General features: G+C 38.9%; 1 long non-coding RNA gene across 1 annotated transcript; it reads left to right on the top strand.

Moving 5' to 3' along the window:
• The first annotated feature begins 7,435 nt into the window (after positions 1-7,435).
• On the top strand, positions 7,436-47,859 carry LOC109575766 (uncharacterized). Its single transcript, XR_002183289.2, has 6 exons — positions 7,436-7,565; positions 25,277-25,434; positions 28,935-28,979; positions 29,644-29,856; positions 35,140-35,197; positions 44,505-47,859. It is a non-coding gene; the product is annotated as an uncharacterized lncRNA (long non-coding RNA).
• Positions 47,860-72,089: the final 24,230 nt, after the last annotated feature.

Genomic DNA, 72,089 nt, shown 5'->3' on the forward strand with positions numbered 1-72,089 from the left:
TAAGGCCTCTCTTCTATTCTCACCCCTTGCTTGGCTCCCAGATGACCAAAGAGTCTCTATCACTCAAGCTGTTTGCTTCCTTTGGGCCCAAGTTTGGTCTCCTTTATTGTTACACATTGTAGCATTATCAGTACATTACACTCAGGAACTCACGGAGATCAATATGTTTGTAGGGCCAAATTCTTTAATAACAAGATTAAACTGTATATCTGCATTATCATGAATATTCAGAAAACTGGGTTGACTGAACGAATTCATTTTCTGAGTTATTAGCCACTGAAGAATTTTCAATGACCAGGGCAAGTTGATGAAAATTTCTCACCTCTTCTAGAGTTCCTGATTCTACCTCAAGTTATCCCTGAAAAGGGATTGTTATTGTTCAGTCGCTAAGTTGTGGCCATCTCTTTGTGACCCCATGAATCCCGTTCTAGGAACCCCTATCTTTCACTGTTTCCCAGAGTTTGCTCAAACTAATGTGCATTGAGTCGGTGGTACTATCCAACCATCTCACCCTCTGATGGCTTCTTCTCCTCCTACCCTCAATCTTTCCCAGTATCAGGATGTTCTCCAATGAGTTAGCTTTTTGCATCACATGGCCAAAGTATTGGAGCTTTAGCTTCAGGATCAGTCCTTCCAGTGAATATTCAGGCTTAATTTCCTCTAGGATTGACTGGTTGGATCTCCCTGTTCTCCAAGGGACTCTCAAGAGTCTTCTCTAGCACCATAATTTGAAAGCATCAGTTTTTCGGCACTTAGCCTTCTTATGTTTCAACTCTCACATTGGTACGTGACTACTGGAAAAACCATAGCTTTGACTATACAGAGCTTTGTCAGAGAAGTAATGCCTCTGCTTTTTAATATGCTGTCAGGTTTTGTCATAGTTTTCCTTCCAAGGAGTAAGCATCTTTTAATTTCATGGTCACAGTCACCATCTGCAGTGATTTGGAGCCCAAGAAAATAGTCTGTTTCCATTGTTTCCCATCTATTTTCCATGAAGTAATGGGACTAGATGCCATGATCTTAGTTTTTTTGAATGTTGTTTTAAGCCTGCTTTTTCGCTCTCCTATTCACCTCTTAGTTCCTCTTTGCTTTCTGCCATTAAGGTGGTATTGTCTGCATATCTAGGCTATTGATATTCCTCCCAGCAATCTGAAAAGGGACAGTGGCGCAAAAAAGACTAGCTCCTTTGCAATTATGCTTTCTTATTTGTCTATAGAATTTCTCTTTTTATAGTCTTAATATAGTAATTTTTTTTGTTAAAAAGATAGTACATTTGGCAACAATTTTTTATTATAATAGAAAATAGAATCTATTAAAAAGGTTTTATGCCAGATTTTCTGGGTGGAAATAAGAAGCTACAACTTACTTTTTTCATTTGTGTGTTACAAATATCATTTAGAGACTATCTGACTGTTCAGAAAGTGTCCTTTGTGAACAATATGTTGGTTGAGTCACCATGATAAAGGTTAAAATCATCAGTTAAGTTTTTCAAAATTCAAATTTTCTTTTAAAGTATTTACTCATTCAACTACTCACTTTTTCATTCATTCACCACAGAAAAAATACAGTGCTTAATACAATTGGTGAAGGGAAAAGCAAATATAATGTATTTGCTTGAAGAAAATGAGTCATCAAAATTTTATTTTGATATTAGAATAGAAATTTGAAAATTTGTAGAAAACTGAAAAAATGAGGCAGAGTTCCTATGAATCTTATACCCAGTTCTCCCTATGATTCACATCTAACCTTAGTATGATAAACTTATCACAATTAATTAATCAATATTTATGCATTGTAATTAACTAAAATTATGCTTTATCAGATTTTTTTTTTAATCAGATTTTTTGGAAGTCTTTACCCACTGTCCTTTTTATACCAGGCTGTGACATTTTTCTCTCATAAAGCAGATTTTCCCCTGTTCGATGACCTTCCAAGTTTGAGAAGTACTGACCATGTATTTTGGGTAGCTTCTCAGGTGGCTCAGTGGTAAAGAATCTACCTGCTTGTATAGGAGATGGAGACACAAGTTCGATCCCTGGGTCAGAAAGTTCCCCTGGAGCAGGAAATGGCAACCCAATCCCATATTTTTGTCTGAAAAAACCCACGGGCAGAGGAGCCTGGCGGGCTGCAGTCCATGGGGCTGCAAAGTGTCCAACAGGACTCAGTGACTGAGCACACCTTCTCTTCTGGTTGTATATTTTATGGAATGCTGCTCAACTGGGATTTGTCTGATGTTTTTCTTGTGGTTAAACTGGAATTACAGGTTTGGGGTAAGAAGATAATCCAGAAAAGTGCTCTTCTCATCACATCTTATCAAAGGTATCTGCTGTCAATGTGACTCATCAGATTTCTTTACTGTAAAGTTATTATTTTTTCCCTCTTTTCATATTACTCTCTTAGAGAGAAAATCACTATGCATGGTACACGCTAAAGGAATGGAGAGTTATGATCCACCTCGCTGAGAGTGGAGTATCACATGAATTATTTGGAATTCTTCTACTTGGGAGACTTTTCTATTCTTTTTTATTTACTTATTGACTTATTTACTTTTTGCATATTGATAGCCAATTATTCTTACATCACCAGTTGAAATCACTATCTTTTAACCATTGGATTTCCTTTGCATTTTTGTAAAAAAAAAAAAAAGTCAGTTGTCTATATTTGTATGGGCTTATTTCTGGGCTCTCTAATTCACAAAATATCATGCTTTCAGGAATATCACAGCATTATATTAAACATCAAATCAGATAATTTGAGTCCTATAACTTTGCTTTTCTTCTTCAGAATTATATAGACTATTATAAATCTTTTGCCTTTCCGAATAAACTTCAGACACAGTTTGTCAATTTGCACAAAATAGTTTGCTAGGATTTGGATTCTTGATTGAGATTGTCCAGCATCTCTAGATCAAATTGGGTATATCTGACATGTTAACATCACTGAATCTTTCAACTCATAAATTCAAAATATCTTTCCATTTGTTTAGATCTTCTTTGTTTTTTCCCACTGTATTTTGTCATTCTCTACGTGTAGATTTTAGATATTTCTCCTCTTCAAATATACCTATTAGTGTTATAAATCTTCCTTTTTGCTCTGCTTTCACTATATTCTACAAGTTTTGATAAGATGTATTTGTTTTCATACAGTTCAAAACATTTTTTCAGTTTTTCTGATGACTTCTTTTTGACCCATTATGGGTTTCTAAACATCCATGGATTTCATTTAATTTTTATTGTTTAATTTCTAAATACAGATTTCTGTTAATTTTACTCTAATTCCATGGTTGTCTGAGGATGTATTTTGCATAATTTCTATTTTTCTAAATTTGTTAATACAGGTCATCAGTTTTTTTTAAGCCAGAATTTCTACTTTATTGATATATTCAGTTTCAACTTCTCAGATTTGAATAACCTACCATATTTTTTAAAATGATATGTTAAACATGATGCCCATGAATTATGTTAATAAGAGCCATAATAGACAAGTAGATCATTATGCTAACATTTGCTGTGGGAAGCATTATAGGAAGTCAAAGTCACTGGCCTGGTGTAGGAGTCAGAGCCCCGAGGTATGACAAGGCACACTCTCTGAGCTGATGCTTTGACATCAAGAGGAGGGAAGCCATGAGCGGATCTTCATTTTTCTTTTCATTTACGAATGGGAAATCTCATAGGTTTAGCTAATCAAAAATTCTGTTTAAGGACTTGAATTAAGTTTTTGATCTATAAAGATCGAATTGCTTCTCAGCCTATGAGTCTGGAATGTTCTTCAACTTCAGGAAAAAACATCTCAGTAATACTAGGATGCTAGTAGGAACTGGAAGACACCCAACCCCTGACAGGTCCAAAGACACGCAACCCATTGAGATATTTCGGCTTCATATTTCCTCAATTCCAGGTGATCATCACATTTTTTTTTGTCTTTTCTCCCTGGCCATTCTCTTCTGTGTCCCTTATTGTAATTGTCAGATCAAACATGGTGGCATTCCTTGGACGCATTTTGTTTCTTCATGCTTTTGTTTTCTATGTTCTATGGGAACATTACACAGATACCTTTTGGGGTTCCATTCAAATGATATCATCTTTCAAGCTGTCATAGAAGTTGGTAAGCACCTCGGTTATGACACCCTGCCTTGTTATCTTTTTCTATGTTTATCTGATTCCTGCCTGATCTACTCCAGTAGGATGCAAACTCTCATCAGGTAAGTTTCTGTTTTATCTATCTCTGTGCCCCCTATAGCAACTAAAAGACATCAGGTGCCTTTTCTATTGAATGAAAAAATAAACGAACCACCATATAATGGAGCGGAGTTTAAAGTGTGATAGTTCTCTCTCTTCCATATGGAGTCAGTAATAGTGGGGTCAGTGTTTTGTCTAAATTAGGAGATTTTAGAGAAAACATAGGACAGAAAAGACAAGAGAAAAAACTGATAACATCAAGTTCTAGTCCAAGCAGTGGAGTTCCTGTAGAGCTCCTCTTGGGAGCATTTTTTCCCCCCAAATTGAAGTATAATTGCTTTACAATGTTGTGTTTTTTCTGTTGCACACCAAAGTGAATAAACTATATATACACATACATATCCTCCCTCTTTTTTAATTACTTAATTTTTTGAGTTTACCTTTGATTTGTAAACAATTTTTAACTGGAGGATAATTGCTTTACAATGTTGGGTTGGCTTCTGCCTTACAACAATGTGAATCAGCTATAAGCATACACAGATTCCCTCTCTCTTAAGTCTCCCTCCAAGCCACCCCCCATCCCACCCCTTTGGGTCAAAACAGAGTACTGAGGTGAGCTCCCCATGCTGTACAGAAGCTTCCCACTAGCTGTCTGTTTTACACATAGTAGCAGATAAATGTGAATTCTAATCTTATAATTCATCCCACCCCCATCCCCCTTTGTGTCTGAAGATCCATTCTCTACATCTGCGTCTCCATTCTTGGCCTGCGCCTTATACTTCCTTTCATTTTGGGGGCCTTGAACAGACAACTGGGTCTGTATTAACTCCTTTCTAAGCTCCCTGCAAGTATTTCCAAACCTTAGCCTTACTGTAAGGCTACTGAAGACACCTGAATGACTTCAGGGTAAAGATTCACTTCTCACAGATTCAAAGTATAAACTAGAACTAGAGCTTTGTAGGATGAATAAAACAGTGAAAAACAAAATGCTTTCCAGGTGTTTTAGCCATCAATCCTAGCTTCCAACCCCATCCCTCCCTCCTGACTCTACTCATGGAGGGTTGTCTTAAAGGAGGCATATATAGAGTTTCTTTTTTCAAAGTTAGATGATTGCTACTTTTCTAAATAATAGGCAAGAGAATTCTGAGTCATTCAACAAAGTGCTGGTGACCAAACTCTCTTGGAAGAGGGGAAAAGCACGTTCATGCTCTCTTTTTCTCTCACTTTGTAAAAAGTGACTCTGATTCAGCTGAAATCTGGGCAAAGATTGTGTGTGTGTGTGTAAGCGTGCACATGTGCACGCCTACATTTCTCTCTTTTTTGGACAGCCTCCAGTTACACAGTCTTGAAGGCTGGCATCATGTTCCCCTTCTTCCCTTCTTATTTCTTCCATCCTGATAGCAAGGCCTCTCAGTCCCCACTTCTTTCTGTGGTTCCCAGAGAGGGACGTGAGTTTTGAAAGTGTCAAGGCAGTGTAAATGCTGATGTATAGGCCACAGTTGTTTCTCTGAAAAGGCCTTCAGAGTCCTCCCCTCTCCTCTGTTCCCTTCAAGTTGGAATGATTCATCAGCTGGCCTTTAGCAAGAAAAGAGGCTGGCCTGAGGTCTTGGGCCTTTGACCTCCGTGAAGAGAAAGGTTACACCGAGTGCAACTGTGCAAGGGCCAGGGCGGCAGCCACTGGCATAGAAACCCGAGGTGGGGGCGCCAGGCCCGGGGAGGGGGCTGGTGGGAAAGAGGGGGGACTCAGCAACGAGAAGAGTCTATTTCTAAGAGGCTCAGTGGATCAGCTGACAGCCGGGGTCAGGGGTCATATTTATGCTTGATTCCCTGAGCATGTTACAGTAACATCTGCTTGTTATCGGTCTTGAGGGAGCAGGCGTGGGGACCAGGCGCTCTGACCTCCTTCTATCAAAGGAGGCGGGAGAAGAGATTAGGGGTCCCTATTAATGTTTGTGTTAGACTTAATGCCTCCCCCCTCTCCTGAGCCTGATTTGTCAGCTTTCCCCTTTTTCTTTTTGTCATCTTGCGAAATGTTTAAATGAGCCCCTTTGTTGTCAGTGGTAGAGCAATGGAAATTGCAGAAAAGAAAGTTAGGTTTCAATCAGAAGGAAATCTTGGTGAAAAATATATAGTGAGAAAGAGAAAAAGAAAAATCAACAACCCAGGAAATTCCTCACATGCTGGAATTGAATTGTTTCATAGAAACTTCTCGGTTTTGGACATCATACACAGAATTGAAAAATCGGTTGTAATTGTTTTCTGTCAGCTTCTGCAAAAAACTTCCTAACAGGAAAGGTGGTTTGGTCATTCATTTACCAGGGAATTCAACTTTAATGTAGGATTTGCCTCAAGGTTGGTGTCATCAACTCAAAACAAGGACAGAAGCCACCATTGGAGTGGGGGTTGAGGGTGGAATAGTAATTCTTCTCTTTGATTAACTTTTTAAATTTGAGTCAGTTTTATGACTTTTCCACAAATTTCCCTAAAAAAAATTTTCCTTCTGTCACCAATGAATTTCAGCTTTTGAATTGTTTCATAGAAACAATTCAAGGAGGAGGCTGGTGGGCTACAGTCCATAGTATAGCAAAGAGTCTGACATGTCTCAAGGGACTTAGCAGGCATGGATTGGGGCTGCTTTTCCCATCCTTGCCCTTTTAACTCTTTTCCTTGAGGGCTGGGGCTGTGTTTCCTGGTGTCCAACGCTGAGTAGGACTGAATTTCAGCTTTTATGTGCAAATATTTCCCCATCTCCAATTTCTCTGGCCAAACTAATAATCCATGGAAACATAAAGCAATTTCTGAAAATCAGGCTAAAGAAAGAAGAAAATGGACTGAGCTGCTAAGTTCTTTTTTCTTCATTTTCTGAAACAAACAAACAAAAAAAACACTTGCTGTGTGCCTGCTGGCTTCTAGACGAAACAACTATCTATAATCTTGTGTTTCCAATTTCCATGATTTCTGTTCAGAAGTTTCTGGAAGGTCTCAGTTTAGTTTTGTAAAAATCTCTTGGTCTGCTGTAGACGGAGCATACATAATTGATACCTAGTAGATGCCTTAACCACTTATGTGACATTTTGTTTTAGTCTCAAGCCTTGCATGGAGGAATAAAATTTGGGAGTGAAGGAAGAGGTTGGAGATAGAGGATATTATTTTTAGCTAAAAAAAAAAAAAAAAGAAAGTTAAAATAAGCAAATGTGATTTCATGGAAGGCAGCCACCTCTTGGGTCCAAGTCCATGGCAAAGTTCACACAGTCCAACTTCCATATAACTGTATGAAAACAACATGTTTGCTATTTATAAGGAATTCCCTTGGGGAAACCAGCTTTAAAAAGGAGGATAGGTTGTTGTGAGGAAAACTGGATGTGAGTGGATGGGGCCTCTTTAAAGGTAAGGGCTTAGATGTGTGTGTGTATGTGTGTGTGTGTGTGTGTGTGTGTAGTGGTGGTGGGATGGGTGATGGGAGTCGCTGTTCAAAACCACTTTGTGATTATAAATAATAAAAAAAAATTCAATCGGAAGTGCGTTCTGCCAAACTGGACAATAAAGCTCCTAGCAGGGCATTGAGATTTTCTTAATCAGGGTCAGACCCACATGCATAAGGCCAATGAGTTCAGTGGGAAAAAACGACTCTTCTTCCCCGTTTTTTTCCCCTTTCCTTTTTTCTTTCATTTGGAAGGGACCCCCTCATAAACATGCAGAGCAATTTTCCAGTACATTAACCCAGGAGGGATCCTCTCTCTGTCGGCTCAAGAGACAGAGAAGTTGAGAACCAGGGTGAGGGGAAGATGGATGAGCCTGGGATATAAGAGAGGGCAGTTTTTCCACTGTCCTGCCCTGTACACCTAGGACAAAGACTTCATTGACTGCCATGCTTGACATCAGCCTCATAAACTAGTAGTCAGGCACAAAGGGTCTGACACTTGAAAGTACAAGTCCCTGCCTTTTCTATTGCAGCTGTGCAGGGGGGTTGGGCCTAACAGTGGTGCCCCTTTGTCAGCCCACAGGACAAGAGGTGAAGATAAATAGTATTGACTTTAAGGTAGTCACCCAATCTTGCTATTTCCCCAAAGACAACACTTCCTCTCAGGCCGCACATCATGGCCCCAGGAGATCTAGCCATCTTCCCTTTGGCCAGGGAGCTAGGGTAGAGTTGGCCTGGGTAGCAAGGAAGGTGCAGAGTGGACATGTAGCTGGAGGGAAGGAGAGAAGACAGGGGCTAGTACAGAGTCGTGGGATCCGTTCCTCGTCCTCTGTGAGGAGGTGGTATGGTTTTCATGCATTCCAGCTTGGTCACAGTGGTTTCTTTCATTCTCTTGAGATCCCCAGAAATGATCCTAGAGGGAAAAAAACAAATGCAGGAAGCAAGACTGAAAACCATGTACATTTATATGATCCAAAAGATAGGGGGAAAAAAAAAAAGCAACAACTCACATTGGTATCTCTGATTATCACAAGGCCAGAAAGCACAATACTTTTCTGGGAACATTTTGGCAATAAAACTTTAAAACAAGCACATAAGTTGAATGCAATCATTTAAGAATCATATGTGCTGAAGGCAGGGACACAGCTGTGTGATTTGTTGGGGTTTGATTGTTGCAATTGCTAGTTTTTTTCATTATTATTTTATTCATCGTTAGTTTTTACTTGATGCATTTTATTATTATTTTTTATTTGCAGCTGCATAGGTAAACTTTTTTGTATTATTTCTGTGTTAGAAGATAAGGGATTTAAAATCCAAAACACCGAACCCATTTGGATTTGAAGGCTTATGTGCTGTGCTTAGTCACTCAGTTGTATCTGACTCTTTGTGACTCCGTAGACTGCAGCCTGCCAGGCTCCTCTGTCCATGGGGATTCTCCAGGCAAGAATACTGGAGTGGGTTGCCAAGCCCTTGTCCAAGGGATCTTCCCAACCCAGGGATCAAACCCAGGTCTCTCACATTGCAGGCAGATTTTTTATTGACTGAGCCACCAGGGAACCTCTTGATGGCTTATGACCAAGTTCAACAGCTTAGAGAGGATCACTCTTCCTGGGTGTCTTTCTAGACCTTCTGAATGCAGGATGCTATTTCAGATGTCTTTTCATCCTCTAAAGAGGCTCAACGGATGATGATTTATGAGCCCTCCTCAATGACAAGTGTCCATCTCAAGTTAAACCTCTTCTCTTTAGAGTGGACTTACGGGTCTCAGAGCAGACAGATTCTAAAGAGCTCTCCAAAAATATTTTATGTACACAGAGAGAAGGGTGTGGTAGCTCAAATCCCTATAGGTCCCATGTTCAAGCTGAAGAAAGGTTACAGTTAGGATGTGAACGCCAGAGGGGAGTTCCATTTAAACCCTAACAGTGGAACTCAGATCAATCACACATTAGCTGGTTTATAAAATCTAGCTGAGCTTCCCTTCCCATTGCCTTTTCAAAATTTCTCAGTTTAGCCCCTTCTTCTATTGACAATGCCACTTTACATCATTTGAGAATATATCCTTTATCCAAGTCATTTCAAGAACTCTATTCTCTAAAACTGTGCTATAATTTCATTTTAGAGAACACTGCTTGAGGCTAAGATAAAAAGAGATCACATTGATAGGAAACTGAGATTAGCTCCTTTCTATGAATCTTTTAAGTAAACATATTTACTCTAAAAACTAATAGTTTCAAGTTGAGAAACAAGTTTCTTGAAAACAGAGGACATATTGACTAGCTTCGATTCACATTCATTTAACCTCCTCTTTAAGGGAGTCCTATAGCTGATGAACTTAGAATATGTTTTGAACTTGATTTGCCTTTGAACAATTATGTGGCAATAGTTTTGTACATGTGTGTTCAGTTGTGTCCGACTCTTTTGTGATCCCACGGACCATAGCACACCAGACTCCTCTGTCATGGGATTTCCCAGCCAGAATACTGGAGTGGGTTGCCATTTCCTCTTCCAGGGGATATTCCTGACCTAGATATCAAACCTGAGTCTCCTGCATTGGCAGGCAGATTCTTTAGCACTGAGGCACCCGGGAAGTCTGGCAATAATTTTGACTTATTTATAAAAGCATTATGTCTTGAAGGAGGTGGATTTCATTCATTGCCTTTTGTTTTCACTTCTGGAGTTCCTAAATTCATTATTTCCAGGATCTAGTCATGTTCACTTACACTTCAATAGAGCTTTGATTATTTCCAGAAACCTACAAGTTATCTCAGAGTGACACTTTTATTTTCATATCTCAGCGATGGTTTATGGGGCAAACTGAAAGCTGAGCGTAACTTTGTCCTTCTGCCTCTGCCTAATGCCTCCTTCCTCTTCCGAGAGCCATTGGGTCTTCATTTCTCTGGGCTCTTGGATATTCCTCTGGGGTCTCTTCATCCTTCACCCTCCAGACTCTCAAACTGACATTCTGCATAGAACATCATTTGGCAACTCTCAGATGTGATGTGCTAAGTCTCCTTATAGCAGGAAAAAAAAAAAAAAGCTGAACAGAAGTAAACAGAAAGCTAGTTTGCAGTTGTAGGAAAGAAAAGTGAAGGTTATGTCTAGGGGATTTTCATGGGATGATGAGATGTGAACTTCTGGGAAATTTGTTTCACTTTTCCTTTTCCGTTTTTGCCTCTTCTAGTCCATTCTTTTCCAGACAGTACATTGTTTCACGGGTTTTCATTGTGAAAATTCTGAAATAGATATTGAACATTCTAAGCAGATCTTCTCAAAAGCAGCAAAGTGGTTAGCCTTGGCTCTCCTCTTTGCCTATGCTATCCATTGTATTTCTACCTCTTGACTCAAAACACAGAAGGAACTTTCCATCAGAGGTTATCTGTCAAACCCTAGGGTAGGGAATATCTCTTAATGTTTTCTTCTGAGTCTCCTCTTCCTGAGAGGCAACAAGTTTGTGGGGAAAGCTCATGGATTGGGTGCTGGGAAGGCTTCTGTTCTAGTCTAATTCTGTCCATTCTTGTGCTCCCTTCATTGAACTTGGACACTCATTTCATCTCCCTCAGTTTTCTTATCTGTAAGATGGACAAACTACACATATCTGTATGATTGTTTTCTTTCCTTCTTTCTTGTCCCTTATGTTCTAACAGTGGACTGCATTTTTTTTTCCCCCATTATAATTATGGGAAATAAGCATGTTTAAACAGATAAGTGAACATCGAAAAATATAATCTCAATTTTAGGTATTGTTGATATCGCAACTGGAAAGGTCCATGAATTTGATGTATATACATGACCTAACATTTCCTCTCTTCTTTATTTAGACCTGGGTCATGCACTTGGCGGAGAAGGCAATGGCACCCCACTCCAGTACTTTTGCCTGGAAAATCCCATGGACGGAGGAGTCCATGGGGTCACTAAGAGTTGGATACGACTGAGCGACTTCACTTTCATTTTTCACTTTCATGCATTGGAGAAGGAAATGGCAACCCACTCCAGTGTTCTTGCCTGGAGAATCCCAGGGACTGGAAGCCTGGTGGGCTGCCGTCTATGGGGTCGCACAGAGTTGGACACAACTGAAGCGACTTAGCAGCAGTAGCAGCATGCACTTGGAATTGATATATTTTGGGAGTTTTTCTTAGTTCTAGTTGAGGACATGTGGTTTTGTAAAGACACCATTAAAAGCTAACTTACTGGGTAGAGACCTTCGCATGTGCTTGTCCCATGGGATTCAGCGACTGGCCTGACTTTCCTAGTCTGAATCAGAGTTTAAAAATTCTTTTAAATAAACATTTGTGTTCTGCCTTGTCCAAGGTCTTTCTGACAAAAATATATTTTTATTTGCATACTATTTGACATTTATTTTAGGTAAAAGATCTATTTCAGCCCATTTGTATTTATGCTGATATAGGCTGTGGGCCACCTTGTCTGTCTGGTGTGTGTACTGGGAGCTGAGTTGAACCAGGAGGCCTTCCTTTGTCTCTCACTAACTTTGTCTCCTCGAGCTAGACTGTGGCTTCAGGGAAAGGAAAGAGAACTCTCCCTGTGTAAAGCCCAGTGCGGGTCCCATACCCTGTATCCTTGTAGAACCAAGGCCAAGGAAATACGAACAGAGTGAAATAAGTCATAAAGAGAAAAACAAATATTATATATATTAACTCATATGTGTGGAATCTAGAAAAATAGTACAGATGATCTTATTTGCAAAGCAGAAATAGAAACACAGATGTAGAGAACAAAGATATGGACACCAAATGGGGAAAGGAAGGATGGGATGGGTTGGGAGTTTGGGATTGACATATATACACTGCTATGCATAAGATAGATAACAAATAAGAACTGACTGTATAGTGCTGGGAACTCTATTCAGTGTTCTCTGGTGACCTAGAAGGGAAGGAAATACAAAAAAGAAGGGATATATATATTCATATAGCTGAGTCACTTTGCTGTACAGCAGACACTAACACAGCATTTTAAAGCAATTATACACCAATAAAATTTTTTTAAAAGAATGGCCACCTTGGTTTTGTCCCTCTTCTCCTTGATGTTGGCCCCAAGGGACTTCTGTTAAGAGTCTGTGAATACCTATGAATCTTGATACTGAACTTACAAGGACATGGGTCACTTACATTAAAGGGTTAATTGTTGCTTTTAACTCTCTAATTTCGCTTTCCCCTCAGTGATTCAACCTCATATGACAGACTTAGTACGCATGTCCAATTTGATAACCTGTGAACCTCAAACTCCACCTATGTTAAACTCACTTCCAGTCTCCCCTTAGAAAAGCAAGCTCTGCTTTCTCTTTCATTTTCCCATTTCTATAATTATCATTGCTTTTGTTATCCAAACTCAGAAATTGAGCTGCATCTCTGATTTTTTTTCTTCTTCTTCTCTTTTCCTCTTGCTCCCTTTGTGACAGCAGCGATGTGTTCCTACTGAGTCTTGTCGCTTCTACATCCTGATTCTATCCTATTTCTATGGCCCTGTGTAGTTGAGACTCTCAGATATTCATTGCTAAATTACTGCAGTGACACCTGAGGTGAGTTTCTTTTTCATCGCTTACCTAACACACTTCTCCATTCCAGCCAACTCTCTTCTATGTATGTTCCAGTGACCTGTGCCTCAATCTGGTTTCCTACCCAGAAGGAGGTCATTTTTGTTCCCTTGTACCTTTCAACTCACATTCCTCAGCAAGTCTGCCTTGAATTCTCTAGAGATGAGTGAACATGCACCCTCTGGATACCCATTGCACCATTAGTCTTTATCATCTACTTCATTATTCTCATTTGAGAAAACACATAAAATACCTATTGTAGTTTTCTAGAAGCTGTTTGAATTGTGAACAAGATGATATGAAGCTTACAAATCAGGTCAAGAAATTCAGTAGAGAGGTAGGTGGTAACAATAAGACGGTGATACTCTCACGGGCTAGGAAATATTCTAATCATTTATTGTCATTGACGATAAATGTCAATGTCATTAACAATAAGTGTCCTTTTCCACAGAACTGGAAAAGATCAGAGTGCTGACAATAACCCTATGAGGCTGTTACTCAGGATTCCATTTCATAGATGTGAAAACAGAGGTGCAAACAGGCTCAGCCCAATGAAGAACACGTTTTATAAGAATGACAAAGGATTATGAAAGCCTGGTAGGAGAGATGACTCCTGTCCACTTGAAATAAATGTTATGAAGGAGGTTTAAAGAAAGAGGAAAGTGATTTGGTATTTTCCAAGTAACTAATTAGAAATGCTCCGTCTTTCAGTCTTATATTATTGTAGTTCTATGAGTTCATCTTTGCACTCCTGATTGGATGGGTCACTCCTTAGGACAAATATTAATTCTCTTTGTTCCCTCCACAGCATCTAACCCAGTGTTTTTCATATAGCAGCTGTAGTTGATAGATGCTTAATTACCTTTTGTTGTCTTGAGCACAGAGATGCTGCATTTCAGGGTCTTTTTTTGTTGTTTTCTTTTCTCACCATTTCTAGATATATATATTGATTTAGTCATTTATTTTGATTTTGGGGAAATAAGTTATTTAGTGTATATACTATATGCCTCAGTTCAGTTCAGTTCATTCGCTCAGTCGTGTCTGACTCTTTGCGACCCCATGAATCGCAGCACGCCAGGCCTCCCTGTCCATCACCAACTCCCGGAGTTCACTGAGACTCACGTCCATCGAGTCAGTGATGCCATCCAGCCATCTCATCCTCTGTCATCCCCTTCTCCTCCTGCCCCCAATCCCTCCCAGCATCAGAGTCTTTTCCAATGAGTCAACTCTTCACATGAGGTGGCCAAAGTACTGGAGTTTCAGCTTTAGTATCATACCTTCCAAAGAAATCCCAGGGCTGATCTCCTTCAGGATGGACTGGTTGGATCTCCTTGCAGTCCAAGGGACTCTCAAGAGTCTTCTCCAACACCACAGTTCAAAAGCATCAATTCTTAGGCGCTCAGCCTTCTTCACAGTCCAACTCTCACATCCATGCATGACCACTGGAAAAACCATAGCCTTGACTAGACGGACCCTATGTTGGCAAAGTAATGTCTCTGCTTTTGAATATGCTATCTAGGTTGGTCATACTTTCCTTCCAAGGAGTAAGCGTCTTTTAATTTCATGGCTGTAGTCACCATCTGCAGTGATTTTGGAGCCCAGAAAAATAAAGTCTGACACTGTTTCCACTGTTTCCCCATCTATTTCCCTTGAAGTGATGGGACCGATGAGTATATGCCTATATAGGTTAAATAGCAATGACTTTTAAATTTTTGATTAATTTCAAGATAGAATACTTTTGAAGCAGTTTTCCTTCAATCACCCTAATCAATTTTTGCCAAGTAAGAATGGACTTACAACATAAGGAATTAAGGCTGGTATAAGTGAGCCAATGTTGTTCAGGTGCTGAGTTGCGTTCAACCCTTTGTGATCTCATGGACTGCAGCACACCAGCCTTCCTTGTCCTTCACTATCTCCCAAAGTTTGCTCAAACTCATGTCCATTGAGTCAGTTAGGCCATCCAACCATCTCATCCTCTGTTGCCACCTTCTCATCCTGCCCTGAGTCTTTCCCAGCATCAGGGTTTTTCCCAATGGATTGGCTCTTCACATCAGTGGCCAAAGTATTGGAGCTTCAGCTTCAGCATCAGTCCCTCCTATGGGCCAATATAAGTTAGTAAAGACTTTTCACAGAACCAGTGATGTTCCCTAGAGCTTCTCATTCTGGTGGTATGTCCTTTCTAATGTTCCGATGACTTTCTCACAGGGTTGTTGAGAGGATTAAATGTAACAAAAAGTTAATCAGAAAAGAAAAGTGTTTAACACATAGTCATTTCATATTTGTTAAATGTCATCATCAGCAGCAGCAGTATTATCTTCAGTGCTTTATCAACTTCATCGTCTTCATCACATCATCCTCATCATCAGTGTCACCATCAGCAGCATCATCCATCATCACCACTCATATACATGAACTGTCAATGTCATTGCTCTCAGTGACCAAAACTGCAACATGGTTCTAATATTAATGTGATACTATGTTGGGCTGAGTGGTCTTAGTAAAGGACTTACAATACTAGACTCCGGTGATTTTCCCAGAGCAAAGACTTTTTGTACTTCATTAGTATACAACTAGGAATCGTTGCTTCTCATGTATCACATATGGCTTTCTTCTGTGGGAGGGTGAGCTGCAGTGTCTTCTGCTTGATGAAATTAGCTATGACTCCCTGCACACTCTCACTTCCAAGTGGACCCTTATTAGTGTCCTTCATCCCCAAATGGATTCACTTACAGGCCATTCAACAAATAAATACATTTATGTTTAAAGTCCTTTTAAAGTTTACTAGCAATTGATAGCTTTGAAATTTCTAAAATGAAGCTGAATTTATGGCTAGCCAGCAAATATTTTTGTTAAACAAATCACATATCCTTTACACTAAATGCAACTGAAAACTATGCAAAAAAAGGAAATTATTTGTAATTTAACTGAAAAATAGAGGTAAGGTAAGAAATTTGTATGCAGGTCAGGAAGCAACAGTTAGAACTGGACATGGAACAACAGACTGGTTCCAAATAGGAAAAGGAGTTCGTCAAGGCTGTATATTGTCACCCTGCTTATTTAACTTATATGCAGAGTACATCATGAGAAACACTGGACTGGAAGAAACACAAGCTGAAATTAAGATTGCCGGGAGAAATATCAATAACCTCAGATATGCAGATGACACCACCCTTATGGCAGAAAGTGAAGAGGAACTCAAAAGCCTCTTGATGAAAGTGAAAGTGGAGAGTGAAAAAGTTGGCTTAAAGCTCAACATTCAGAAAACGAAGATCATGGCATCTGGTCCCACCACTTCAAGGGAAATAGATGGGGAAACAGTGGAAACGGTGTCAGACTTTATTTTTCTGGGCTCCAAAATCACTACAGATGGTGACTGCAGCCATGAAATTAAAAGACGCTTACTCCTTGGAAGGAAAGTTATGACCAACCTAGATAGCATATTGAAAAGCAGAGACATTACTTTGCCAAAAGGTCCGTTTAGTCAAGGCTATGGTTTTTCCTGTGGTCATGTATGGATGTGAGAGTTGGACTGTGAAGAAAGCTGAGTGCCGAAGAATTGATGCTTTTGAACTGTGGTGTTGGAGAAGACTCTTGAGAGTCCCTTGGACTGCAAGGAGATCCAACCAGTCCATCCTGAAGGAGATCAGCCCTGGGATTTCTTTGGAAGGAATGATACTAAAGCTGAAACTCCAGTACTTTGGCCACCTCATGTGAAGAGTTGACTCATTGGAAAAGACTCTGATGCTGGGAGGGATTGGGGGCAGGAGGAGAAGGGGACAACAGAGGATGAGATGGCTGGATGGCATCACTGACTCGATGGACGTGAGTCTGAGTGAACTCCGGGAGTTGGTGATGGACAGGGAGGCCTGGCGTGCTGCGATTCATGGGCTCGCAAAGAGTTGGACATGACTGAGCGACTGAACTGATCTGATCTGAAGATCTATTTTGCTGCTGATTCATTTGTCCTTTCCAAGGGCAACTAATACATATTTAAATAAAAGAAGTGATCTGTTAAATGATATCTATTGAAAACAGTCTTGTCCAGAAAGTTACATGTTCAGAAATATTAATTTGACTTTCTTTTCTGAAATCATCTAAAATAAAAATAATGTAGAGAGTTTTAGATATAGACACTACTACCAAGGACACAATCCTTTCATCTTGACTTCCTTGAAATTCGTATTTATTACTAGTTAAATTATTGGCTACCATAAAAATAACATAAAAAATAAAGAGAAAATTTAAATGTATGTCCAAACGTATGGATTGCTAACACTGAATTTGTTGTTTTTTGTATTTGATCCATCCTGACATTCTACAGTTACAGAATTACTTAGTATATAACCTGTAATTATAAGATACGTCCACATAGCTGGTTAACAGAGAAAAGTAAAAATGTTTAACAGATTTTTTTTTTTTACCTTCCTAATTTCTCCCACTTACCTCCTCTCAAGCTATAGTTTAAAAAATCCTAAAAAGACTTTGAAGTTTACAAAGAATTAAAAATCAGTATGACAAGTAACAGAAGTTTTCCTAGTCCATCATTCGTCATAAAAATTTAATTAAATTAGGAATTTTTGAATAAAATATATATACCATAATAGTTTATAACATTGTACAGGAGATGGTGATGAAAACCATCCCCAAGAAAAAGAAATGCAAAAGGCAAAATGGTTGTATGAGGAGGCCTTGCAAATAGCTGAGAAAAGAAGAGAAGCAAAAGGAAAAGGGGAAAAGGAAAGATATATCTATTTGAATGCAGAGTTCCAAAGAATAGCAAGGAGAGATAAGATAGCCTTCCAAAGTAATCAATGCAGAAAAACAGAGGAAAACAATAGAATGGGAAAGATTAGAGATCTCTTCAAGAAAATTAGAGATACCAAGGGAACATTTCATGCAAAGTTGGGCACAATAAAGGACGAAAATGGTATGGACCTAACAGAAACAGAAGGTATTAAGAAGAGGTGGCAAGAATACACAGAAGAGCTATATAAAAAAGGTCTTCATGACCCAGATAACCACGATAGTGTGATCACTCACCTAGAACCAGACATCCTGGAATATGAAGTCAAGTGGGCCTTAAGAAACATTACTGTGAACAAAGCTAATGGAAATGATGGAATTCCAGTGGAGCTATTTCAAATCCTAGACAGCATATTAAAAAGCAGCAACATTACTTTCCCGACAAAGGTCCATCTAGTCAAAGCTATGGTTTTTCCAATAGTCCTGTGAGCATTGTGATGTGAGAGTTGGACCATAAAGAAAGCTGAGCACAGAAGAATTGATGCTTTTGAACTGTGGTGTTGGAGAAGACTCTTGAGAGTCCCTTGGACTTCAAGAAGATCCAACCAGTCAATCCTAAAGGAAATCAGTCCTGAATATTCATTGGAAGGGCTGATGCTGTAGCTGAAGCTCCAATACTTCGGCCACCTGATGCGAAGAGCTGACTCATCTGAAAAGACCCTTATGCTGGGAAAGATTGAAGGCAGGAGGTGAAGGGGATGATAGAGGATGGGATGTCAGATAGAGTCACTGACTGAATGGACATGAGTTTGAGTAAGCTCAGGGAGTTGGTGATGAACAGGGAAGCCTGCCATGCTGCAGTCCATGGGGTCTCAGAGTTGGACATGACTGAGCAACTAAACTGAACTGAACTGAATGAATAAGGACCTACTGTATAGCCCAGGTAAATACCTCCATATCGTGTAATAACCTATAAAAGAGGATGTAAAAAAAGAATATATATATGTATACATATAAAACTGAATCACTTTGGTGGGCACTTGAAACTAACACAACATTGTGAATCAACCATTGCGAATCAACTAGATTTCAATAAAATTAAAAATAAAAATTAACATAAAATACCAAAAAATTAGAAAATTAGAAGAAATATAATATAAACTTTAAACTTATTAAGTACATTTTATTTTAAATTCATTGTCTTTACATCTTTCATTTTGCTGCTAACTGGTTTGGGAAGCTTACTTCTTACCTGTGAGAAGTAAGCGTCCCTTTAATATACTTTCTGAGAAATAACGTCACTGAAATGTGAAAGAATATTCAGGTGAATTTGATGGAAATTTCTGATTGTGTGCTATTTTTCAAAAAAAAAAAGGTGATAATTTTTTAAATGAATAATGGTAATTATCAAGCTATTTATAGATTAATTGGTATGAATTGTTTGGTTATTTCTAATTTCAATGTATGATCAAGTCTTATATGACACATGGAGGAATCATAAGTAAAGTCAACACCAAACTAGTGTGAGAGGAGAAAGTGAAAGAGGAGAGTGGAAAAGCTGGCTTAAAACTCAACACTCAAAAAACAAAGATCATGTGATCTGGTCCCATCACTTCATGGCAAATAGATGGGGAAACAATGGAAACAGTGACAGACTTTATTTTCTTGGGCTCTAAAATCACTGCAGATGATAACTGCAGCCATGAAATTAAAAGATACTTGCTCCTTGGAAGGAAAGCTATGGCCAACCTAGACAGCATATTAAAAAGCAGAGACATTACCTTGCAAACAAAGGTCCATCTAGTCAAGGCTACGGTTTTTCCAGTAGTCATGTATGGATGTGAGAGCTGGACCATAAAGAAAGCTGAACATCAAAGAATTGATGCTTTTGAACTGTGGTGTTGGAAAAGACTCTTGAGAGTGCCTTGGACTACAAGGAGATCAAACCAGTCAATCCCAAAGGAAATCAGTCCTGAATATTCATTGGAAGGGCTGATGCTGAAGCTGAAGCTCCAATACTTTGGCCACCTGATGTGAAGAGCCGACTCACTGGAGAAGACCCTGATTCTGGGAAAGATAGAAAGCAGAAGGAGATGGGGACGACAGAGAATGAGATGGTTGGATGGCATCACCAACCCAATGGACATGAATTTGAATACAATAATTGTAGTGTTGATATTTAGATTATCTAAATATTGTTTGATTGATCTGTAAAAAATAGTTGTTAGATAAATTAGAAATATAAACTTTATTTTGGGGGAAGATGGATTTTTAAATGACTTAACACCTTCAAAGCACCTGTTTATTAACAATGACTATGGAACTGCATCTCATTCACTGTAGAACCACAGAGAATCTGAAGTATAAACTTTTGCAGGGGACATTTTTCTTGTCATTCTCAGGGGTACAGCATGGATTTTAAATAATATTCTTAACTTTTTAAGCTGTTTGCACTCTTCACCAATTAATTCCATTTTTTAGCACCATTCCCCCAGCAATTAGTTCTAAGAATGAAATATTTTACCTTATTAACATTCCATTTGACTATCCAGCTTCATTGTTTGAAAACAAATTGAGCATCTCTAGGATGAATTTAACAAATTTTGTCTTTAGAAAACAAAATTATATTCTGATTCATTGTGATTGTGTCAGTACTAAATTACACTGGAAGTTTTACAATAAGGCATCACCTTCAAGTTGTATATTAAAATATCCTTCCCCAAATAAGTAATCCTTAACTTGTGAATTCATGAGGGGGTTTTGAAGTATTTTTGAAAAATTAGGGAAAAGGGAAGGAGTTCCATCTTTCTGCTTATAACTCCAAAGAGTTAGTCTTGAAAAATCAAAAGGGATTTGTGTAAGATATACCAACGTGCTTATTGGGGTAACCATGTCCTCATCTTACTCTGAAGGAGGATTTCTTTGTTATAACACATCAACCTACAGCCAACCGTTTGGTTATCACAAAAGTACAAGTACTTGAGCAGTCATTGAGATGAGAAAGCCTAATAAAGAATCAACCGAACATTAGATTTTAACACAAACGTGCTCTCCATCACACATGGTAACAGAACGCAGAATGCATTACAGAAGAGCCTTGTCTCTCATGTGATAGGAAGGTGCTGGAAGAGGAAGCACTTTTGCATTTATTCACACCCCAAAATGTTCTGTATCAGGGAATTCACTCCATCAGAGAAGAACGATTTCTATCCTCATTTGTGTTTGAAACATGAAAACAACATAACAGCTGCATACTGCATTGAATAAGGAAGATCCACATGCATTTAAATCACTTATATCTTACTTTTTTATGATGCAATTGTGAATTATGTTCCTTTTGCATCTGTAATTAGAGGGCAGAACAGATGGCGAAGGCTTCGTTTAAAGTGATGTGTCCATTAAAATAACCTATGCTGCCAAATGATTGTTCACTATAACAGGGTATTCATTCACTGTGGCAGGCACTTTGCTGTACTGAAATATGTTGCAAAGGCCCCTGGACTATACATGACGCTTATTATTTTTAAGGGCTTTCCAATAAAAGGGTTCACTGTAGCACAGCTAGCTTTGTACCTCATTTATCTTGTGAGCATATGTTTTACTATATTGTTCTAATTAAAAAGTGACCTTGTATATAATGATCAGAACTCAGTGCTGAAAATGATTCATATAGGAGCTGGGGATACGAGAAGACAGTCCAAGCCATATTAAACCGGGCAGTGAGGCAAGGGGGCGGGGCAATCTCTTCTTGTGCGTTACTTGGAGATGATTTTTAAAGAGGAAAAAAAAAATAAACACAGGAAGAAAAGGGTAAAAAAGTCATCATAAGATTTGGTTCAAAGATGCTCGTATGAAGTTTAATTATTTTACATCTGGCCAAAGCATACTGACTTCTGTGTCGTTCAAAGCTATGAAAGATGCACTTTGTTTTGCTTTGCTTTGCTTGGTTAAGATTGTCGGAACTTTTTGGCATATCAGAGTCTAGTCAGCCATAATAATAAATACTATTGAAATTTCAGATTTTTCAGCTTCTGAGGGCAAAAAAGACCTTTCAAATACGACTTCACAGAATTCCCCAAATTTTACAAAATAGTTATAATTTCTGCATTATGAAGCAAAAAACAGTTTCAAAGAGATTAGGAGAGCAGCCTGACTCATCCATTGGTAAAAACATTTAAAAAGAAAATTTTGAAAACAATAGGAAAAAAACATTGAAAACAACAGATGAAAACATAAATAACTTCTTTATGTAATTTATGGAGAAGACATTTTCTAGGTAAAAATTGGTGAAAAAAGTCAAAAGCACATGTTACAAATTTCACAAACGAAACAAAAGTACACACATCTAACTGAAGAAATTGTTTGTAACCAGTATGAAAGGAACTGTCCATCCTTGATATGTGAAGAACTCACACAAATCAATAAGGAAATACTGAGACTCAATAGGAACATACCACAATGTTAACTATCTGTTTACAGCATAAAATACAAATAGTTTACAGATAGCTTACAGCAGAACACACAAATTGCTAATTAAAATAAAAAATATGTTCAACTTAATTTGCAATCAAACTCTTTTAAAATAAATAACAAGAAGTACCATTTTCAACTAATATTAGGAAGCCTTTTAAAATGTTCATGCCCACTTCTTGGGAAGTTTTGGAAAGGTCTTTGTGGTGATGCTAATTTGGGTCAGAAAGATATTTATGAAAAGTGTTTGAATAATTTAGGTCAGAAGTATTTTTTTAAAAATGTGTGCATTTTATCTATTACTTCTACAAGTCAATGCTAAGGGATCAGGCAGAAATGTGGCAAAATTTTGTGCATTTGGATTTCAATTATAATGTTATTTATTGAGTTTTTAAAAATCTCCTAATTATCAATACCCTGGTAATAGTTTGTAAAGTTTTAATATTTTCATCCCCAAACACTGTAGCATTAAAAATAATGTGCTTAAAATCTGAGTTCTGTTTGAATTCAAGGAAGAAATCTTGCCATCAGGGATTTATTTCAAAATTCATTGTGAAAATTCACTTCTGGCAGACCGAATTTCATCTCTCAGGGAGGCTTTTCTTAATTTTGACTAATCAATAAGAGATTCTCATACTTTGGCAGTTTTTCTCTACCTGCTTTTTTGCGAGTAGTTAATAGTCTGTAAATACCATTTAAGAAGCACCAAGGGAGTACACCATTAAGAGGAAATCTTCAGGGAACCCTTTCGTAGAGAGAAAGTCTTTGAATAATACAAATATTTACTCCTAAATAACTTTTATTGGTTTTAACATTTATTTTAAAATCCTTTAGGTGGAGCTTCCAGTCATCATGAGTATTTTTATTTCAGAAAAAAAAACAACAACAATCACTCCCTTTTTTATCTGAGTTCTTGTTTCCCCAACTTCTTTAGTAAACTTGGATTTGGCTCTATAATAAGAGGATGGGCTGAGGATGTGGAGAGCTTCTGAATGACAGTGTCTGCTCTTCAGATTCTTTGAATTTGCATTTATGGAATCTGCCAACATTTTGATGGGCATTCCCAATCTGGTATGGAGCTGAGAGGTGAAGTAGCCAGCACAAGTGAAATTAAGCAGCTTCGCCAGGACTTTACATCCTTCTGGGAGGAACTTAGACATAGCCACAGGCTCAGTACTCCCATGGAAACACTGTGGAAAATCACCACCACTCCGTGCCGCCAGGAGTGGGGAAACGGAGGTCCACCCCCAGACCTCCTACCTGACTCTAGGTCATCTCCCGATGTCTCAGAATGTCCCAGTGTGAACTGAGATGATAATTAGCACCTGGTCCATAGGATAATCAAGAAGATTAAGGCAAGGGTGATGTGGAAATGATTTTCAGTCTTGCACGGGGAAATCAAGCACTTACCACATTATATGCGTTTTGATTGCTTTCTTGTCAGACTCTATTCTGGGCTGGAAAATTCTACAGAGCAGGTGCAAAGTCTCCTTCCCTTCTCCTTCCCCAGAGCTTACTCCAGACCCTGTCACAGAGTCCTTGTTTTATAAATTTGTGTTTTTTTTTTTTTTTTTTTTCCTTTTCACTGGACTGACACATAAAGGAGTAGTTTCTGAGTGGAATGTGATTGTATTTTAAACTCCTTGGAAGACGCCCATATATTCCAAGGATCACTAGTTCTGCCAGAGCTTCTGTTAGTTTTATTTATCAGTATCTCTTCCATCATTGTTAACTACTTCACACAAGGCCCTGAACAAAATTTAAAGATACTTTACCTGTCTGTTAGAATCTTAGAATCTAGTTTCTTCATTGCACAATATGATTATTCAGTAATAAAGATATTAAGAATTGGACATTCAAGATTCATTCAGACTTCTCACAATGGCAAAATATTCCAGACCTATACTTTCTTGATTTGAAATGGAATCAGGGCAGGAAAAAGTTACAGGACTAATATAAAATAAGGAATAGCTGAATATACATTAAAATATGATTGCCAAACAGACCAAGAGAAAATGGTTCTTTGGTGTTTTTTATTATGAAAGCTCAATTTTAAAATATCAATATTTTATGCTTTAATTTTTGACCTCTGACCAAGCTATTTGTCATTGTTGGAATAGTGTTCTGCAACCACTACTTACATGCTTTTCATTGTGAAATGGGTCTTTGGTGATCATTCTTTTTCATGGAGTGCATCTATCTTTCTCAGTTAAGATTTTCGGCTTTTACTTCCCCAAAGGTTACATCTATAATAATTGTGTTACCCTACCTGCCAGTGGCCATTTCTCAATTATTCTAACTCAACTATTTGTGGTTTCCAGTAGAAGTATGCTTCCCATTTCTTCCCATACACGGATGCTTGTTTCATGAATGCCTGTGGTTTATTTCCTCTTCTCCAGAAAATTAAGAGGCCATAGATCAGAGGAAAAAAATGCTAATTTAAAGGCCAGGCATGGCATGGTTGAAAGCTTCAGATGGTTTAGAATGCTATGAGTCCTTCAAAGAATTTCTTGAGTCTATGCAGTTTTCAATTCATTAAGGTCAGTCCAAGAATATTTGATCTAACTGCCCATCCAGGTAAGCTCTGTGTGTGTGTGTGTGTGTGTGTATGCATGCTCACTGAGGCTTGGTGAGACTTTAAATATTGTTAATTCTTTTTTAAAAAAATTTTGTATTAGAGTATAGTTGATTTACAAAGTTGCTTTAATTTCAGGTGTACGCAAAGTAGATCAGTTGTACATATACATATACCCATTGTTTTTCAGATTCTTTTCCCATATGGGTTATTAAAGAATAATGAATAGAGTTCCCTGTGCTATACAGTAGGTCCTTTTTAGTTATCTATTTTATGTACAGTAGTGTGAGCTTTGTTAATTCTGATTGTGAAGCAAGGTGATCACTGACATGTTCTTACAGGGGACAGTTTTCCAGTTTTGAAGAGACCTGTTGGGATAAACACATTCAAGATAACAGCGCTGGGACAGGACAAAAGCCACTTCATTGTAAAAATGCCTTCAACCTGAAACATTCTGATGGACCTGTGCACGAACAATGGACACACACTGCCTAATGTGGTATGTAAAGATAGCAATAACCCTTAATGGCGACTGTAAAATGAAGCATTATGTTAGCCAGTAGAAAGGAAAATGCAAATTGATTCCCTTTTTGTTTAGACGTAAGTGCTTATCAAGGTTAGTAGGTATTCAAGGTCTGTGACACCAGAATAATTTGTTTTATTATAATACATGGAAAAAGAGAGTGCTTCGGGCTTTCTGAGTGACTCGGATGGCCAGAGAAAATTCTACAGTCTGGGCTCTTAACAATCTCATTTCAACATAGCTCCAACTCTATCTCATAGACAGAAAGGAGGTTCAGAACCAAACCTTTTTAAAGTGAGATGATGGTGTTATAGATGAAAGCTAGTAATATTTTTTCCTTGGAGAGAATATAGAATTGAAGTTTGCATTTTGATTTGAAGGATTTTAGAATTGCCTAATAGACAAAGGCTTTCCAAGTTCATTATCTCAGGTTCCTGGACACTAGCAAGATGTTCCCTGTTGACTGTTCCCTGTCACAGGGGCTCAGTGGACAGCAGACATTATGATATGTGTGAGTCAGTTTGGCCGGAGCACAAACCACACCCAACCAACCGCCAGGTCTCTCTATACTAAATCTAAGTCTATGGGACTCTTTTATTCTGGTCTGGTCACCAAGGTAACAGCTTAATTTTTGCATGCTGTCACACAGTGACACCTATTGTTTGATACAGCAATTTTTGGCAATGCCTTCATACATCTCTACCCAGATGGTAGCTCAGGAAGAGGGAAGGTGAGAGGGCAGAAGGAATCATATTGATGGAAAAAGCTTTTCATTTGAAATGCTGAGCCACAGTGAGAGCTACTGAATGTCTTCCCTGGGTACAAGTGATCTCTCATAGCTAGGCTAATTTACAGAGATCCTGACAATGGTAAACATGGCGGCTCAGAATTTACTTTCAGCTGTTAAGTAGATGCAAAATGCATTTCAAACACATGAATTCTTTAACACATGAATGAACAGATAAAACCAGCTCCATATAAATGGACTTAAACACAGAAATGGATATAGCTCTCTAATTCTTAAGTAGGATTTGGTATTTGGATCTTCCTTCTAGTGGGTTACTGAGTGAAATAATTTTAATGAAAAAAATTAGACTTTGATTCAGTGGGTTGGTGAATTATGGACATAACTAGTTAGTTACCATTCTGGGGAATTGTGTGAGTGCAATACCTGGAACAATTACTGCCCCCCTCCCCCCACCACCTTGGGAATAGATCGCTGTCTGTCAAGGGAAAATCTCCCAGATAAATAATAAAACACTACAAATGAAATCGACTGTATTAGTGGTCTTTGCTTTGCAAATCAGCAGAAAATAACTTGAGCTAGCTTATTCAAAAAAGGGTATTCATATGAAGGATACTGAAGTTGTCATGAAAGGGCTGAATTAAGTGGTGTTAGAAAGCATGGAAACATTGATATTGAGGTCCGGATCTTCCTTCTTGAGATCTATCATTAGTGAACTCAGTTCCCAGGAATTCTCTGTTACAATAAACTCATGTAAGAAGGAAGCTGATTGGCCCAGCTTGGGCCAGAGATCTAATTACTCTGCATATGGTAGTCGGAGAAGCAGGGTTGTAAAACTTGCACATGACCCACCACTAAGGGGCCTTTCTGCGGAGTAGCGGGAGAGTCAGAAGAAAGGGAAAAGTGTGAGTTGGAGAGACACCACCAAACATGTCAATTATAATGGTAAAATAACAAAGGTTTTTGTTTTCAGCAAATAGTGATCTCATTTGAGAGACAGCGACTCCGAGTCTAGAATAAACTACAGGTACCATAGCATGGGGTTTCCCCGGTGGCTCAGTGGTAAAAGTACCTGCTTGCCAATGCAGGAGATGCAGGTTCAGTCTCTGTGTCAGGAAAATTCCCTAGAGAAGGAAATGGCAACCCACTTCAGTATTCTTGCTTGGGAAATCCCATGGACAGAGGAGCCTTGAGGGCTATGGTCCATGGAGTCGCAAAGAGTTGGGCGTGACTTAGGGACTAAACAACAACAGTAGCAGAGTCCTTGAGCCTTTCATAGTTCATCTTTCTTCAGTTTTTTTTTAGCCCCATCTTAGGCAATACTATTCCCCTCCCACATACTGTAAAAAATTCACCCTTAGAACAAAGTCAGATATAGAACTTATTGTAGTTCCCTAAACATGAAGCATGTCATCTGTACTCCTACCCCCTTGCTTATGCCATGCTCTGTGACCCAGAATACGACCCCTCCCCTCTACCTGGGTGTTGGCCTTGTAGAGCACTTAGCAGGATTTGAATATCACCTCCTCCAGGAAGACCTCTCTGTCACCACCATCAATCAAGTTCTCAGCTCACTGTGGCTTCTCTCCAGTGCCTAGAACATGAGAGATAGATTTATTTTTCATATTTGTAGCCAAAGATGAGGACAATATTTCTTTTGTACCTTTGTATCCTCTACTGCATCTGGGCCAGATGTTGGCCCAAGAAGTGCTCTTTGGAAAAAGGAGTGAGGCAAAGTCAATGTGAATGCAAACTGGAGGCCTCTAGAATCTCTCTCCTTCTCTGCTGCTCCCCAGAGCAACATGGCTGTCCCCTGGACCTTCCTCTCGCAGCCTATAGGTGGCAATGAGAGGTTTCTCTCTCCAGCTCTTCTTTCCTTCAGGTCTGATGGTAATGACAAATCATTCAGGAGCATGCTGTGTTTGGAATGAAACCAACGCAGCAACAGTGTTAGACACACTTCAGTCCCTATCAATCTTGACAGGATTTTTATATGGGGATTTTATGACGAAAGGCTTCATATCCCATCACACCTTCCCCGAGCCATTCATTCCTGGGGGAATATTTATCTACAATCATAAAAAAAAAAAAAAAACTCTAAGAAAACCTGCAACATATTGCTATTACCTAACATAAGCAGCCTCCATTGTTCCTGATATTAGCTACACAGACCCACATGCTATTTCAGTGTGTGATGTACATACAATGGACATGTTTTTATAGTTACACATTCACTTATACCAATTATACAAGCATATGCTGTATACAGCAACCTTTCTTGGACATAGAGTGGCAAAGTCACACACACACACACACACACAGAACACAAAAGGAAAGGAAAGAATATTATTGTTTTCACTCCTTCATAAATAAGCCTCATTTTTTATGCCAAAAGTTGGGGAGGTGGTGATAGAAACCAGCACAACATTGTAAAGCAATTATACTCCTATCAAAATTAATTAAAGTAAAAGAAGTGAGAAGAGGGGCACAGAATTCTAAATGAGGTGAGATACAGGCTTTTCTAAACATTTTACATCTTTCACCTTTTTCACTGTGTCCATTTTGCTAAATCCACTCCCAGCAATCAAGGCCAGCACACTCATTTGCCTAATTTGGAATTAGAGAGAACGTGGATTGATTTTTCAGCTTCTCTCAGAATACAGGGGAAAGGCCATCTGTTAGGATGAACAGCATGTATAAATCCTTCTTGACTCATCTTCTCTGACAACAGGGATGGAAGAGTAGCTGGTGGACCGCGGCATTCTCTGGATTCATGGTAAGAAATTCACCCTCCCTCCGAGAAGTCCATCAGTTAATATTAACAAGCAGAAAGAGCAAGAACCACTTGGCAGGAAGCTCTGAATTTCCCCCAGACTCTGAGTCAAGAGGTCATCAAGGAAGGAGTCTGGCTGTAAAGTACACCTATCTTCCTGTGATGAGAGTGACGACCGGGGTGACTGGAATCAGAGTGTAGCCTGCCCTCCTTTGGCAAACAAACACCCACTCTAGTAAGTGCCTTTTAATGTGCATCGAGGCTGTGTCTAGGAAAAGGATGCACACTTGGCAAGTACAGAGCTGTAAGGGGATCACTTTGACATGCCGATAAAGCTTATTGGTTTACTTTGGACTTGGCTTTATCATTTACTGAAGGATATTATTAGTGTGGAGATGATAGCCGTTTTCGGACTTCTCGAACAAAAGCCAGTGAAATGCATATGAACAAGAGGTCTGTTATGGAGAATTCTACCCTGTTTGTTCAGTGACTTTGGGATCCTAATCATGCAACTTAACAGAGATAAGACTCAGAGCAGAGAAAGAGAGCCCACCCAGTTTGGGGCCCCCAGGAAGATGAAAGTCAGTCGTGTTAAAAATGGAAGCCCATCCAACTCTGAGCATGTGTGTCGTTTTCTCTTATTGCAAATATGATATTATAAAAATAGGTTTGCTCTTTGGAGCCAGATGGCACGCAATACGTCTGAAGCTAAATCCAGTCTTGTGACAGTGGTCATCGCCAGCGAGGAACCACTTGGTCTGTGACGCCAAACTATTCGGTTCTTTGTGAGTCTTTTCCATCAAGCAAGCTCTTGGGTACTTCTCTGAGTGTAAAGAAACATACATGCCCCTTGATGACTGTGGGACTCTTGTTTTGCGAGGTATCATTTTGTTTGTTCTGTGTTTCATCTACCTCACTCTTCTTTAGAAAAAATAATGAAGATCACATAAATAATAACCTTGGTACTTATCATCAACTAGCTTGTTGCTTCACAATCTGATTTCAGTGCTTACTTTTCAATGATTTCATTATTGATTGAGGTATCCATTAATTCAGCAAAGTCTTCCCTTACATACAAACTAAGATTGTAGGCGCTCAAGTCAAATGATATAAGTTGGGTTCATCAACACACAGGTTTTAAAAACCATGTCATCTTGGGAAACTCTTTACATTTTTCTCAGTTCTAGCTTCTATGGCTTATTTACATTGAAGATAATCCTCCTAATTGTACCATTTATAAAAGTGATTTGTAAACTGTAAAGTACGATGCAAATACTTTTGATTCTCAGAGGTTAGGACTGGAATGTTATATAAGTTAAATATAAGCATATTTTAAGCATCTATTGCATGCTCAGAAATACGTGAGGTGTTTTGTAGATAAAAGGACTAAATTGACAGAGTTTCTATACTCAAGAAAGTTTGAGTCTATGAGAAGAAAATAATTTAATCATGGAAAAGACACAAATTTAGCCACTGAGTTGTCTGAAAATTTTCTATAAAGTAATCTGTTTGCCAGGCAAGGCCATTAACATTGTGATTCTCTGTGTTCCTTGGTCTGGTTTTGCAATAACCTATGTAACCAGCAATAGCTCTTATTTTAAGATAAGCTTCCTCTAAACATAATAAATTATTCACTTTTATTTAATAGTGAATTAAATAAAAGTGAATGTGTTTTATTTAATTTAAATAATTTCCTACTTTCACAGCATTTTGGAAATTTATTGATGGACACTGAATCCAGGCTACTTGTCTCTGTATTTTTATAGAAACCAAAAAGATTTTTAAATAATAATTGAGAATATTTTTATTATTAACAGCAAATATTCAATTGTTAAGGCAAAACTTCCAAATGTAGGCTTATCAAAAACAAGTTTGCTTATATATCAATTGGCTGTTTTGTTTAACGAGTGTGCATGTGCTCAATCCCTCCATTGTGTCTGACTCTTTGTGACCCCATGGAACGTAGCTACTAGGCACCTTCCTCTATCCATGGAATTTTCCAGGCAAGAATACTGGAGTGGGTGGACCCAAGGATCGAATCCCTATCTCTTGCATCTCCTGCATTAGCAGGCGGATTCTTTACCACTGAGCCACCTGGGAAGCATTCTGTTTATTAGTTATGTGAATTAAAAACTGAACTTTTGGAAATTCAGTGTTCTGACATGTAAGTGGGAGAAAAATGTCCCATTTTAAAAATGAAACATAAAAATATGCATAGAGCATTTGTAGTAATTAGATGCAGCTCAGGTTTGGTAGTTTGAAGGAATAGAAGTTTCTTTCTTTATATCCACCCGGGTGACTGATCATGCCTTCCTCATGGGTTGAAAGAACTCCACTTCCACCATGGATGCCAGCAGGTCAGATAAACTAGACAGACGAGGGACACTGCTTAGTGACTTGAGGATCTGGTCCAAAGAACTGGTGCACCCAGGGACCTCTGTCTGCCCAATGGCCAGAGAATCCTCAGGGAAATGATCACCTCCAAGAAATGGGCACTGTGACATTGCCCTGTGGGTCCCCTCATCCAGCATCCTTCAGGGTACTTACAGCATTATCCTTACAGGACTAATTAAAATTTGGCTGATAGTGATTTTCCTTCCATGATGGCACTTTTTATGCTAAAGGTCACCTTACAATATTATGAAACTCAGCCTTGAAGATGTAAAGACAGCACATGTGGGGCGTGAAATGAGCAGGTGTGTGTTGAGATGGGTGTGTAAAGTGATTCATTCAACCAGGCGAAAGGGGGCAGTTGTGTATGGGAGGCCTGTTACACCAGGATGAGAACCTGCTGGGCAATCCTCAAAATGTGTCGCTAGAATCCTGGTGGGATTTTTACGAATAGGAATTGCCACTGCTATTTCAGAGCAGGCATCCACTGACTCGGGGTCCACTTGGTTGCAGTTGAGAGCCCTCTTTTCCCCCAGAGGCCAGAAGACTTCCCGGCTCTGAGTAGGTGCCACAGATGGTGCTGCAGGTAAGTGTCAGATGGGGAAGCAGCATGCGTCTTTGTCACCTTGCCTTCCCCAGAAGCCACTTGCCTGAGCCGCTCTCCACTGTCAGCCAAGGCTCAGGTGTCTGGCTCCCTGCCCTGCTCCTGGAGTTCGCCTTGACATTGCAGCTTGTGCACCCTGCCCCTTGGAGGATGAGAAATCAAAGGCAACAGAAGCCATTGGAAGTGACACCAAACAGGGATTCTGGCCTTGGCTCTCATTTACATCTCTCCTCTTTTCTGCTCCCCTTGTGGCTCAGATTTGCAGTGTCACTCTATGATATTTGGGGCCAATGTTGGCCCCAAAGACAGTGGACCCAGACGCAGTCGATCTTATAGTCCTTATCATAGTCACATGATAGATGAACCTAGAGGAGTTTGGTTTCACCTATATTGAATTTGGGCTTCACAGGTGGCTTAGCAGGTAAAGAATCCACCTGCAATGCAGGAGATGCAGGAGATGTGAGTTTGACCCCTGGGTTGGGAGGATATCCTGGAGGAGGGCATGGCTACCCACTCCAGTATCCTTGCCTGGAGAATTCCATGGAAAGAGGAGCCTGGTGGCCACAGTCCATGGGGTCACAAAGAGTTGGACACTACTGGAGTGACTGAGCACATGCACACATCCTGAGTTTGAGAAGATGCAGAATTGTGAATGTCCAGCTAGTTTAATGGAGAAGGTGATGGCACCCCACTCCAGTACTCTTGCCTGGAAAATCCCATGGACAGAGGAGCCTGGAAGGCTGCAGTCCATGGGGTCGCGAAGAGTCAGACACGACTGAGCGACTTCACTTTCACTTTTCCCTTTCATGCATTGGAGGAGGAAATGTCAACCTACTCCAGTGTTCTTGGCTGGAGAATTCCAGAGACAGGGGAGCCTGGTGGGCTGCCATCTATGGGGTCACACAGAGTCGGACATGACTGAAGCGACTTAGCAGCAGCAGTAGCAGGAGCTAGTTTAAACTCCACTGACAGAACCAGAGGGAAGGTCAGGCCTAGGGGTGTCTAGAGCCTCTCCGAGGTTCAAAGACTTCTGAACCATTTCTGATTTTTTTTTTTAATATAACTGACATATTAAGAAAAAAAAGAGAGAGAACAAATAGAAACTTTGTGGCATATTTAACATTTTTTACATGTATCAAAATAACACCTTCATTAGATATAATCCAGCTGCCTTTTTAAAGAAAATTAAGATGGAGTTCCTAAAATATATATAAGCATGGAGGATTAATTAAAATGGTTTTATTTTTATTTTTTTATAAGAAATGATTTTATTCCTACTTTTTAGTTACCATGCAGTTTACTCTGATAATTTGACTCTGTTACTAGCAAAGCAGTTGAACTAACACCCATAAATACAGGATGGGAGACAGTTAACATCCACTAGTGTTTCTCTAAATAGGATGGTTTTTTATTGGGGTATATATGGGGTGATTCTTCCTCTTGCTGTGCCTGGGACAGTCCTGGTGTAAACCCTTTGTCTCAGCATAATTATTAATAGCATTCAAAGAGTCTCCCAGTTTGGATGATAAATTGTTTAATCAACTTAGCAATATGTTTAAACCCCTATGCTGAATGCCTTCTTTCCACGGTCCCCACATGGCTCAGTAACTCTCTGTAAAGCCTATTTATAGAAACATCAACATTCTCAGTTGGAGGCACTTTGAGAATAATAGGCTTTGGAAATGAATATGGGGGTCATCTCCACAGAGGTGATGCCATAAGTTGAGGTGGTGAAGTTGAGGTCTTTTTCAAAGACAGCAAAGACTGCCAAAATGTCATGGTTATGCTTTGTCATAAACCTTTTAGTGCCTTTACATGGAGCCCTTTATTCTTTCTCTGAGCATCGGGCAGAGGGATATAGTGTCTTGTTGTATCAGGTAGACTGACCCTAGAGTTTGAAACCCTATGGGAATGGATTTATGAGGAAGGAGAGGGTCAGTTCTTGTGGCTGATTTCATATGAACTTTCTGTGGCCAGATGCTGGATAAGATGCGGACCAGTCTGCTACCAGAGATGGGTGTGTGATGAGATCTACATAAGCCCTACATCAGTTTTGGGCTTGGCATTTTCCATACAGTGACCCCATATACCATCTCAGCCGATCCTCTGATTCTACTATGAGATTGGCAGTACTTGTAATATTATTCCTGATTTACCCTTGATGGAAAAAAAAAAAAAATCAGAAGAATGTGAAATGCACAAGTAACTCAAGATGACTCAGATGTTAAAGAATCTACCTGCAATGCGAGAGATATGGGTTCAATTCCTGGGTTAGGAAGATCCCTGGAGGAGGGCATGGCAACCCACTCCAGTATTATTTCCTGGAGAATCCCATGGAGAGAAGAGCCTGGCGGGTACAGTTCATGGGGTCACATATAATTGGACATGACTGAGTGACTAAGCACAGCACGTCAGGGAAAGAACAGGGTTCAGACCGAAAAATCCTTCGGACTTGAATCCAGAGTGTTTCCGCGCTGCTGTGCAGGAGGGGGAAGTTAGAAGAGGCTTGATTAGTTCAAGTTGCTAATGCTCGGCCCACGTTGTAATCTACAGGGCCACACGTGACAACTGATCTTACCAGAGATGCACTGGAACTGTGGGACCCTGACAAACCATGGTTTGTCAGAAGCAGGATCTGTTTCCATGCAGATCCTGCCATTTCCTACAATCACGTGCAACGTATCGGTCTGAGCCATTTTTTTTTTTTTTTAATCAATTGCATTATGTGGAAGGATGATCAGTCCTACTTCATGGATTTGGTTGTATTAACTGAGATTTGTATAACACGCCTGAGGCATATTATACAGGAGGCACCAAACAATCCATTTCTTCTTTAAAGTATGTGTAAAATACTTAGGATTTTAGGATGGCTTTAAGTTCCATCTGTGATTTCTAGGAGATAGACAAGACACTTGAGGCTACTTCACATTTTGGTGAGTTAAGTGAAACCAGCAGCTGAATTTGCTGGCAGATACTAACGCATGTGTCCCATCGCTGCTCCTTCCAAACATGGAATGAATCTGAAATTTTCTACCACTGGAAAGAAATGTAATATTTAAAGGTAATTTGACCTGTACATGTGTGTACCATGAATATTTAATGAAACTTATGGCAAATGTATTTATATAGCATTAAACTGAGGATATTTATTTCTGACTCATTTTCCAGGATGTTATTTCCTCAGCAAATGGGAAGTTGCCCTCTATAAAAATGCTCAGTTCTAAAGGTAAGCTTAAAGATGTTAGAGTGGAGCTCTTCTTTTTCCTGATTCAACTGCGGATGCTAACTCTGCCCCCTTAAAAAGAAGAAGAGCCATTTTAAAAGGTCAAGATGTGTCCCAAAGACATAGATTAAGGGCTAGTCCCAAGTACCACTCTTTTGACCCTTTTATTCTATTGTGTAGAGTGTTTACAGATATAGATGGCAGAGTCTAATATTTTATTTCCTGTTAATATAGATCATTATGCTCCTTTATAATATTTCAATTTGCTAGTGCTTTAAATAAAACAGGCATACATGTTTCAAGTTAGTTGATATAATACCTAATTCAGAGATATTTTTAAATTTATTTTTTTTGGATTGGATAGGATAACCACGTGGAATGAAGTTATTTTTCTCTGAGGCAGCTGCAACTTTGGGATTAAAGACAGCAAAAGCAAACAAACGAGTGACATCAATAATAAAAGAACAAATATAAGGTGCTGTGTCCAGATGCAATTTGATAAATTAGGACTTCCCTGGTGGCTCAGATGGTAAAGTGTCTGCCTACAATGTGGGAGACCTGGGTTCGATCCCTGGGTCAGGAAGATCCTCTGGAGAAGGAAATGGCAACCCACTCCAGTACTCTTGCCTGGAAAATCCCATGGACGGAGGAGCCTGGTAGGCTGCAGTCTACCATGGAGTGGTAGACCCCATTCCATGGGTTTGCAAAGAGTCGGACATGACTGAGCGACTAAACTTTCTTTAAGCTTTATTAAATTTACCCTTAAATCAGATGAGGTAGATTTGGTTACCATTAATAACCTCAGATATGCAGATGACACCACTCTTATGGCAGAAAGTGAAGAGGAACTAAAAAGCCTCTTGATCAAAGTGAAAGAGGAGTGAAAAAGTTGGCTTAAAGCTCAACATTCAGAAAACTAAGATCATGGCATCTGGTCCCATCACTTCACGGCAAATAGATGGGGAAACAGTGGCTGACTTTATTTTTCTGGGCTCCAAAATCACTGCAGATGGTGACTGCAGCCATGAAATTAAAAGACGCTTACTCCTTGGAAGGAAAGTTATGACCATCCTAGATAGCATATTGAAAAGCAGAGACATTACTTTGCCAACAAAGGTCCATCTATTCAAGACTATGGTTTTTCCTGTGGTCATGTATGGATGTGAGAGTTGAACTGTGAAGAAAGCTGAGCGCTGAAGAATTGATGCTTTTGAACTGTGGTGTTGGAGAAGACTGTTGAGAGTCCCTTGGACTGCAAGGAGATCCAACCAGTCCATCCTAAAGGAGATCAGTCCTGGGTGTTCATTGGAAGGACTGATGCTGAAGCTGAAACTCCAGTACTTTGTCCACCTCATGCAAAGAGTTGACTCATTTGAAAAGACCCTGATTCTGGGAAGGATTGGGGGCAGGAGGAGAAGGGAACAACAGAGGATGAGATGGCTGGATGGCATCACCGACTCGATGGACATGACTTTGAGTGAACTCCGGGAGTTGGTGATGGACAGGGAGGCCTGGCGTGCTGTGATTCATGGGGTCGCAAAGAGTCAGACACGACTGAGCGACTGAACTGAACTGAAATCGATGTGGTAGATTTGGGTTAAAAGCTTAAGTTGTGATTTGATCACTTAAAAAATATTTGTTTATCTATGGCCGTTCACGGTCTTTGTTGACACGTGGCTTTTCTCTAGCTGTGATGAGCAGGGGTTGCTCTCTAGTTGCAGTGCCTGGGCTTCTTGTTGCGGCAGCTCCTCTTGTTGCAGAGCAGTCTCTAGGGCACGTGTCAGCTCAGTAGTAGCTGCGGTTCCAGTCTCTAGAACACTGGCTCAGTAGTTGTGGTGCATGGGCTTAGTTGCTCCACAGCGTGAGGGATCTTCCTGGACCAGGGATTGAACTTATGTCTCCTGCATTGACAGGCAGATTCTTTACCACTGAGCCACCAGCGAAGTCCCTTGACACTTTTCACAACTAGAAAACCTCAACATAGTTGAGGAGAAAACATTACAGAAAAATAAGTGTCAGCTCTTCTTATCCTGCTGGGTAACCATGTGAGCTAGAAAAGTCAATCTCACTCACAGGTCAAGGGTACAGGAAGAGCCAAGGTTCCAAGGAAGATTGTGCCAGCTAAGTCATAATTGCAAACTTTTTCCATTCCCTGATATGGTTTCCGTTTTATAAATAACCATAGTCCTCCTGAAAATGTCACTGTCTTAAGGAAAATAAATCCACTTTTTATAATCAGCATACTCTTTTAGTATGTCATTAGCAAGAAGTCCTATTTTGCTATCTCTTGGCAGGGAAATTAAAACTTATTTTGAAACTTAAACAGCTTTAACTATATAAAAGCACAGAATTCCAAAGGAGCTTTTTCAAAGACTGCATGTTTAAAAACTGTAGCACAGAGGAACTGATAATGTGCTCACGGTAGAAGTGCTTGTAGTTAACGTGGAAGTTTGGTGGACACGTGATGTCATTCTAATAGTTGCCAAGTTCCGCCCTGACTTTCTCTGATCTTCATAGTCGAATGGCTCTTAACTATGATGCTTGGGGGTAAATTGCCTGTTATTTAAGAGTGTTTTAAAATCTCATGGTTATGCCTACTTGTCATAAACCTCTTTGTGCCTTTACATAGAGCTCCTTTTCCTCTCTGATGGGGATAGACAGTAGAATGTAGTATGGTGCTGTATCAGTCAGTCTTACCCTAGGCTTAGAAATCATGTGGAAATTAATTTGAAGAAGGAGCAAGAATCAGTTCCTGTGGCTGATTTTAGATGAACTTTCTGTTGCCAGCACTCAGTGGGCCTAGAATAGTGTGACCCAGTGCACGCGTGCACACACACACACACACACACACACACACACACACACACACACATACACAATAGCTAATAGAAACAAAATTCTCACAAGATACTTACTCTTACTGTGTAAAAGACAGAATGGTATTTTCTGTTCTAGCCTATCTCATTCTATTAAAAAAAAATAAAGTGGGTCACAACCCACTGAACTGATTTCTCATTCCACTAATAAGTCATGGCCTGGAGTAGGGGAAGCACAGGCCTGGCACCTAGCAAGGCACATCTTGCATGTTTTTAAATTTAAAAAAAAATTATTATTACTTTTAACCATGTATATATTTATTTGACTACACTGTCTTAATGGTGGCAAATGAGTTCTTTAGTTACAGGATGATAACTCTTAGTTGCAGCATGTGGATCTAGCTCTTTGGCCAGCAATCAAACCGGGGCCCCGTGTATTGGGAGCATGGAGTTTTTGCCACGGAACTACCAGGGAAATCCCAGTGTGTGTGTGTGTGTGTGTGTGTGTGTGTGTGTTCCAATAACCTAGTGTTTTAGAACCTACTGTTATAGCACATGGAACTCTGAAAAGTGAAAATGTTAGTCACTCAGTTGTGTTCAACTCTTTGTGACCCCATGGACTGTAGCCCACCAGGCTCCTCTGTCCGTGGGATTCTCCAGGCAAGAATACTGGAGTGAGTTGCCATTCCCTTCTTCAGGGCATCTTCCCAACCCAGGGATCAAAGCCGGGTGTCCTACATTGCAGTTAGATTCTTTACTGTCTGAGCCACCAGGGAGGCCCCTGACAGTTTACTGCTAAAGAATGTTAGCCATCATCTGAGCCTTCACTGAGTCATAGTAGTAACACCAAAGTTCACTGACCACAAATCAACAGAAAAATGTAATAATAATGCAAAAGTTTGAAATACTGAGACAATTACCAAAATGTGACATAGAGACATGAAGTGGGCAAATGCTGATGGAAAAATGGCGCTAAAAGACTTGCTCAGTGCAGCATTGCTACCAACTTCAATTTGCAAAAGATGCAATATCTGCAAATTACAGTAAAGCAACATAATAAAACAAGCTATGCTTATAGTAAAAAAACAACAGATGGTGAATGGATAATATTAAAGAAAATAATTTTAGTTTTTGTATTTATTTTGCAATTGAATCTTGTGAGCATATTTTTAACTTGCAAAAGAATTGGATGATGGATCCCTGAGAAAGAACAATGTGTGGTTTTGGGCTATTTTGGTCTCTGTGTCTCTCCATGAGCTTGTGCCCTGGAGAAAATGAGAGATGAAACCTACAAAACTGATGCCTCCTCCCTAAGTTCTCATTGTGGGAGGACCTTGCTGGCTGCGGCAGCCATGGACTCTGCGTTGGAGATCTTTCTTTCATAGAAGACCTTGCCGTTAAGAGGCAAGGAACACAATCAGCTGGCAACCTGCAGTTATTACAACTCCAGGGACCACTTCAGCTTTCCAGCTGAGACCACTCTCCTCCCAGGCAGCCCCAGCCAATGCCTAAGTGTGGCACAAAGTACCAGGGTCCTTCAATAAGGTAGTCTTTTTGCACTGGAGTTCCTTGTTGGTGTGGATGTTCTCAGTCAGATTTTTATTGCAGTCAGAGGCTCTCCTGTCAAATTTTGCCTTTTTCCTTTTAATTTTTCATGTGCATTAACCCCTAGTCAATCTCATGCACCCTAGATATTTGACCCCCTCGCTCCAAGCTCTCAGAGCCTGGAGAGATGGCTTCTCTCTCCCTATTAAGAGTTAGTATTCTCCCTGTATGGGAAGAGGCCAGGAGTTCTCACCGCTAAGTCCACTGGGTCCACTACCTCCTCTGCTGCCTGCCAAACCAAAAACTGAGGTTAACTCATAGCTTACTGAAGATGTCCTGAGCCTGGTGAGAGCTTTGTGCCAAAGGGGCAATAAGAAAATCAGTATATACAGGCAAAAACCAGGGGGGCACCTACAGACTGGATTTGGAGAGTACTTGATCAAGGTGGTTAGAATACAGCCAAAAGTGAAGAGAATGGGTCGGTCTGTCAGGATGTAGGACTTGACACCAGGGGATGATGCAAACTTGTTGGGAGGATGGCTCTGGAAGCCTGGAAAGCAAGATGGCCCCACTGAGTGAAGTTGAAAAGCTGAATGACTATGGCAGGTGGTTGAGGAAGGAACTAAAAAGTTCAGTAAAGCAGCCCGTGCTGGAGAGGATGGAAGATTATGTTCTAAGTCAGGGCCCAGAGGACTCAGTATTTACATGGCTGCTGTGAATGTGCCAGTGAGAAAGGCACCTGCATCATTAACTCTCCTCTGCAGGCTGACACAGAGCTTGTTCATTGAGAGCAGTGGGGATGTCGGAGTCCCAAAGCAATAGATACCAGGTGGTGGCACTAACCACCGGTACTCTGGGACAGCTGTGCAATGAGTGAGAGCAGGGTGGTACCCAAGGGGCCTTGCCTCACAGAGAACTGAAGAGATTATTAATTGGATGAAATAGGGCCCATTTTTCCTAGGGACAAAATAAATGGGTAGTCATTGAGGGTTGTACCTAATGCGTATAATCAATTTAATAAAGCCCACACAACTAGGAACTTTACTTTGACCTAAATTCTATGATCTTTGAGTGGAACCTGGAGTAGGAAAAGGATCTATCTTGGGAGCAGGCTACAGGGTTTGCATCCCACTACTTGGGTCACACAGTCACATGTCAGTGGTGACAAGCGCTGCTGAGAGGAGTGCATGACAAATTTCAGAGGGAGGGTCACAGTGCAAGACCCCAGGATTCTGAAACAAGGGAATGACATTTGCAATGAAGAATTAAACATCAGCATCCTTCTATGTGCTGAAAGAGATAGAAAGTTTAAGAACAAGTGACCATGGATCTAGAACTTTCATCATGAACTGGTTTCTTTTAGTTATATATTGATTAGGCAGGCAGCACAGGAATCTAACATTACATGGAAAAGGAACATGTAAGATAGAGCCCAAGTAGAATCAGATGGTGCTTTGACTCACTGAGAAATGTGGGGATTAATTGCATGAAATAGGGATGGTTTTCCTAGGTACAAAATATGCTGCAGGAGGGCCCAGTGGCCCCATCTCAACTCTCATCAATGACTTCATGGGATTTTCTGTAAGACAAGCTGATGGGGGAACCAGATCTCAAAGATAATTATCAGGGATCATCTTACAAGGGGCAAGCCATTAAAGGATGATGGGCTGCATCATAGTCATAGTCAAAGGTGGCTTGAAAACCATTAGTAAGATAAGCTCTTCCCAGTGAGCAGAGCTTTGAGTGATTTACCTGGTCAGCCACTTTTTTGTGGCAGGAAAAGTGGCCTGAACTGAGAATATGTGTAGAATTGTGGGTAGTATCAAATTTCCTGGCTTAGATGCTCCATGCATGTAAGAAAAAAGACTGAGAGATCAGAGAAAAAGAGATAAGAAAAACAGAAGGAATGCCAAGGAAGCACTTACAGCCACATTCTGGAATCATCTGTAAGAAGGTAAAGGGTGAAACTAACCCAGTAAATGTTGATGAAGACAGGACTCAGAGTGGGGTAGGTGGGGGGGGGTCACAAAATTCCAAATATTAGAATCCAGAAGGCATCATTCTTTGAAGACTCAGACATAGGCAAGAACATAAATACAAAGCAATCCATCACTACAAACACTGCATAACTAATCACTGTGGAAGTTTCCTAAAATCATCTCCTTGTTGTTGGGGAAAAGCTACAGTATCTTAAACTTTCCACTGGAGTTCAGATCATGGGTTGAAAATATGTGACTACAGTATGAAAGCCTGTCACACTCTGGAAAAATAATTTTAAGTTCATCTTAATGTTACCTTTTCAGGCAACGTAATCTCTCTTCTTCTCTAATTTTACCCGTATGTTTGTTATCTGATGCATGTGTGCGTGCTCAGTCACTTCAGTCACGTCCGACTCTGTGACTCTATGGACAGTAGACCAACAGGTTCCTCAGTCCATGGGGTTCTCCAGGCAGATATGGGAGTGGGTTGCCATGCCCTTCTCCAGGGCATCTTCCCAACTCAGGGATTAAATCTGTGTCTCCTGCATTGTAGGTGGATACTTTATCAACTGAGCCACCAGGGAAGCCCCTGTTGTCTGATATTATAGTGATAATTATTAGCATCACTAAATCATTTATTGAATCTTAAATCCCCCTCAGATTTTAAAACACAAGAATCTATAATAGTATGGCCAGAGTTGGTCACTAAGCATTGCAATGAAATTCTTTCCCTGTAATTTTTATGTTTCCTCTTCAAGTTATTTCTTTATTTTTGAAAACATTTTTTATTATTGCAGAAGTAATACATATATTATTTGTAGATGTCTTTAAAACTTGGACACATGAAATTTAAAATGTTTAAAAATTTTACATTACCTTTAATCCTACCCCTAAGAAATCACTGACTATAAACACTACTATACCCCTATATTCTCTGATTTTTTTTTCCAGTTAAAGGGAGAAGAAAAAAGAGCCAAAATGGTATACAAATAGGTCATTTCAGTATGTGAGTACAAGCAAACATGGCAGGGAATTACAGACAGAAAAATAATAGAGCAAATGGAAAAATAATAATAGGAAACAATAGAAGAAAATTTTCCTGACATGAAGCAAAAGTGAGTTCAGATTAAGACTCACCAAATGCCAACAAAATATATCAAAGGAAAGAGAATTACATCCAGTCTTCTTGTAATAAAAAATCAGCATTTGAAAATAATGTTATGAACTATAGCACAGAGACCACAAGGTAACAGAGAAAAGGAGGAGAAACAAATTTGTCTACATTTCTTCTTTTCATAAATGCTTCACACAAGGGAACCACATCTGCATATGCTTTGAGAATGAAAAATTGTAATTCAAGGTTTCTAAATAAGGGGAAGCTATGATTCATTCACAAATGAGATAGAAAAAATGTTCTCAAACTCAAAGAATCCCAGAAAATAGATCATTTAAACTTTTGTGAAAAAATTGAGGACATATTCTAACCAAATGAGAAATGAATCAAAATAACAGATGAAAGAACTGAAAGAATATGATGTAAATAAAAAGAGCGATGAAAAATTAAATTCATAAACCCTAAGGCTTTTTTTTTCAAATATTGACCATAAAATATAGTCAAGGAATATAATACACATGTCAAGATTATTCTTGAAAAGGGAGATTAATAAAGTAAAAGCAGTTTGTCAGTAATAATCTAAATTTCAAATTTGAAATTATTGTGAAATATATAGGAAATTGGGAGTAAGAAAGTTGAGTCAACATACTTTAGATATGCAACACTGACTCGATGGACGTGAGTCCGGGTGAACTCCGGGAGTTGGTGATGGACAGGGAGGCCTGGCGTGCTACGATTCATGGGGTCGCAAAGAGTCTGACATGACTGAGCGACTGAACTGAACTGAACTGAGACAGAATATATAACTTTTTAATCACTGGAAAGTAAACGGAAGAGTAAAATGTGTAAAGTGTTTATTAAAAAACTTATTTTTCCTTAATAAATTTTAGGGATTTTTCTGACTTTAAATATTTTCCTCAGTAACACCACAGAACATTCTATTTAATACTCTCATGGCTTTCCTGGTGGCTCAGATGGTAAAGCGTCTGCCTGCAATGCAGGAGATCCGTGTTCGATTCCTGGGTCGGGAAGATCCCCTGGATAAGGAAATGGCAACCCACTCCAGCACTCTTGCCTGGACAATCCCATGGATGGAGGAGCCTGATAGGCTCCAGTCCATGGGGTGGCAAAGAGCCGGACACGACTGAGCGACTTCACTTTCACTTTAGTATTTTAACTTACATCTTATATTTAATGTACTGAATGTGTTGTCAAACTTTATTCCAACCAGTTTATATCATTTTACAGTCCCACTAACAATGACTAAAAAGGCCTGTCACCTATATGCTAGCTAACATGCTGTTACAAGAAAAATGTACCAATACTGTCGCATTTTAGCTCAGCCACTAAATATTTCATTCATACAGGAGATTTTTCTTGACTTGAAATAAAAATTTAATTTTGCTTAAAAATGAGTTAGCAATATACTTATATGCTGAGTGTATTTTTCCCCACAAATAATTCAAAATGTGTCTTTCAAAATAGACCAAATGCTAAACATTTTCTCATTTTAGCAAATGTGGTTTCTGGCCAAAATTACTGTCAAGTACCTTCAAAATATTTGGTAATAATTAATATAATTTTGTTTGATAAGACAAGAGATCTTTGGTGAAAATACTTACAAAAATAATTGTGAATGTGGTTAAGGTAGATAATCACTTTGCAAGTGATATTTCTGATTTTAGTGTGGTCTATTAAGTATAAGTAGAATATATTAGGCTGCAAGTTTTCAGAAGTCTGTTTTTATTTGTACCTGCTTACAGGGAGAAATAAAATCAGGAATTATTATGTTTCCTAGAGATCTTTTTTCTTTTAATGTGTCTGCTATCATCCTACCATAGTCTTTTCTTTTTCAGGGAAAATATAAAAACACATAAGAAGGCTGAGTGCCGAAGAACTGATGCTTTCGAACTGTGGTGTTGGATAAAACTCTTGAGAGTCCCTTGGACAGCAAGGAGACCAAACCAGTCCATCTTAAAGGAAATCAACCCCAAATATTCACTGGAAGGACTGATGCTGAAGCTCCAATACTTTGGCCATCTGATGTGAAAAGCCAACTCATTGGAAAAGACCCTGACTCTGGAAACATTGAGGGCAAGAAGAGAAGGGGTGACAGAAAATGAGACGGTTGGATGGCATCACTGACTTAATGGACATAGTTTGAGCAAACTCTGGGAGATAGTAAAGGACAGGGAAGCCTGACGTGCTGCAGTCCATGGGGTCGCAAAGATTAGGACATGACTTAGCAACTGAGCTACTGTAAAACAACAAGATATGACACAACAAAGAATGTAAAGAAAAAAATTAAGGCTCTCAAATAAAGATAAAATCAAGCAATAATATGGGTAGTGGAATACAATATTTTTAGTTTAAAATCTTTAATGTTAATACCACAATAGAATGCCAGATAACTTTTTAAATTGAAGTAAAATTGATTTATAATATTATATTAGTTTCAAGTACACAGCATAGCAATTCAATATTTTTATAGATTATATTCCATTAAAAGTTATTGCAAGATAAGGTCTGTAATTCCCTGAGCTAGACAACATATTTTTGTTGCATATCTACTTTATGCATATCTATTTTATTTAAGTAGTTTGCATCTCTTAATCTCATACCCCATCTTCCATCTCCCCCTTCTTTTTTCTCGTTATAACCTCTAGGTTTCCCTCCCCCCCTATACCTGAGAGTCTGTTTATATCTTTATACATGTTTTATTTTTTTAGATTCTACATATAAGTGATATCCTACAGTATTTGCCTTTCTCTGTCTTACTTCACTGAGAATATAGGTGCATTCACGCTATAAATGGCATTATTTGACTTCTTAAGTCAATTGACTTCTTAAGTCAATCATCTGTTGATAGGCATTCACGCTATAAATGGCATTATTTCATTCTTTTTTATAGTTGAGTAACATTCCATTATATATATATATATCACATCTTCTTAAGTCAATCGTCTGTTGATGGGCACTTGGGTTATTTCCATATCTTGGCTATTGTGAAGAGTGTTGCTATGAACATTGGGGTGCATGCATCTTTTTAAATTAGTGTTTTCATATATATATATTCAGGAGTACAATTGCTGGATCATATGTAAGTTCTAGTTTTAACTTTTGGGAAACCTCCATATTACTCTCCACAGTCGCTGCATTAATTTACATTCCCACCAACAGTGTAGCAGTGTTCCCTTTTCTGTCCATCCCTCTGCTAAGTTGCTTCAGTCGTGTCCGACTCTGTGCGACCCCATAGACGGCAGCCCACCAGGCTCCCCTGTCCCTGGGATTCTCCAGGCAAGAACACTGGAGTGGGTTGCCATTTCCTTCTCCAATACATGAAAGTGAAAAGTGAAAGTGAAGTCGCTCAGTCGTGTCTGACTCTTAGCGACCCCATGGACTGCAGCTCACCAGGCTCCTCCATCCATGGGATTTTCCAGGCAAGAGTCCTGGCGTGGGGTGCCATTGCCTTCTCAGGTCCATCCCTCTAGCATTTATTATTTGTAGATTTTTTGATGATGGCCACTCTGACAGGTGTGAGGTGATATCTCACTTTGGTTTTGATTTACATTTCTCTAATAATTAGTGATGTTGAGCATTTTTTCAAGTTCCTGTTAGTCATTTGCATATCTTCTTTGGAAAATTTCTGTTTAGGTCTACTGTCCATTTTCTGATTGGGCTGTTTGTTTGTTTCAATACTGAGTTGTATGAGCCATTAATATATCCAAATGTCCAAAGGGTTTTGGATATTAACCCTTTGTAGGCCCTATCATTTGCAAATACGTTCTTTAGTAGTATGTCTGTATTTCTTCCTTTTAGTTCCTTTCTTTTTGGGTATCTATTGTAGGTTTTTGGTTTGTGGTTACATGGAGTTGACACTGACCTGTAACTACATCTACTTGTTTCAATTAAAAGACGCTTGCTCCTTGGAAGAAAAGCTATGACCAACCTAGATGGCATATTAAAAAGCAGAGACATGTTGATGTATGGCCAAAACCACCATAATATTGTAAAGTAATTATCCTCCAATTAAATAAATAAATTAATTAAAAATAAAAGCAAAGACATTACTTTGATGACAAAGGTCCATCTAGTCAAAGCTATGGTTTTTCCAGTAGTCGTGTATAGATGTGAGAGTTGGACTATAAAGAAAGCTGAGTGCCAAAGAATTGATGCTTTTGAACTGTGGTGTTGGAGAAGACTCTTGAGAGTCTCTTGGACTGCAAGGAGATCAAAACAGTCAATCCTAAAGGAAATCAACCCTGAATATTCATTAGAAGGACTATGTTGAAGCTGAAGCTCCAATACTTTGGCCACCTGATGAGAAGAACTGGCTCATTTGAAAAGACCCTGATGCTGGGAAAGACTGAAGACAAGAGGAGAAGGGGAAGACAGAGGGTGAAATGGTTGGATGGCATCACCAACTTGATGGACAAGTTTGAATATGCTCCGGGAGTTGATGGACAGGGAAGCCTGGTGTGCTGCTGTCCATGGAGTCGCAAACAGCTGGACACGACTGAGCGATTGAACTGAACTTTCAAACAGATTGTCATCTAAATTCAAACAAATTCTAAAAGATCTATACTTTGTACTCCTGTTCTCTCCCCTCCATTCTGTGGTTTTGAAATCATATTTTACATGTTTATTCCTTAGCTGTTATTTGTAGTTACTGTTGCTTTTATAATTGTCTGTTAATTTTCATACTGTCTTATTTAAATGGTAAATCCCCAGTGCTTACTATATATTTGGCTTTCCTAGTGAGGTTTTCCCTTTCCTATTAGATTCTTATTTCTTTTCCATTTAAAGAAGATCCTTTAGCATTTCTTTTAGAGAAGCTAGAGTATGATTTTTTTTTTTAGTTTTTGCTTATTTGAGAAGTCCTTTATCTTTCTATTCTTAATAGTAATCTTTCTAGGCAGAGTATCTTAGGTTTCAGGTTTTCCCCTTTAAGCACTTTGAATATATCATGACACTCCCTTCTGGTCTGCAAAGTTTCTGCAGAGAAATCAGCTGACAGACATGGTGATTCCTTTATATATGACTCTGTTTTTCTCTTGCCAACTTTAGTATTCTCTTTAACTTTTGCTGTTTTAATTATGATATGTCTTGGCGTGGGTTTGTTTGGATTCATTCTGTTTGGAATCCTCTGTGTTTTCTATCTATTTCCTGTTTCAGGTTTGGAAAGTTTTCAACCATGGTTTCTTCAAATACATTTCGATCCCATTCTCTCTCTCTCCTCTTTCTAGGGCTCCTACTATGTCAATGTTGGTGCATTTAATGCTATCCCACCCAGAAATCTCTTAGACTGTTTTCATTTTTTAAAATTTGCTTTGCTTTTTGCTATTCTGATTGAGCAATTTCCATTTTATTCTATCATCTGGATCATTTTTTCATTCTTCTGTATCACTTAGTCTGTTATTCATTTCTTCTGATGTACCTTTTTTTTTTTTTCAGAAATTAGTTCAATAAAATAAAATAATTCCATTTACAATCTTGTTAATCTTTCTGATGTCTTTTTATGCTGGCTATTGACTTGTTCATTTCTGATTGAGTCTTTGTATATTTCCTAATTCCTTGTTAAAATTATCAATGTGTAGTTCTATTCTTTCCCCTAATTCAGTTAACATTTTTACAATCAACACTTTGAATTCCTTATCTGATAATTTCCTAATTTTTTCCAGGAGTTTTCTCTTGCTCTTTCATTTTGCTTAACTTTCTCTTCTTCCATGAATTTAGGTGAAACACTTACCTATTATGGTCTTGAAAGTGTGTCCTTAAGTGGATGCTTGCCTATACTGTGTATTCCCAGTGTCTCCGGTGAGAAAGCTGGATTTGATGCTGGCAGTTGTCAGTGTGGTAGAGGGGAGGGCTGGTGGTGGAGGAGCTAAGGGTAGAGCCAGGTGTGAGTGCTGAAGCAATTGGGGTCCATGTGAGTTCTCGGCTTATGCTGACCAGAGACAAAGGTCTGACCCGTCCCCTCCACACTGCCTATGCAGGTGCCGGTATTTGTTTCCCTCGCTCCACTCAAACGCAGCCTCAGGTGCAAGTCCCCTTTGTCCCTCCCAGCCCTCTCCCTGTCCCCAGGCTCCACACGCACCCCATGCTGTGGACCACACTACAGGGTGGGTGGACTCGAGTGGCCCTTTGGCATGTATCAGGAGGAGCTGTAACTGCTGTCAGAAATCTGGGGTGCAGTGCTTGAGTGAAGTGCCAACACTGACAAGCACCTACCACTCAGGCTCAACCCCAGGACTGGGTGACCTCTGTGTCCTGGGCTTGATTCTTCCTTGAGGGCAAGTCAGTACAAGCTCCTCATGAGTGGAGTCCAGGCTTGCCACAGCTCTCCTGTTAGTCCCAGTCATCCTCCAACCCTCCAGGGGAGCTTGTCTCCTTGGTGTAGGACCCCAGGACTGGGCACCCAACCTGTGGCTCTCACTGCTCACTCCCCAGGGCAGGTGTCTACCCGTGTCATCTCCCTTTTCCTCTGGGTCCTCTCCCAGGGGCACAGATCCTGACCTGCTTGCTTTCTTCCCTTCCTACCAGATTTAATGTTTATCTTTCTTACAGCTTTGGATGTATAGCAAACCGTGGAAAATTCCTGAAGAGATGAGATACAAGACCACCTTACCTGCCTCCTGAGAAATCTGTATGCAGGTAAAGAAACAACAGTTGGAACTGGACATGGAATAACGACTGGTTCCAAATAGGGAAAGGAGTAAGGCAAGGTTGTATATAGTTGTCCTGCTTATTTAACTTATATGCAGAGTATATCATGCCAAAGGCCTGTCTGGATGAAGCACAAGCTGGAATCAAGATTGCTGGGAGAAATATCAATAATCTCAGATACACAGATGACATCATCCTTATGACAGACAGTGAAGAGGAACTAAAGAGCCTCTTGATATAAGTGAAAGAGGAGAGTGAAAAAGTTGGCTTAAAACTCAACAATCAGAAAACTAAGATCATGGTATTTGGCCCCATCACTTCATGGCAAATAGATGGGGAAACAATGGAAACAGAGACTTTATTTTTTGGGCTCCAAAATTACTGCAGATGGTGACTGGAGCCATGAAATTAAAAGACCCTTGCTCCTTGGAATAAAAGCTATGACCAACCTAGACAGCATATTAAAAAGCTGAGACATTACTTTGCCAACAAAGGTCCGTCTAACCAAAGCTATGGTTTTTCCAGTAGTCATGTATGGATGTGAGAGACTATAAAGAAAGCTGAGCACTGAAGAACTGATGCTTTTGAACTGTGGTGTTGGAGAAGACTCTTGAGAGTCCCTTGGACTGCAAGGAGATCAAAACCATAAATCCTAAAGGAAATCAGTCCTGAATACTTATTGGAAGGGCTGATGCTGAAGCTGAAGTTCCAATACTTTGGCCACCTGATGTGAAGAGCTGACTCATTGGAACAGACACTGATGCTGGGAAAGATTGAAGGCAGGAGGAGAAGGGGATGACAGAGGATGAGATGTTTGCATGGCATCACTAACTCAATGGACATGAGTTTGAACAAGCTCCAGGAGTTGGTGATGAACAGGGAAGCCTGGCATGCAGCAGTCCATGGAGTCACAAAGAGTTGCACATGACTGAGCGACTGAACTGAACTGAACTTGGATGTACAGGAATCCTGCCAGTTTCCAGTTAGTTTTCAGTGAGAATTGTTCCACATGTAGGTGTATTTTTGAAGTGTTTATGGGGGAAATGAGCTTCAGGTCCATTCACTCTGCTATCTTGATTGATTTCCAATTGTAGAAATTTCCAGTTAGGGTTAGGGTTAGGATTAGATATGAGAATTCTCATATGAATTATCTATAAATGTATATGCATGAAATATGAAGGGTACTATTATTGAACATCACAGATAGAACAGTAGTTTAGAGGGCAGTTTGACAGTAATCAAAACAAAAAACACCAAAAACATATAAACATATTGACCTAGCAACTCCAGAAAGATACTGTTTATATAAGTGAGTATACTAGAAAAGCCTAAAAAAATCATCTGCATACTGCTTAAATACACTGTAGTCATATAATGTGATATTATGTAGCCATAGAGAAGAATAAAGAATGACCAACTGAAAATTATTATATTTTTATACCACATAGGTTAATAAGAAAAGGCAAAACCATGTGAAAAACATGTGAAAGGTAAAATTAAAATTAATGAAAGAAAATGGGATAATCTTTGTGACTTAGCATGGAAACACTAATCAAATGACAAATCTGTAAGAAACGATGGATTTGGTTATACTTAGAATCTGAAATTAATATTAAGAAACAGTAATATGCATAAAGTTAAGGGAGAGATAAGAGAGTATGGACGAAGATATTTGCAATGTCAAAAATTCTCAAGAAAATCTTGGAAATATGGTACAAGGAAACTCTTTTAAATCAACAGGAAAGCTGCTTCAACCCCAAGAAAAAAATAGGCAAAGATCTAAATAGGCAGTGTACTTAAGTGGATATATAACTATTTATAAGTTAATGAAATTCAAATTAAAACAGCAATTAAACATCAATTTATCTATAAACCACCAAAAGTCTAGGAAGCTCAGTGGTAGCAGGTAATGTGAGGGTGTGGTGGCTCTCTGCTCTGCTGGTGAGAATACAGATACACGTAGCCGCCCTGGAGAGCTACTTGGTGGTATTTAGAAAAAATAAATATGTGCATTCCAGATAAATCAGCACTTCTGCTTTTATGAATATATACTAAGAAAATTCTCGTTCAGGTCCATATGTGGGCATGCACGAACTTTTTTTTCGTTGTTTTTTCTCCCCAGCATTATTTGTGGTGTGAGAAATTGGAAAGTATAAAGTATTAGTCATTTAGTTGTGTCCAGCTCTTTGCAACCCCACAGACTGTAGCCCGCCAGGTTCTTCTGTCCATGGATTCTCCAGGCAAGAATACTGGAGTGGGTTGCCATGCCCTCCTCCAGGGGATCTTTCCAACCCAGGGCTTTAACCCAGGTCTCCTGTATTGCAGGCAGATTCTTTACCACTGAGCCATATCAAAAGGCTTGTCATTGGGAGTCCGAGTGGCTAGAATCAGTGGGTGTACACTGTGAAGTGCCATGTGGCAGGGAGACAGAAACAGAAGCGATAACATGCAGAAATATGGATGCAAAACAAGTACTGAGGAGGAAAAAGTAAGCAGTTGAATAGTGTAACAATAGTATTATACCACTGTACAGTTGTCATACAGTACTATTATACTAATTTGATCACTGGTAGTAGTATGCCAGTACTCTTGCCTGGAAAATCCCATGGACGGAGGAGCCTGGTGGGCTGCTGTCTATGGGGTCGCAGAGTCAGACGCGACTGAAGCGACTTAGCAGCAGCAGCAGCAGCAGCAGTATGCCAGGTCCTTAAGAAGTTAAAAGTACCATTGCCACAGATAAGTAAGAAAATCAGTACAAGGGAAAATGAAGGGGAACTCAGAGGACATAAAGAATGTTTAAGAGATTTTAGTGAATCTTATAAGTTTTCGAAAAAAGTAAGACATGTTTCTGTACCATATGTATAACCATTTGTGAGTATTTTATGTGCGTACATACACACATACCCACATACATACACATATATATCTGTTCATATATACATATGCATACACACATCTATCACAGATACACATATACAAGTATACAAACATATAATGTGTATGTATACAAATATACACATATACATTTATTACATCTATCTAAACTTTTGGATAATATAAATTATTTGTCATGACTCTATATTGCATGCATGCATGCTTAGTCGTTTCAGTTCAGTTCAGTTCAGTCGCTCAGTCGTGTCTGACTCTTTGCGACCCCATGAATTGCAGCACGCCAGGCTTGCCTGTACATCACCAACTCCCGGAGTGCACTCAAACTCACGTCCATCGAGTCGGTGATGCCATCCAGCCATCTCATCCTCTGTTGTCCCCTTCTCCTCCTGCCCCCAATCCCTCCCAACATCAGAGTCTTTTCCAATAAGTCAACTCTTCGCATGAGGTGGCCAAAGTACTGGAGTTTCAGCTTTAGCATCAGTCCTTCCAAAGAACACCTAGGACTGATCTCCTTAAGAATGGACTGGTTGGATCTCCTTGCAGTCCAAGGGACTCTCAACAGTCTTCTCCAACACCACAGTTCAAAAGCATCAATTCTTAGGCGCTCAGCCTTCTTCACAGTCCAACTCTCACATCCATACATGACCACTGGAAAAACCATAGCCTTGACTAGACGGACCCTATGTTGGCAAAGTAATATCTCTGCTTTTGAATATGCTGTCTAGGTTGGTCATAACTTTCCTTCCAAGGAGTAAGCGTCTTTTAATTTCATGGCTGCAGTCACCATCTGCAGTGATTTTGGAGCCCAGAAAAATAAAGTCTGACACTGTTTCCACTGTTTCCCCATCTATTTCCCATAAAGTGATGTGACCAGATGCCATGATCTTAGTTTTCTGAATGTGAGCTTTAAGCCAACTTTTTCAGTCTCCACTTTCACTTTCATCAAGAGGCTCTCTAGTTCGTCTTCACTTTCTGCCATAAGAGTGGTGTCATCTGCATATCTGAGGTTATTGATATTTCTCCTGGCAATCTTGATTCCAGCTTGTGCTTCTTCCAGCCCAGTGTTTCTCATGTCACTTCAGTTGTGTCCAACTCTGTGACCCTATAGACCATGGCCTGCCAGGCTCCTCTGTCCATGGGATTCTCCAGGCAAGAATACTGGAGTGGGCAGCCATTTCCTTCTCCAGGGGACTCTATATTATATTTCTTTAAAAATAATAAAGTGGCAAATATGACAGTTCTTCATATTTAGAGAGTATTGCTCTCTATAATAGTCTTTGTGATGTTATTTTTTATTGATTTTAAAATCATACTTATTTATAATGCTCTTTAGAAATAATGTGAATGATAGTTTGAATGTGAATCAGAAGTGGAATTTTGTCAAATAAGTTTTACATACTTTTTCTTATTTTTATAACTAAATTTATAATTTCACAGTGCTAAAGGAAATATGATACTCTGGACATTTTTTTAAAAGAATTTTTATTTAAGAATACCATAAATTCAGGAAAGTCCTCAACTCATAAGTGATCACATCAATAAATTTGTACAAGATTTTCACAAGTAACTGTCACCAAGATTGAGAAATAGAATTTCCCCATCTTCACAGAAGTGTTCTCCCTGTCCCAATCACAAAGATAATAAAACTTTAGAGCTATATATTAGTTTTCCCTTTGTATAAAATGTATATAATTGAGTCATACAGTAGGTATTCTTTGATTTCTGATTTTTTTTTACCCATTATGTTACGACAACATTATTTGTCATAAGCCATATATTTAAAGTTCCACAAGTAAAGGGAATTTTTATTTTAGATTAAAATAAAATTTTATTTTAAAATTCTTTATAAAAATATATGTACACATGGTATTGATTAAAAAGATTCTAAATATCAGACTTCCTTGCTGGTCCAGGGATTAAAAATCTGCCTGCCAACGCAGGGGACACAGGTTCAATCCCTGGTCCTGGAAGATTCCACGTGCCTTGAGCAACTAAGCCTGTGCACCACAACTACTGAAGCCCGTGTGTGCCTAGAGCCCGTTCTCTACAGGAGAAGCTCAGGCTTCACCACTAGGGAGCGGCCCCCTTCCCCACCCGCGACCCCGCCTCCCCGCCCCGCCACTCTCTGCAACTCCGCAACTAGAGAAGGCCCACAGGCATCAAGGAAGACCCAGTGCAGCCAAGAATAAATAAATAATAATAAAAGATTTTGAGTATGTGTCTGGATTTAAGGGGGTAGTTTAAGCTAATTGTCTTGAAAAAACACAAAACCTAGGATATATACAAATATAAATATACACATACCATCTATAAATATATATTCACACACACACACACCACAATCTAAACACCCAGGGGCTATCTAGATGATGAAGATAAACTGGACAAGATTGAATTTATCCACGTAACAAATTGTGTAGTAGTATTTCAGTCTCATTACTGTGTAGTATTCCACTGTAGAAATATTCCATAGCTTTTTTATTTTTCCCATTGATGGACTTGTGGACAGTTTCAGAGTTTGGGACTTTTATGAGAAATGTCTCGATGACCTTCTGAAACATGCCTTTTTGTACATGGTTGTATTGCATTTCCCATTTTTATTTCTCATCTTGATTCTTGCGTCTTTTCTCTTTTATTCTTGATCAATCTTGTAAGAATTTTAACAGCTTAAATATTGTTTTCAGATATATAACAATTGGCTGATTTGATTCTATTGTAAGTTTATTTTTTTATGTCTTCAATTAATATTCATTATTATTCCTTGTGTTCTACAGTCTTTAGGTTCAATATTTTAACTTTTCATGATGTGAGTATAAAGATATTTAAAATTTTCAGCCTTTCTTCCTTTCGCAAGTCTATATACAAGGCTGAATTTTTTCTACTCAGCATGATATTAGCATCATCCCACAAATTAAATAATGTCATATACTCACTGCTATTCTGTTCAAAATATTTTTAAATTATATTGTGATATTTTGCCTCAGATATTATTAAGAAGTGCAATGCTTTGTTTACAAATAAATGACATTAGAGTATCATTTTACAAAATCAATTTCTAGTTTATAACATTGTCAGAGATGCATTTTTTCTACGTTATTTCAAAAAACTTCAAAATTTTTTAGATTTGTTAATAATATGGGTAATTTTAGCTAAACTTGGCAGCATAAACTTGAATGTTCAAAGTAATACTCTCGTTGTATACAGTGTTATCTTAATGTCTTGACTAGGTCAAAATGGCCAATCATGTTCAGATGTCCTATATTTTAACTGAATTTTGCTATATTGCTCTATTAGATATTGAGAGAGATATGTTAAAATCTACTTTTTCTTTTAGTGCTGTCAATCTTAGATTTATGTACTTACAGTCATGCTGTTTGTTACATTCTTGTTTTTAAATATTTTAATCTTTTTGATAGAATTGCCCTTTTAATATTATGAAATAGTTTTATTTATCTATACATGTATTTCATGATTTAAAGATCTCTACCATTATTTGCACTGTTTTTTGGTTTCTTATGTTTTCTTCTGTTTAATGTATTTTGATAAACAGTATATAGAACTTTATACAGTTTGAGAAAATTATCTTTTAATTAGGACATCTATTGTACTTACAATTACTTAGCTGTTTATATGCTATACTTTCATTTCTCATTTTATTATTTGCTTTCTATTAGTCTAGTTTCTGAAGAAGGCAGTGGCACCCCACTCCAGTACTCTTGCCTGGAAAATCTCATGGACAGAGGAGCATGGTAGGCTGCAGTCCATGGGGTCGCTAAGGGTTGGACATGACTGAGCGACTTCACTTTCACTTTTCACTTTCATGCATTGGAGAAGGAAATGGCAACCCACTCCAGTGTTCTTGCCTGGAGAATCCCAGGGACGGGGGAGCCTGCTGGGCTGCCGTCTCTGGGGTCACACAGAGTCGGACACGACTGAAGTGACTTAGCAGCAGCAGCAGCAGTCTAGTTTCACTCTCCTTTTTCTCTATTTTTATTTTTGGCCCTTCTTTGTGTTTCCCGTTCCCCCTCCAACCGCAAAGAATTCCCTGTTCCATCTCTTAGTTTATTTCCTTTATATCATTTTATTACTACCTAGACCTACCAACACACATTCTTGTTAAAAGCAGTATTTTTAACAACATTTGGACCACTCAAGAACCTTAGGATTTTTCAGCTTGTACATGTTATTTGTGTTATAGGTGACATGTATTTTAGTTAAATCTGTATTTAAAATCCAAAAATATATGACTTTAATTATTTATGCATGTTATGCTAAGTCACTTCAGTCGTGTCCGATTCTGTATGACCCCATAGATGGCAGCCCACCAGGCTCCCCCGTTCCTGGGATTCTCCAGGCAAGAACACTGGAGTGGGTTGCCATTTCCTTCTCCAATGCATGAAAGTGAAAAGTGAAAGTGAAGTCGCTCAGTCGTGTCCGACTCCTAGCCACTCCATGGACTGTACCTTACCATGCTCCTCTGTCCATGGGATTTTCCAGGCAAGAGTATTGGAGTGGGCTGCCATTGTCTTCTCCTATTTATGCATAATTGTATCTATTTACCTACATATTATCCTTTTTTCATTCCTTTCCTCTCTGTATCTCAATGTTTCCATCTGCAGTCATCTGTCTTCTGTCTGAAGAGCACTCTTAAGTTTCTTAATGCAGAACTGCTGGCATTAAATTTTTTGTTTTCATCTGAGATTTTCTGTATTTTGTTTTCAATCTTGAAGTACATGTTCACTGAGTATAACATTCTGTGTTGCAACAGTTTAGGCTTTGCCAGCCACATGATGGTAACTACTCAACTTTGCCTTTGTGACATCAAATCAGTTATGCTAAGCTGCTAAGTCACTTCAGTCGTGTCCGACTCTGTGCAACCCCGTAGACGACAGCCCACCAGGCTCCCACGTCCCTGGGATTCTCCAGGCAAGAACACTGGAGTGTTGCCATTTCCTTCTCCAATGAAGGAAAGGAAGGTTTCCTTCCTTTAGCAAACTGTCTAAGAAATATGAATTCCCTGGTGGCTCAGATGGTAAAGCGTCTGCCTACAATGCAGGAGACCGGGGTTCAATCCCTGGGTTGGGAAGATCTACTGGAGAAGGAAATAGCAACCCACTCCAGTATTCTTGCCTGGAAAATCCCATGGATGGAGAAGCCTGGTAGGCTACAGTCCATGGGGTGGCAAAGAATTGGACACGACCGAGTGATTTAGTAAATTACTTTCTTTTAATCCAACATCAATTAAGTTGATTTAAAGCTGAGCTTAGGCCTTTTTCAGAACTAGTTTATTTCCACTTTCTCTTTAACACTAGAAATTGTATATTCTGAGTTCCCAACTCAGAACCCTGGCTGTTGATGACAGCCCCTAGACTTTATGGGCTCTGACCTCCAATATTGTCAAACTGGGTACAAAGGACTGCTGCAAGTATTGCTCAGTCTTTCAGATTCTCAGTTTCTCAGTGGACACTTTCTGCAGTGCATATCAATTGGTCTTGGGAATAAAAAATTGCCTCAAGGAGAAAAATGATGTCAAATGAGAGGTTAATTTCTCTGTGCTTCCCTTGTCTCTGGAATCTTGGCTTCCTTATCTTTGTTGCCTAAGTAGCACTTGGATACTTAGATTGGATGTGTGATATACGTGTGTCTGTGGCTCATATAATTGTTATACATATTTATCTATAATGCCATTTGTGTATCTATATCTATACCTATATCTATATATCTTCCAGATTTTTGAACTGTTTTCATCAAGAGTTAGCCTGCTATACCATCTTTCCTTATATCCAGGAGCATATTCTGGATCTTTCTAATCAACACCATTGATACCATGTTTTCATTGACAATTTTAAAATAAAAACTTGGTTTTATCTAAAATAAATGAACAGATGGGATATGATAAATAATGTAGTACACTCAGAAATTATATTACGTGATTTGTTGGCACTCTAATATTTAAACTTAATTTCTACTTTAAATTTGTCGATTATGGCTCTGAAAGGTAATAACGTTCAGATGTTATATCCCTTGTTATAGGACACTTCTAGCAAAATTCTGGGAAATTGTACTTCCAATGATAATATTAATGAGTAGTAATTATTAATATTAAGGAGGCATCAACAGTTTTCTAAGTACTTTACACATTTAATTCAACCTTTTATCATTAAAACACTATAATAGAATTGTAAGATGCATTTCACAGAGAAAGACAGGTAGAGTATTCCCAGTGTTATTTACCATATGGTGAGGAGACGTGATTCACATTCAAGTTGTTCAGTTTTTGAACACAAATTCTTCACCTAAAGTTAAAGAAATCATTGACTTGGTATATGGGCAGTCCTTTTCTCTTATATGGGAGCTCTATATTTTTCTTTTGACGTCAGTTAAAAATCTAAGTTTTAATTTCATTTCATAGCTAACCAAGTGATATATACCTATTCTAATTTTGTATGTCTACTGATAATTTTTAAATTTTGCCCCAAAAGAACACTTCAGAACTATTTCTTTCGAAAATGTAATTTCCAAAGTGAGAAATATTAGCAAGGATAATTTCTTAGATGTTTGAAAAATAATCTATTTTTAGAAATAATTGTCTGATTTATAGTGTACCTGACAATTAACTTATACTCTATTAAGCTGGAAAATAAGTAGGTATTAGTTTTGCAATTTCATAGCACATCTATGGATTTATTAGTGCTACTATTTTAAAATAGCCTTTGCTACTTAAATATTAACTATGTTTTTTTAAATTTTAAAGAGATTGTCTAAATTATGAGGATATTTTTGGTACATAGGTTTACCACATAACCGATTGCTAAACTTTCAAATTGAGTTATGAAAATGTCTATGGAGTTCCACTCTAAATTTATGATTACTCTTTTTGAGTGTAAAATTTTTAATTTTTGACAGTTCATAAGAGAACAGCCTTAAATGTGAATTTGGTTGACTTAGACTAAAGTTTTTTTTTTATTTTACAAAAATATTTTTAAAAAAAATAGAAGGTAGTTGGACTTTTTAAAATGCATTTATTTGCTACAGTAGTTTTCTTACGGGTGATGATGGTATTTTTTGGCTGTGTCACTAAACTTGAATAGCAAGAAAAGTGAATGAGCAGATAATTCAGACTTAAAAACAAAGTGTTTTAGCTATTGGCAGATGTCAAGACAACTTGAGACTTAGTGATTACTAAGCTGCATACCTGCCATCCTTATCTGTCTCCGGCACAGTTGACAAAACAAGAGAGTCTTGATGTCAAAACAGATTGGGAAGGAAGAAAGCAAGACAGAAACTTGGGCAGAGTTAAGAAGTCTTGCTTTTCCATTTCAAGTTTCTTTTTTTTTTTTTAATTCCAAGTTATCTCCTAAACAAACTCTTATGTGAACCCAAAATAAAGCATTTACTAAACCACATAAATCACATAAAATTTATCAGAAAGCATTCTGTACCACTAGATACAACACTGTGGCAGATAAAATTCTATTGATCAACTTTCCCCCCAGGTAAAACCATGGACCTTCATAGCCCTTATTTGAGAGATAACTAACTGTGTATGGCAATGGTGACCTCTTTCTCCCTCCTTGCTGAAGCTCTCTTGTAATGATTCTCAGCATGTTCCTCCCTCCTGGTCCTCCTTAGACTCTTCATGGCTTTGTTTTGTTTTCTCCCAGTTTTATGAAGTTGTAATTGACATATAACATAGTGTAAGTTTCAGATGTATAACATAGCAATTTTATATTTGTATATTTCTGAAATAATTACCACAGTAAGTTTAGTTAACATCCAATACCCAACGTAGTTAAAAAATGTTTTTCCCATGTGATGAGAACTTTTAATTTATACTGTCCTAGCAACTTTCGGATGGAGGAGCCTGGTAGGCTGCAGTCCATGGGGTCGCTAAGAGTCGGACATGACTGAGCGACTTCACTTTCACTCTTCACTTTCATGCGTTGGAGAAGGAAATTTCAACCCACTCCAGTGTTCTTGCCTGGAGAATCCCAGGGACAGGGGAGCCTGGTGGGCTGCTGTCTATGGGGTCACACAGAGTCGGACACGACTGAAGTGACTTAGCAGCAGCAGCAGCAGCAGCAACTTTTTAATACACAAAACAATGGGTGGCTCAATAGTAAAGAATCCACCTGCAATGCAGGAGGTGTAGGCTTGATTCTTAGGTTGAGAAAATCCTCTGGAGAAGGAAATGACAAACCACTCCAGTGTTCTTGCCTGGAGAATCCCAGGGACAGGGGAGCCTGGTGGGCTGCTGTTTTGGGGTCACACAGAGTCAGACACGACTGAAGTGACTTAGCAGCAGCAGCAGCAGCAGCAACTTTTTAATACACAAAACAATGGGTGGCTCAATAGTAAAGAACCCACCTGCAATGCAGGAGGTGTGAGCTCGATTCCTAGGTTGAGAAGATCCTCTGGAGAAGGAAATGAGAAATCCCATGGACAGAGGAGCCTGGTAGGCTACAGTCCATAGTGTCATAAAAGAGTCAGACATGACTTAGTGACTAAACAACAGTTGATATCCATAGTCACCATGCTATTCATTACATCTGCAGCACTTAATTTATCTTGTAACTAGAAGTTTGACCACCTTCATCCAGTTCTCCCAGCTATTACCCCTGCCTCTGACAACCACAAATTTGACCTTTGTTTTGATGAGTTTTGTTGTTTCAGACTCTGCTTCCGAGATTATGCAGTATTTGTCTTTCTCTACTTAACTTGTTTCACTGTGCATAACCCCCTCAAGATTCAGCCATACTCTCACAAATGGCACAATTTCCTTACTTTTATGGCTGAATAGTAGTATTGATATTTTACTAAATATATATATATACACATATATATACAGTAAGTATGTATATATATACAGTAAATATATGTATATATACTGTAAGTATGCATATATACATTAAATATACATATGTATATATTATAAGCATATGTATGTATATATTTAAAAATGTGTATTTAAAAACATTTGTTTGGCTGTGGTGGGTCTTAGTTGTGCCATGCAGAATTTTGATCTTTGTCATGGTGGGGGATTTTTAGTTTTGGCATATGGGATCTTATTCACCAGCCAGGCATGGAACGAACCCAGGACCAATGCACTGGGGTTGCAGAGTCTCAGCCACCATCCACTAGGGAAGTTCCCTTTATGCATTTTTTAAACTTATTTATCGATAGACACAGGTTGTTTCTATGTCTTGAGTATTATAAATAATGCTGCAATAACTATAAGGGTGCAAACATCTCTTGAGGATAGCGATTTCATTTTTTTACAATGTATACCCAAAAGCGAGATTGTTGGATAAAATGGTAGTTCTATTTTAAAGTCCTTCTGGAACATCCAAATTGTTTTCCATAGTGGCTAGGCCAATTAATCTTCTCACCAACAGTGCACACCTGTTCCCCACATCCTCACTGAGTCACTCATTATCTTGTGTATTTTTTTTTAATTGAATTGTAGCTGACTCACAATATTGTGTTAGTTTCAGGTGTACAACAAAGTGATTCAGTTATTCATATGTATGCATTCTTTTTCATATTCTTTTCTATTATGGTTTATCGCAAGATACTGAGTATAGCTCCCTGTGCTATACAGTGAGGACTTATGGTTTATCTATTCCATATCTATAACACTGTGTATATGTTAATCCCGAACTCTTAATTCTCTTCCCACCCCCACTATCCCCTTTGGTAACCATAAGTGTGTTTTCCACATCTGTGGCTCTATTTCTGTTTGGAAGTAAGTTAATTTGTACCATTTTTTACATCACACGTGTAAGTGATTGTCGTATGATATTTGCCTTTCTCTGATTCACCTCACTTAATATAATTTCTAGGTCCTTCCATTACTTGCTGCAATTACTTGCTGCAAATGACAGTATTTCAGTCTTTTTTATCGCTGAGTAATATTCCATTGTTTATACATACCACAGCTTCTTTATCCATCCATTTGTTGATGGACGTCTAGCTTGTTTCTCTTGTCTTTTTGATGATAGCTATTAGAGAAGGTTTGAGGTGACATTTCATGGCAGTTAAATTTGCATTTCTCTAATGATTAGTGATGTTGAGCACCTTTTCATTTACCTTTTGGTCACTTGATATCTTGTTTGGAAACAGGTCCATTTAGGCATTTAGGTCCTTTGCCTTCTGTTTAATTCCTATTCATTTTTTTTTTTTTGCTATTGATATATGAGTTCTTTATATATTTTGGATTTTAAAGGCTTATTGGAAGTGTGGCTTGCAAATATTATCTGTCATTCTGTTGGTTGCCTTTTCATTTTGTTGACTATTTATTTTTCTGTGCAGAAGCTTCTTAGTTGATGTAGTCCTATTTGATTATTAAAAAAATTTTTTTGTTGATACTTTTGGTATCATATCCAAAAAACCATTGCCAAGATTTATGTCATAGCACCTTTCTCCTATGTTACTCTCTCGTGGTTCTTCTTAGACTCCTCTTGGCTTGCTGATTTCTTCTTTCTTTCATTCTTTCTTTCAACTCTTGGTACATTACATATTGGGATTACCCAGGGTTTTGTCATCTCTGGTCTATTTTAAGGCTTTTATGATAATCTATAGGCTACTTATGCTAGTTATTTCTTTATCCAGTCCAGACTCACAGACTCACATGCTCAATTGTACAATAATCATTTTCTTGTTTTGATAAGTAGCTTATATCTGCCTTATCAAGCTAGCAAACTGAAGACATCTTAGTTTTTCTTGAATCGAAACCCTTTCTCAGTATCCACCTCTAACATAGGCTTTCTGTTTCTTTTACTTCTTTAAATACTTTCTTCATAAAGAAACTGAAGTGAGCTAATTCAAGTATAAATCTGTTTCTATCCATCTGAAAGTACTAATTGCTCTCCAACTTGTTGGATAAAGTACACATCCCCTCAAAAGATGTCCAAGGTCTTTTTGTGATCTGATCCATCTCTACCTCTCCAATCCCCTCTTTCCATTTTCTCCTTTCTTCATTCATTCAATAAATATTTACTGATGCTTCCTATGTAGTATTGTGAGCAGGCTAACATGATCCCTCTTTTAGGAAATTTAGATCTAAACTTCCAGAAGTTTAGATCCCTCTTCCAGGAAGTTGGTGGAGAGAGGCCATTAAATAAATGAATGCACAATTATAAACTGAGATCAATAAAATGCAAAATATAGCATGTAGAAATCTGACCTAGCCTGGGGAGTTAGGGAAGATTTTGCTGAGCAACTGGTACCTGATCTGATACATAACTGATGGGTAGACATTGTTAAGGAAGCAAAGAAACAGAAAATATGGGGGAAGCAGTCAAGCCTTGGGCATAGTATTTGCAAAGACTCTCTTGTGGGAATTTACTATGTTTAAAGGACTGGAAGAAGACTGCTATCACTGGAGTAGAGAGGAAGGGGATGCGAAGAAATGAAGAGGTGACATAAAGAGGTGATCAAGGACCAGACCTTTTCCTTGACCTCATAGGTTCTGTTCAGAATTTGGTTCTTTACTCTGAGAACAGATAGAAGCCATTGAAATTCTTCACATACAGTTGTAAAATATCATGTCATAAAAATTTTGTAAAGAACCTCTGACAGCAGTATAGAGAAAAAAACTGGAGATGGAAATTTTTTCCCCATTGCTGATGGGAATATAAAACAGTACAGTCACTGTTGAAGAGTTTGGCAGTGTCTTAAATTTACCATATGACCCAGAAATTCCGTTTCTAGTTACCTAAACAAGAGAAATGAAAACATATGTTCACACCAAAATATGTATGTGTATGTCCATGGTACCATTATTCACAATAACCAAAAGTAGAAACAGTCCAATGTCTATCAACTGGTGAATGGGTAAATAAAATATGATATATCCATACAATGGAATACTATTCTGCAAAAAAAAAAAAAAAAAACACAAAGTACTTATATATGCCCCAACATGGATGAAATTAAAAAACACTATGCTAGGTGAACAGTTGGCTCATTGGAAAAGACTCTGATGCTGGGAGGGATTGGGGGCAGGAGGAAAAGGGGACGACAGAGGATGAGATGGCTGGATGGCATCACCAACTCGATGGACGTGAGTTTGAGTGAACTGCAGGAGATGGTGATGGACAGGGAGGCCTGGCGTGCTGCGATTCATGGAGTCACAAAGAGTCGGATACGACTGAGCGACTGAACTGAACTGAACTGATGCTAGGTGAAAGAAACCAGATACAAAATATTATCTATAGAATGATGTCATATACATGAAATTGCTCAGAAAAACAAATCTATGGAGACAGAAGTGGATTAGTATCTGGGGATTCAGTGTGGGGAGTTAGGGTTAGAGATGGTGTTAGGGTTAGGTTCACTCCCTGGGTCAGGAATATCCTTTGGGGGAGGAATGGTAACCCACTCCAGTGTTCTTGCCTAGGAAATCCCATGGACAGAGGGGTTTGGTGGGCTACAGTCCACAGGGTCACAAAGAGTCGGATACTACTTAGCGATTGAGCATGCACGAAATGGCAGAGGGGAGTAGGAAGTGATTGCAAATAGTCACAAAAGATCTTTGGGGTGATGAAAATGTCCTAAAATCAGAATGATGTGATGATGGTTATGCAACATTTTGAATTTGCTGAATTGTGCACTCAAAACAAATGAGTTTTATGGTATGTAAATGATGCCTCAATAAAGTTGTTGAATGAATGGATAAATTGCGGATATGCAAAATCAGTTGTCACTGCGATGGCTTAAGTAAAAAGTGATAATGTTTGAGACTAGAGTGATGGCTGACATTAGGAAAATGAAATGGGTTTGAAAAAGAATAGGACTTCAAGAGAACTTGGGAAAGATTGGGCTTGGCAAGTTCAGCTTATACTCTGTCCTGTAGAAATACCAAACTTCTTGTAACTTTGAACAGTCCATGCCTCTTCTTACCTTTCTGTGTGTTTAAAAGTCCTGGGTTCCTCATGAGTGCACTTTGCAACATCATCTACCTACTTATCCTAGATTGGGCTGCCATAAGAAGTCGCTATACATCAGGTGACTTAAACAAGTATTTATTTCTCACAGTTCTGGAGGATGGGAGTCCAAGAACAAGGCGCTGGCATATTCAGTATGAAGTGGGGATTCTCGTTCTCACTGCAGATAGCTGGTTTCTTGCTACAGTCTCACATGGCTAAGAGAGAGAGGAGACTAGCCTTCAGGCCTCCTCTTCTAATGTCCCAATCTCATTATGGCAGCTCCACAATCTTGACCTCACCTATCCCTAATTTTATCCCCAAAGCCCCATCTCCTCCTACCATAACATTAAAGATTAGGGTTCCAAAATACAAACTTGGGGGAAACACACACATTCAGTCTATAACACTGTTATATACCTGATCATCCTTTAAGACTCAAACCAAAAGTAATCTCCCCTTTAAAGAATCTTCCCTGACCGCCACCTCACTTCCTGTATGCCCCCAGAGCATTTCCTTTAGCATTTTATTGCACGTCTTTGTCTACTCCTTCCGCTAGATCACTGTTGTCAAACATTTAATGTTTGAGCCTTCACTTCCGTTACAACATCCCTGCCACACCTGACTAGTGGATCACAATGATCTCTCCTGCTGAGTCAGCACTCCTCTCAAAACAGTGCCAGAGGTAGCTTCTACTGACCACTGTCACTGATACATCCCTGAAATCCATTTGTCATACCTGCTCTAATTGTGATGTCCTTGATGACAGGCATGTCAAATGTCTATGGGTCCCCTGTACCAGAAACAGAGAATAGATACAATAACTGCATTAAAATCCTTTTGAAGAAGATGCTTCCAGATAGATCAATACCTGACATGTAAAGCAATTTATTTCTACATACCATATCTCTTTCAGGGCAATGGCTTCTAATTTTCACCATTAGGGAAAAAGAAATTTAGCTGAAAAATCATAATAGTACCTTTCCACTTTTTCCTTCTAAATCCTGTGTTTTAAGTATATGCTTAGCCCATAGTTTTCCATCATAAACTACCAAACGGCAGTCCATAATGGGGCTTTACACAATGGCCTTTATATTTTAGACATTATGCCTTTGAGAGCTAAAGCGTTTTAAGTCAGGCATCAAGATAATGATTTAGTTATTTATTCTTTTGAACCAGTTACTTTAGTGACTCACTTTTCTCCCTAACCCAGGCTATTATGCACTAATCCATACATTACTTCCCTTCAATACAGATGACACAGACTGTTTACTCAGGATGATTTTGCAATACGCACATTAACAAAGACTTTGTGAGCAGGAAGAATACCAGTTATTCAACCAACTTTAAGAAAACAGCTGAGTGCTAGCCCAGCTTAGCAGGGTGTTAAGCATCCATTAATAATGGCAAGGCAACAAACTTGAAGGTTTTGATTTTAGTTCAGATAAGCACTCCAGATTCAGGACTTGGCTTACTGTACCTCTGGGTTTCTCTTAGGGAAAAGGTGGCCTATTCCGACAGGGGAGCTTAGCTCTTTGAATGTTGGAAAGCAGACATTTTTTATAGTACTTTGTGTAATCATTATTATGATATGATGCACATTAAAATTGTTATCAATGTTGAACTTTGTAGGATAGCCCAGATTTCAAATGCTTGACTCTGTTTTTCCCCATAACTATGTTTCTCAGGTCACATGTATTGATTTTTTGTTCAGCAAGTACCATCATTATAGTCTAAAGCTTTTATTCCCATTTAGAAACTGTCTTCAAACTAATTCCACTCTCAGTAGAAAAAAATCACTATTCTCATTCAATTTTCATTGATTATCACATAATACTGTACACACATCTGTCCCCTCCACTAAGCTATATGTTCCTTGAAAAATGTGGACCCCACTGTGTGTATTCTATCAACACCTCTCAGTTTTTGGTGCCCAACTTCATGTTACTAAGAATCTGTTTTGCAAAAAAGGAAATTATTTACCTGCTAATATGAGGACAGTTTCTCATGGTTTATGGGAAATTTCATCACCTTTGAAATGGTTAGTTTTTCTCTCATTTCACAAAAGCAGTTTGTTTTTCTGGTAAGTGTTGAGCGATGACTCTGTCAGTCACTCTGATGTCATTTTACACAGATTTTCTTATTTTGTACCCACAACTCTTCTGTGAAGTAAGTGCTATTATTACTGCTCTTTTATGCATAAGAATACTGAACACAGTTCAGTGACTTTTCCATGATTAAGCAGGCCAAGAGTCTGTGGAAAGTCTATTCAGAGACAGATTCTCAACTCTTAAAACCAGAAGTTCCATTTCATTGTTCTTCTATGAAGAAATCTAAAACAGAAGTTTTGTTTTCATTGGGCTTGGTTTCTTATGCCTCATTTTTTCCCCGAAGAAAAATGAAGTCTTTTGATAGTTCGCTGAAATGAAAATCCCAGTGTTTTCTTTGTGTCTTTTCTTCTGTTGATTTCCAAATTCTGGTCCATCAGCAAGCTTTGTCATCTTTCAAAATCTGTCCAGAACCTCACCAGCTCTCATCACCTCCACCGTTGGCACTCTGTACCCGCCACCCTAGTTCTCACTAGGTTGTTGCGATATCCCTCCTCCCTACCACCCACTCCCCTCCAACTCCACCTACCACTCTTGTACACTGACAGATGATTATCAAAAGGCAGTCAGATCATATCACTTACCACCCTGGAATTGAGGGCCCACCCATCTCCCTCATAATGAAAAAACTGAGTCTCTCCAACAGCTCTGCACGATTCAACTCTTCTGTCTACATCCAACTGTCTAATTGATATCATTCCCTCTTTCCCTGTCCTGCAGTAATTGCACCTTAGCCATGCAGTCTCCTTTCTGTCCCTCCAACTCATGACATAAATTCACATATGCACATGTGCATTCCTTCAAGCCTTATTCATTCCACAAATAAAAATTCAGTACATAATATGAGCTAAGAGTACAGAAAGCATAAAAAATAAGATCCAGAATTTCAAAGATCTTAAAAACTGGATGGGAAGAGAAGTCACTTTCATAATAATTTCTCATTTCTTTCACTAGGCAAGTACAGAAGTTATTGGGGCTTTCCTGATTGGAAAGGCAAAGAATGAGGTGACGCCTTTAAGAGAGAGGTCTTTGGCTGAAGCAAAAATAGAGTAATAAAGTTTGGACCCTTAAATGATATAAGCTTCAGATACTTGGAAATGGACATCATTAGCAGCCAATGCATATGAAGTTGCAGGAATGTGCATTTGATAAGCTGAAGTTTACTTTAGCTTGTTTTCTCTTTCAAAATCCTTCCTAGTCTTTCTCTGTTAAGCATTGCTGATTCTGCCACATGAAAGTGGTCCGATCTTCCTCTAACACATATTGTATCCCTTTAGGGATATCATAGGTGTTATTTCCTGCAGGAAGCCTTCATAGCTTTTCTCTGAGGTGGATCTATGAAGGCACCTTGAGATTTTACTTCCCAGCTTCTTTCCTTCTCCTGTTATAGCACATGTCTTAAATTATAAGCATTAAATGCTTATCTGTCCAGTTTGCCCACGAAGATTGTAAACCCAGAAAAGTTTGGTATGACGGTCGCATCTCCTCCTTTGAGGTATCAGGTTTAGCACAGTACTTACATTTAAGTAGCTGTTTCATAAATATTAATTGAATAAATAAGTTGCTTTACATCAAATTATACCTTAAATATTTGATTTAGAGTGTTCATCTGTAATGATTAAGGAAGTAGTTAAGAAAGTAGTTAGTTTTTAATAATTCACCACTGCTTCGGTGAATAAGTTTAGACAGTTTCAAAATATTTGAGTTGAGCAGAGGGGGTGAGGGGCAGGTTAAAGCCTGCCCAAGACATCTAAGGTTTCCGAAGGACTTTGCAGAAATAAGTAATGTATTTATAATTATTGCTTGTATTTCTGTTCTCCAAATCTCCAGCAAGGTGGGCCCAATGATCTTGAAGAGAGTTCAAATTAAGAAGCATTCAAAACATGAACCACGAAAGACAGAAGAAGGGAAGTAGGTAAAAATATACTAGCTCAGTCTTGCTACTATTTCTTGGAGTCAATCTTGGTTTAAAACATAATAAGCAGAGCCCAGCTTGTCATACCTACTTTCTCCCGGGGGTTTGAAACTGTAATGAAAGCATTTTAACTCAGTGGTAACTGGATTAGAGTAATGCAAGAACCTGCCACCTTGGGACCTCCTGCTTGTGGCTTGGCCTGAATAAATGTGCATGGAAATTGTTTTCAACTGATGGCTGTGCGAGATCACAAGTTATAGTAATGTTGACAGTCTCAGCTTGGAACCTGACAAAATAGCAGAAAAAAAAATGTGGAACAGGGATTGAAAACAGCTCATTTGCTGACATGAAAGCGGTGCTCAGAGGTGGAGATGTACCACCTCTGCGGGTCAATGGTGACAATATTTGCAAAGTGCCACCAGCGTCTCTGCTGCAAATGGGAGCGGCTTAATATGAATCTTTGCCGCCAATCTCAAGCAACTTGATTTCTTTCCCAGTCTCCAGGACTCATCAGAAGCCATAAGGAGAAGTTTCTCAGACTTAAAGTGTGCGAAAGGATACTAAATCTTCTATCTCCTGAAGGCTGGCTGGGAAATGAAAAGGTATAGTTGTCACATTCTGACACAGCAGAAGATCGTGGAAATAATCTAATCGGTTTGTTCCCTGCAGAAGCATCCAGAGGTTTCAGTGCGAGTCCCGCCTTTCTTATTTCACAGGTTTATTGTACTGTGTCACGGAGGCAAAACATCTGTTGGGGAAGACAAGGAGGAGGAGACCCTCCGCCTTTCTTGTGCACATTCACAGAGAAGTTTTGGTGAATTTACTGCCGGTGAAAAGTGGCAGCTTCTCTGTTTCCAAGATCACAGGCTTCAGGGCAGCACCAAATGGTTCCTGACTGGGAGCAAAGCATGTGTTTTCTGCACCGTGTAACTGCACTTCATGGCAAACCGGGCTGAGTGGACTCAGAAGGGATGTTTTAGAGGGCACTTAAAATAGACTATTTTGAGCCCTCGTAATTCAGAACAATCATGGAATCCAATTTTGCTTTTTGGAAAGCAGAGCTGTTTCCTCAAGGAAATTCAATGGGAGTCCATTTTTCTTAGAAGATTATATGGATCTACAGAGCCAGTAAAATCATTCGATCATATGCATTTCAGCAAGGACTCCAAATGAATTCTGCTTCTTTTCTTCAAGCGGGTAGTAGGATCTCCATTTTACAGATGAATTAAGTGAGGTTTATAGGTCATATGAGTTTATATATATGTACAAATATGCAGTCGCTTCAGTCTTGTCTTTTCTGCCCTATGGACTATAGCCTCCTGGGCTCCTCTGTCCCTGTAATTTTGCAGGCAAGAATACTGGAGTGGGTTGCCATACCCTCCTGCAGGAAATCGCCCCAACCCAGGGATCAAGCCCATGTTTCCTGCATTGAAGGCAGATTCTTTACTGCTGAGCCACTGGGGAAGCCCATGTGTATAGATATGTGTGTATTTATATGTATGGCACAACAGTTCTAAATTGTAGGTCAGAATTATACCTTGCTAATCTAAGCAAGAGCCAGTAGTCCTCAGGAGAGAGTCTACTGCTGCTGCTGCTAAGTCGCTTTAGTAGTGTCCAACTCTGAGACCCCATAGACGGCAGCCCACCAAGGCTCCACTGTCCCTGGGATTCTCCAGGCAAGAACACTGGAGTGGGTTGCCATTTCCTTCTCCAATGCATGAAAGTGAAAAGTGAAAGGGAAATCACTCAGTCGTGTCCAAATCTTAGCCACCTCATGCTGCAGCCCACCAGGCTCCTCCATCCATGGGATTTTCCAGGCAAGAGCACTGGAGTGGGGTGCCATTGCCTTCTCCGAGGAGAGAGTCTAGCACATTGTAAATACTTAGCAAACTGCTTGTTGGATTGGATCTCTCTAGACCAGTCAGCAGCATTGAAAGACTCATCTTTCTAAACCCTCTGAGAAAGAATATCATTGTCTACAATTACTTTGAGTAATGTGTTCATTTGTTCATGAATTTATATCTCATCTCCTTGCATGAGGACTATGAGACTTTTAGAATCCATACCCTATCACGACGTTAAATAGTTTGGATTCCCAAAACTATCTAACTTTTTCACATTTTATTGTAAATTGTTTGTTTATTTTAAATTTTACCTTTTGAATGGGGATTAAAATACAGTACTTAATATCAAATCAGGTTGGTGTGCCAAAAATTATCATCTCCCTTCAGTTCTGAAACAGAGATAATAGTTTATTTTGGACTGACCACCCCCCACCCCCCAACTCCTATTTTCAACTTTAATCTATTTTGTTTCAAAATTTTTATTGGAATGTAGTTGATTTTTAACATTGTGTTAATTTTAGGTGTACAGCAAAGTGAATCAGTTATATATACACACACACATACATATAGAATCAGTTATATATATATACACACACATACATATAGAATCAGTTATATATATATATACACACACACACATATAGAATCAGTTATATATATATATCTCCATTCTTTCTGTATTCTCTTTTTATTTCTGTTTTGCCACTTAATGTGTGTTTGTATGTGTGTGTACATATTTTTTCTCTTTTTTACACCTTGTACACTGTATAATCTCTTGTTCTATGAATAAATCAGAGGCTATGACACTGGGCACAGTGTCCCCCTCTTAATTGGATGCATGGAACTAACCCCCAAAGCTTCACAAATAAACCCAAGAACAGGCAACCGTTTCAAAGCCGTATAATGGACGCAGGCTGCCTGTATATTTAGTATCTAAGGAGCAGCTTTTCCTTTTCTATTTTTTTCCCTCTTTCCCCTCAGTAGAAGCTAAAACTTTATTATAAAACCACAGATAAGTATATCAACTGCTAGGAGGCTGGCACAGCAGAATACAAGGAAATAAGAGATAAGGGAATTTGGTCAAATACAA

The sequence above is a fragment of the Bos indicus genome, chromosome 21 (assembly GCF_029378745.1).
Source record: "Bos indicus isolate NIAB-ARS_2022 breed Sahiwal x Tharparkar chromosome 21, NIAB-ARS_B.indTharparkar_mat_pri_1.0, whole genome shotgun sequence".
Classification (NCBI taxonomy): domain Eukaryota; kingdom Metazoa; phylum Chordata; class Mammalia; order Artiodactyla; family Bovidae; genus Bos; species Bos indicus.